The sequence below is a fragment of the Budorcas taxicolor genome, chromosome 15 (genome assembly GCF_023091745.1).
Source record: "Budorcas taxicolor isolate Tak-1 chromosome 15, Takin1.1, whole genome shotgun sequence".
Taxonomy (NCBI): domain Eukaryota; kingdom Metazoa; phylum Chordata; class Mammalia; order Artiodactyla; family Bovidae; genus Budorcas; species Budorcas taxicolor.
In genome coordinates, this window is record NC_068924.1 from 335520 (window position 1) to 407608 (window position 72089).

The 72089-nt window shown below is 37.9% G+C and overlaps 2 protein-coding genes and 3 pseudogenes across 2 annotated transcripts; all 5 read left to right on the forward strand.

The window, feature by feature from the left end:
- Positions 1-13292: 13292 nt before the first annotated feature.
- LOC128060581 (putative olfactory receptor 4A4) lies at positions 13293-14291 on the forward strand (annotated as a pseudogene).
- A 15605-nt stretch (positions 14292-29896) lies between these two features.
- LOC128060582 (olfactory receptor 4A15-like) lies at positions 29897-33766 on the forward strand. Its single transcript, XM_052652977.1, has 3 exons — positions 29897-30701; positions 30991-31113; positions 33660-33766. The coding sequence occupies exons 1-3, from the start codon at positions 29897-29899 to the stop codon at positions 33764-33766; spliced, it is 1035 nt and encodes a 344-aa protein (XP_052508937.1).
- Positions 33767-35887: 2121 nt separating this feature from the next.
- Positions 35888-36814, forward strand: LOC128060176 (olfactory receptor 140-like). Its single transcript, XM_052652505.1, has one exon. It carries the CDS (start codon positions 35888-35890, stop codon positions 36812-36814), a length of 927 nt encoding a protein of 308 aa, XP_052508465.1.
- An 8947-nt stretch (positions 36815-45761) lies between these two features.
- Positions 45762-48524, forward strand: LOC128060583 (olfactory receptor 4C6-like; annotated as a pseudogene).
- A 19007-nt stretch (positions 48525-67531) lies between these two features.
- Positions 67532-70314, forward strand: LOC128060986 (olfactory receptor 4A15-like; annotated as a pseudogene).
- The last annotated feature ends 1775 nt before the right edge of the window (positions 70315-72089 follow it).

The window sequence follows — 72089 nt, forward strand, 5'->3', positions numbered from 1 at the left end:
CTTTCTGAAGATTTTTTTAAAAGAATATAGACTTAATTTTCATAAAAATATTCTTATTTGTTGTAGGTACTCATTTCCTAAATATATTTTCTCCCTCCTGATTTGAGGCTTCTTTTCTTTCATTTCCTATTTTTCTCCATTATTCTGCATGTCTCTGGTCAAAATACATACTATCACAAATGAATATTATACTTGTATGTAATAAAATGGATCATTCCTAAAGTGTATAGTTGTATTCTATGCCCAAGTAAGGGTTCGTGACTTATAGGCATACTATTTTTTTATCCTTGACTTTGTGTATAAATATTATTATGAAGAATCTAAGCTACTCCATTTTGTTAACCGAAAAACTCCATTTTGTAAGATTCCGGGAAAAGAGCCTTTGGAAATCCAAGAGCCTTTGGAAATCTCCTGAACTCACCCCACCACCCATGAGCCAATCGGACCCCAGATCAAAATCTCCTGACTTAACACTCAGGAACTTGTGGTCTACCTAGACAATAGGAACCAATCAAGAACCAACACACAACCCTTCAAAAGAAAGTGACCAATCAGATGTTCCCCTACCTAGAAATCCTTTTTTTTCCATGTATATTCCCTATGTATGCAATGTAATCCAAAATCTGGGGCTCCTCCCTATAGCCGCTGTGTTGGTATTGGTGGGAGCCCCAGCTCGAGCTTAGTAATAAAAACTCTCTTGCTTTTGCATCGGATATCAGCTCCCTGGTGGTCATTAGGAGATTTCACGACTTGGGCATAACATTTGGGGGCTCATCCAGGATCTCCCACTGGCTCCACGGTAAGACCAATCTGGAGAGTCATCTGCAACTGGTAAGCTTTTTTCTATCTTTCTTTTCGTTTCTGACAGGGCCTATTTTCTGAGATTAGTATATGACTCAGGCAGACGCGCCGACGGGTCACCGGTGGGGGTCATTGGGAGAGGTCCCCGACCCACTCAGAGGGGATGGAGTGCCCCTGTTCTCTGTAGATGATAGTGGGTCACTCCAACTGAATGGCCAGAGGCCGTCGTCTTTTGGTTTTGCCTCCGGACTCCTGGAGGTGTATTTCTCCTGTCTCTCTGTCTGTGTGGCTGTTTGTATTGTCTGTGTTAATTTACCAACATCTGACTGATCCAGGGATGGTGGGGCAACGCCATTTTAGCCCCACACCTCTATCCTTGGTTACTGATAATTTTAAGGAAGTCAAGATGTGTGCTTATGACCTCAGTGTAGAAATTATAAGGAATAAATTAATTACTTTTTGCAGCACAGAATGGCCAACCTTTCATGTAGGCTGGCCCTCAGAAGGCACCTTTGACTTGGGAACTGCACATCGAGTCCGAGATATCATCTTCTGACCACAGATCGGACATCCTGACCAAGTTCCCTATATCATAGTATGGGAAAATATCATATTGTGCCCCCTCCCTTGGGTAAAACCTTTTTTGCCTCAACAGGGATTTTCTACCGCTCAGTTGTTGGTGACACGTGTAGGAAAGAACCTGAAGAATCCCAAGGAGCCTGAACCAACAGCGCCGCTATACCTAATCTTGCAGGGGACAGTTGTTAGGGGAAGCACACTGATTGAAACCGCCCACCATGGTCAGGCACCATAGTAACCATTTGCATGAATTGTTTTATGACAGGAGATCCTGATAAGGAATTTGGAACTAATAAGCCACCACCAACCAGAAGAGTTCGGGAAAGGTCTAAAGGAGACACCGCATGTCCGTCCAATTCCCAGAACCACCATAAAACCCGACATTGTGAGCCATGCGGCAGAGCAGTTTTCCTCGGTTTCCTTACCCTGCTGCTTTCCACCCGCATGCCCTTTCCCAATAAAATCTCTTGCATTGTCAGCACATGTGTCTCTTCAGACAATTCATTTCTGAGTGTTAGACAGGAGCCCAGTTTCGGGCCCTGGAAGGAGTCCCTCTTCCTGCAACAAATGGTGACTCTGTTGGGACTCTTCTTCTCTGAGACTGACATCCTGACCACTCGGGGTACACAGAGGCCAGCTTGCCTGCCAATGGACCAGACCCAGTGGCCACAACTGGGGCCCTTTTGTCCCTGATGCAGACAACTGGCCAGAGTGCCCCAACTGGTAAGGAACAAGAGACTTTGTTGATCTCTCTCCCCTTCCCTGTCTCTTTCCTCTCCTTAACCCTTCTTATCCTTCCCTGTTTTTCTAGTCCCCCAGTCCTGGATGCAGGAATCTGGTCGAAGGGCCCTCAGCCTGAGCTGAGGATTGGAAACTGATCACCTCCTCTTGGCAGAGAACTCGAATTCTGGTTCTGATTTTTGGTAGGGCCGAGTTTCAGTCCTCCCTTCTCTGGAGGCCCAGGGAAAAGTCCCGAAACACCTGGATATCTGTAGGTGGCAGGAGATGTCTGTAAGGCCACCCCTTTTGCCCCGCTCTCCACCTCCTCCTCCTTCTTTTTCAACCCCCTCTTCCTTTCCTACCTTGAAATCTTTGATGTTAGTACTTAGATCTGAAGTTCTGTGTCTCTATAGGAGGTTTTCTGAGAGACTGTATTTTTGTATCTAAGGGCTTCCCTGGTGGAGCCGAGGTTAAAGCGTCTGCCTGCACTTTGAGAGACCTGGGTTCGATCCCTGGGTCGAGAAGATCCCCTGGAGAAGGAAATGGTAACCCACTCCAACATTCTTGCCTAGAGAATCTCATGGACAGAAAGGCTTGGTGGGCTAGAGTCCACGGGTCGCAAACAGTGGGATACGACTGAGCGACTTCACTTTCACTTTCACTTTGATGAGGACTGCCAGGTTTATATGTGTTTTACCTCTGTGTTCTGTGTTGTGCTTTTTGATGACCATTTTGCTTTGTCTGGCCACCATGTGGTTTAGACCTGCCGCCATTTCATTAGAACCTGATTTTCTTTCCCTGTGCCTTGAGACCAGGGTTCTCAGGAACATTTATCTAGACCATCTCTAACTCCTGACACTGAGGAAAAAGGAAAAAAAAAAAACTTGAAGCTAGATCTTACACTGTGTCTATCTAAATATGTTTTAGTATGTCTCTGTCTCTGGGTAATATTTTTGAGGCTAATTTGTATATGAGCTCTATTTATTTGGCTTAAAAAAGGTAAGCGCTTACAAATAAAGTAATTCTAAATTAAACAATAAATTCCAGGTTCATGTGAACTGGGAAATATTCAATGTTAAATACCTGATATTAATGTTGTTTCTTGACCTATCTAATATAGGCATTTCTTAGAGTAATTAACGTTAAGTAGAATATTTTAATTGTACCTAGGTTTAATATAAGTTAAATATTATATCTGTTACAAGTTTGTCAACAAGGAAATTACCCCAAGTGAAAAAAACTTCTAAAAAGTGTAAATGAGATATGAGCTTTTATAGAAACTCTATTAAGAATAATTATTCTTTAGAAATTATTGCTGGCATTTATGCTCACCAATCAATAAAATGCTAATATAAAAGTTGGTTACTGGTTGCTAAAGGAGAGTAAGAAGTATATTTTCAGTTAAAAAAAAAGTTATGATAAAATACTAAAAAGAGTTATGCATGATCAGGACTTTCTAAAATTGGATTACAATTAGTTAGATAAATGGATTTTGTTAAGAATGACACAGCCATTAAAAAAAAAAAAACTGGTTAGAGTCAACTAGGTCCAAGATGGTGGAGCTGACTTTCACTAGACCTTGAGCCTCGATATTTACACCCATTGTGACATATCAACAAGCTAAATGATACACCCATCAACATTGGCTAAATCTGACCAAATGTTCTAAACTCTTTTAATTGATCTTTTTGATAAAACTTCCTAAATATAACTCTTTTGAAATTCTTTTGATCTCTAGCTAACTTTGGGGTGCTTCAGAGGGCCCCTGGAACATCCCAAAGAGAGATATTAAACTGTGTTTATTTGGTTGGTTAAATTACATGGAAAAGATTATCAGATGAGTAATAAATCCGCTCATGTTATAATGTATGGTAAAATAACTAATACAGATATCCTAGAAATTATATGGAGTTTTTAACATTCTGATATGTCCTGGTATTTTAATGGAAAACCTGATGACTTCACAAAAGTTAACAAAAGGACTGAATGAACTAGCAAATATGCTTATAACTTTTATTATTTCTATCTGAACAATTATGGGTATGAATCTTATGTTTTCAGGGAGTAGGGAAAATCTTCCTCTCAAAGTAATTATGACAATACTTTGGTAAAATTAAACGTTATAAACAAAACAATTATATTTTCTGACTCCTACAAAAATTGGCAGTTCTAAAGTTTCCAGTAAGTTTATCAAATGAGTTAGGAAGGTTATTTCATAGGTACAAAAATCTCAAGAAATTTTTGAGACCTTAAAAAGGGAAGAATTCACCTAGATTTTTTAGGCAAAATCTGTGATAAGCCTTTGGTGTGAGTTTCCAAGCCCTGTTTTATTTTTAAAAAGTTCAGTCTGAGACTCTATAAATGTTTCAGCAAAATAAAAAGCCTATAATCAATTATGGCTATAAAAAATCATCAGACCAAAATTATTTTGCAAACAAACTAGCCTTAATTTGGTTATATTTAATAAAAATAAGAGTAACTTTAAGGAGAAAAAGATATTTCAAAATGTTAAATACCACTTTGTTAATGGAGGTCTGCATCGAGTAAGACTCATCTCTTAGATAGTTCTTCTCTGTTATGTGATATTAATGTAACATTTAATTGAATTCTTGAAGAACACCTTAAGTTTGTTTCTGAAGCTTATCTCAGTAATCTATCTTCGGATGAAAATCAGATGCCTCATGACCTGCAACCAGGACTGGAAAAAGACATAATTTAAGGGACTATCTCCAACATGGATGGAAGGACTTTTTTACCATGAAAATTACACTACACCAGGATGAGAAGACGACGACATCAGAGGTAGACAGCTTCTCCAAGATGCTGGACCTGATTCATATGATTATTTATGTTTTCTTGACTTAGACCTTTGCATATAAATCAAATGTTTTTCTATCATAGGCCTGATCCTATGCTAGTTTTAAAAATCAATCCAATTGTTGGGTTTGTGGCCAATAACCTGTGTCTAGTTCTGGGTTACCTTGGTAAATTTCTCTACTACCAGACTCTAACTGGTTGGCCCTGAGAAAATTTACTTAAAAAAAAAAATATATATATATAGTCATATTCAGGTCACTGTGCAGATGACCTGAGATATATTGGGCTACATCTAATGGAAGTTCGTAACATAAGTCTTACTTGTTACTTTACTAATACTGCTGGCTATGTTATTTGCATTTCATCTGTTTTACAAAATTGCTGTTTCTTACACTGTCAAATATGTGTGTGAGGCCTCTAATAGGATAATATATAGTCCCATATGAGATCAATGATGGTAACAGTGTAACTCTAGATATGGCAAGAAGCAACAAGAGGGAATATTTTCCTGGACCAAGAGGCTAGTAAGACAGGTGGTCCAGAGAATTTTGGATACTGTTTTATGGCCTAGTCCAGTAACAGCACATTGAGTGACCTGTCAACTGAATCTTTGCCAAACCATGGGATAAAATGGTCATAAAATACCCCCCTCAAAATCATGGTCAAGTTTATGAGCAAAAAGGGGCTCTGCCAACTGAAGACTGACACTCGCCATCTACATCTACAAAGATTAAACCATGGCCACTGCAACTGCTGACTTTCAACGCCGCTAAAAGGAGTTCAGGGTGAAAATCAGGAATGAGGCACTCTGTGCTCTGGGATTAAAAAAAAAAAAAACTAGCAGAACAGGCCTTCAGATAATTAGATTTTTTTCAGGAGAAGATTTTATGAGTCCCAATTCTTGCATCTTCTTGTACCTAGAGAAACACTGACACCATTAACGGTGAAATCTGCTTTGGCTATTAAGGAAAAGTTTACAATTAAAGTCAAAATAGAGTAGCTATGGTTCAGATATCCTGGGGACTAACTAGGTGATGCTATGGGTGTACTTTCAGATTAGATCTTGTATTGCTAAAAACTTGAGTTTTCTGAGTCGTGCCAGGCTTGGATGCCACCATTTTCAAAACAATGTCTGCTGGAAGTTAATAACCTTACTTTTTGTAAAACTAGGCAACTGGCTACGTGGCTACATGTCTCCCTGAAGTGCCAGGTCTAGACTGGGTTTAAGGCCTATTCTTCTAAAAAGAAATGAGATTTATTTTGTCTACTAAATTCCAGTTATCACTCCTCCAACTACTTCTAACTGGGTCTGTTACACCAAAATGGCAGACCAAGGGATTAGGATTTTAATCATACAAGACTCAGATCTAAAACTTGGAACTCAGAAATACTTCCAATTTAGTGTCTATACTCCAAACTGGGGCAGTACTATACCCCATTTTGACAGGAAGTTATCACAGTCATAGTTGCCTAGTTCCCTCAAATTAAAACTGAGCGGGACTCTGTGGGGCTCTGGAGTACAGATCTGTTCTGTGTTCTCCATTTCTTCTCTGTAGGATATAGATTTTGTTCAGCCTCCTTGACCTTCCCTGAATTCCAAAGCATGGATTCAAACAATTGCTAATAAGGGAAGGGAGGGGATACAAAAACAGAAACAATCAAAAGTTGGTACAGCCTCCAGACAGAGTCCTGGTTCCTAGTCAAAGAAATATGCATAACAATGTCTTTGAGCTCCCACCCAGGTGGAAGATGGTAACCTCAGACTGAACACAAGATTCCTGGAGCACAGCTCTGTTGCCTCACCACCAACCAATCAGAAAGGGTCACAAACCCTACAACCCTCATCCCAAATGGTGTCTTCTATTTCCAGGGACCAGAGATGACCATCCTGTTAGGACTCCTGTTTGGCCCTTGTCTATTTCATCTCTGAGAGGGGTCAACTTAATTGCAGTTACTACAAGGGTAGAAGCTGGTTTCAGATGTGGAAAACCCCAACTTAGATCAGGTAGAGAGAGACTTCTGCTCTGCTAGGCAGGCCTACGCCCATGAACAGCAGGAAGAAGTTACAGAAGAAAGAGACCTCCGCCCCAATTCCCAAGAAGTATCTTGAGTATGAAGTCTCTCAGGGGCCCTATGTGCTGCATTAGGGGAAGAACGTTGTTTTTATGTGAATCACTCGGGGGTAGTCAGGAGTCCCTGGCCAAGATAAGAGAAGGGCTGAGTGAGAGAAAAAAGAGAAAGAGAAATGTCTGTTTGAATCCTGGTTCACTCATACCCCTGGTTCACAAATCTCATATCTTCCTTTGTAGGGCCCCTGATTATCTTATTACTGTTAGTCACCCTCCAGCCATGCTTACTAAACAAATTGGTGGCCTTCATTAAAAGCCGCATCAACACGGTGCAGCTCATGGTGCACAGATCCCAATATACAGCCTTGCCAATGGTCCCCTTAACGGGAGACAATATAGAGCTGACCCCAGACCCATGATTGGGTCTGTCCTGGATCCTAGAGAAGGAGGGAATGAAGAATCTAAGCTACTCCATTTTGTTAACAGAAAAACTCCATTTTGTAAGGTTCCAGAAAAAGAGCCTTTGGAAATCCAAGAGCCTTTGGAAATCCCCTGACCTTACCCCACTGCTCACGAGCCAATCGGACCCCAGATCAAAATCTCCTGACTTAACACTCAGAAATTAGTGGTCTACCTAGACAATAGGAACCAATCAAGAACCAACACACAACCCTTCAAAAGAAAGTGACCAATCAGATGTTCCCCTACCTAGAAATCCTTTTTTTTCCATGTATACTCCCTATGTAAGCAATGTAATCCAAAATCTGGGGCTCCTCCCTATAGCCACTGTGTTGGTATTGGTGGGAACCCCAGCTCGAGCTTGGTAATAAAAACTCTCTTGCTTTTTCATCAGATATTGGCTCCCTGGTGGTCACTGGGAGATTTCGCGACTTGGGCATAACAATTAGACTGAAAAATCCAAATGAGTTTTTCTGATGCAATTTTCATAGTAAAGTATTTAGAAACAGTAATAATAGTTAGCATTTATCTAGCCTTTAATAAGTACTAGGGAGAATTCTAGGGATTTCAGTTCAGTTCAGTTCAGTTCAGTCGCTCAGTCGGGTCGGACTTTTGCGACCCCATAAATCGCAGCACTCCAGGCCTCCCTGTTCATCACCATCTCCCAGAGTTCACTCAGACTCATGTCCATCGAGTCCGTGATGCCATCCAGCCATCTCATCCTCAGTCGTCCCTTTCTCCTACTGCCCCCAATCCCTCCCAGCATCAGAGTCTTTTCCAATGAGTCAACTTTTCACATAAGGTGGCCAAAGTACTGGAGTTTCAGCTTCAGCATCATTCCCTCCAAAGAAATCCCAGGGTTGATCTCCTTCAAAATGGACTGGTTGGATCTCCTTGCAGTCCAAGGGACTCTGAAGAGTCTTCTCCAACACCACAGTTCAAAAGCATCAATTCTTTGGCACTCAGCATTCTTCACAGTCCAACTCTCACATCCATACATGACCACAGGAAAAACTATAGCCTTGACTAGATGGACCTTAGTTGGCAAAGTAATGTCCCTGCTTTATAAAACAAACAGCCCTAAGAGACAGGCACTATTGGTATCCTCTGTTTCCATCAGATGAAATTAATGTTGAAAGAGGGTTTATTAAGTTGCCAAGGTCAGCTGAATTGTAGGTAGTGAAGCCAGGATTCCAACACAGGCAGAGCAGCTCTTAAGCAAACATTACTCATCACTGTGCTATACTCTCACTCTCCACGGATATTTTGGATTTAAAATAGGAGCTCACTGGATGAGAAACGTGTAGTCATTGTTTGATCCCTATAATTATCAAATCCCTTTATTGCTTGCTAGCTAGCATTTTAAATAATAGTCATAAGCATGAAAAATTTTGCATAATTTTAAAAATTTTGAAGAAATAAAAAAGATGTCAGCAGAATAGCATAAGGTTGAGCTCCACAAAGAGTATCACAGATAGACTGGAAAGGTTTCTAAGATCATTTAGTTCAATTCCTTTATTTTCCAATGAGCAAACTGACACAGACTTGCCATTACACTTAGAAAAGGATTCAAACCCACGCCTTCTCATACTAAACTCAGATTTTTCCCTTCAGTATGCTGCTTACTGAAGTCCTATTTTTGAGCACTCTCAGTACTTAAGCAGTAAAAATCACTATTTAGCTCACCCCAAGAGTTTTGAAAAAAATATCATCTGCTAATCTCTTAGTGTAATAGTTGGCAACAGCTGTGAGTTAGACCAATTCAAAAATATATTCTGAAATATTGCTATGTACCATATGTGGGTTAAGAGCTGTGGGACAGGTTAAGATTAAATGAAAATGAATTACGAGATTGAGATTGACATATACATATTATTGATACCATGTATAAAATAGATAACTAATGTAAACTGACTGTATATCACAGGGAACTATACTCAATGCTCTGTGGTGACCTAAATGGGAAGGAAATTCATAAAAGATGAAATATATATATATATATATATATATATATATATACATATACCAAAGAAAAATTAAAGAGCCTCCTGATGAAAATGAAAGAAGAGTGAAAAATTTGGCTTAAAACTCAACATTCAGAAAACTAAGATCGTGACATCTGATCCCATCTCTTCATGGCAAATAGATGGGGAAACAATGAAAAAAGTGACAGAGTTTTTCTTTTTGGCAGGGGTTGGGAGGGATGAGCTCCAAAATCACTGCAACCATAACATTAAAAGGCGCTTACTCCTTGGAAGAAAAGTTATGACCAACCTAGATAGCATATTCAAAAGCAGAGACATTACTTTGACAACAAAGGTCCATCTAGTCAAAGCTATGGTTTTCCCAGTAGTCATGTATGGATATGAGAGTTGGACTATAAAGAAAGCTGAGCACTGAAGTACTGATGCTTTTGAACTGTGGTGTTGGAGAAGACTCTTGAGAGTCCTTTGGACTGCAAGGAGGTCCAACCAGTCCATCCCAAAGGAGATCAGTCCTGGGTGTTCATAGAAAGGACTGATGCTGAAGCTGAAACTCCAATATTTTGGCTCCCTGATGCAAAAGGTTGAATCATTTGAAAAGACCCTGATGCTGGGAAAGATTGAGGGCAGGAGGAGAAGGGGACAACAGAGGATGAGATGGTTGGATGGCATCACTGACTCAGTGCACATGGGTTTGGGTGGACTCCGGGGGTTGGTGATGGACATGGAGGCCTTGGCATGTTGCGATTCATTGGGTTGCAAAGAGTCAGACACAACTGAGTGACCAAACTGAACTGAACTGAACTGAATAATGAGTCATATTGAGCATCTTTTCATGTACTTATTAGCCATCAATATGTCTTCTGTGGAGAAAGGTTAGTTTATGTTTTTCTCCTACTTTTTGATTGGGCTGCTTGTTTTTCTGGTATTGAGTCATATGAGCTGCTTATATAGCTTGGCAGTTAATCCTTTGTCAGTTGTTTCATTTGCTATTATTTTCTCCCATTCTGAGGGTTGTCTTTCACCTTGCTTATAATTTCCTTTACTGTGCAAAAGCTTTTAAGTTTAATCAGGTCCCATTTGTTTACTTTTGATTCTATGTCTGTTACTCTAGGAGGCAGATCATAGAAGATCTTGCTTTGATTTATGTCATTGAGTGCTCTGCTCTATGTTTTCCTCTAAGAGTTTTATAGTTTTTGGTCTTACATTTAGGTCTTTAATCTGTTTTGAGTTTATCTTTGTGTATGGTGTTAAGAAGTGTTCTAACTTCATTCTTTTACATGTAGCTGTCCAGTTTTCCCAGCATCATTTATTGAAGAGGCTGTCTTTGCCCTATTGTATATTTTTGCCTCCTTTGTCAAGAATAAGTTACCTATAGGTGCATGGTTTATTTCTGGCCTTTATATCTTGTTCCATTGGCCTGTATGTTTGTTTTTGTGCCAGTACCATACTATCTTCATAACTGTAGCTTTGTAATATAATCTGAAGTCAGAAAGGTTGTTTGTTCCATCTCCATTCTTACTTCTCAGGACTCCTTTAGCTATTCTGGGTGTTTTGTGTTTTCATATGAACTGTGAAATCTTTTGTTCTAGTTCTGTGAAAAATGCCATTGGTAATTTGATAGGGATTGCATTGAATCTGTAGGTTGCATTTGATATTATAGTCATTTTCACAGTATTGATTCTTCCTACCCAGGAACATGGAATATCTCTCCATTCATTTAAGTCATCTTTGATTTCTTTCATCAGTATCTTATAATTTTCTGTGTATAGTTATTTTTTCTCCTTAGGTAAGTTTGTTCCTAGATACTTAATCCTTTTTGTTGCAGTGGTGAATGATATTAATTCCTTAATTTCTCTTTCTGATTTTTCATTGTCAGTATATAGAAATACAAAAGTTTTCTGTGTATTGATTTTCTATCCTATGACTTTCTAAATTCACCAATTAGCTCTAGTAATTTTCTGATACTATCTTTAGGGTTTTCTATGTACAATATTGAGATGGTAACAGGCAGAAAGGCCAGGAGTCTCCAAACAGAGGAAATAGGCTGCAAGTGTCAGACATACTTTTGTCTCTCTCTTAAGCTGCAGGAGGAAACAAACAAGTATTAGATTTGTTTCCCCCTTCTCTATACAAATTTAAAAAGAGGTTTCTCTTAAAATTCTGGGTTGCCATGACCACATCTGGCTCCACATAAACTTAACTTTTCTCAAACCTTGGGCTAACCAATGCTTTTTTATTATAGAATGTTTGTCATTCTATGCTAATGAATTAGGTATTTATCCTAGACACTGTCTTCAAGTCAGTTCACTCTAAGACTCAGGTATGGATGTGAGAGTTGGACCATAAAGAAAGCTGAACACTGAAGAATTGATGCTTTTGAACTGTGGAGTTGGAGAAGACTCTTGAGAGTCCCTTGGACTGCAAGGAGATCCAACCGGTCCACTCTAAAGGAAATCAGTCCTGAATATTCATTGGAAGGACTGATGCTGAAGCTGAAACTCCAATACTTTGGCCACTTGATATGAAGAGCTGACTTATTTGAAAAGACCTTGATGCTGGGAAAGTTTCAAGGTGGGAGGAGAAGGGGACGACACAGGAATAGATTGTTGGATGGCATCACCAACTTGATGGACATGAGTTTGAGCAAGCTCTGGGAGCTGGTGATGGACAGGGAAGCATAGCATACTGCATTCCATGGGGTCGTAAAGAGTCAGACACGACTGAGCAACTGAACTGAACTGATATGTGTACATACAAATGATTCACTTTGTTGTATGGCAGAAACTAATACAATATTGCAAAGCAACTACACTTCAGTTAAAAAAAAAAGATTAAATGAAGAAAATTACAGTTCCTTAAAAATCTGATAGTCAAGAGTCAGACCAAGTAATTGCTGTAGGAAACAATATGCTATATAATTCTCTATATTTGGTATAGCTCTTTGATAGAGCCAATGAGATTCATGAAAATCAAACAGCATTTGAAACGTGAAAGATTGAATATCTAATAGTGTGAACTATTATAATATTGAGGGAATTACTCCAAAAGTTATTTTTGGTGTTATATAAATCATATTGTAATGGTGTTCACTAAAAACACTACCAATTCAAAGAACTGGGTTGTGGTCTATTGTTAGTAGTCAGTTTTGTTGTTGCTCAGTTGCTAAGTTGTGTCTGTGTCTGTCTGACTCTTTCCAACTCCATGGGTTGCAGCACACCAAGCTGCCTTGTCCTTCACTATAGTTGATTGTTATTACCAAAGAGGAAACTTCTGGGAAACAGAGATCTTTCACCAGTTTGTCATTGATGGCTTTTGTGTCAAGAACTGATATAATTTCAATAAAGTTCTATTAAATGTATGATTGCTTGTTAGGCCTTTAATTACTCCTCTCTGTAGAAGATGCTCTAAGACATAAAGATATAATCTCTTATAATCCCAACAGAATCATCTGAAGAATAACAGAATTCCCAAATGAAGTCTTCACGGGCTCATTCAAAGAACTCAGTAGATATTTACTATATGTGTTTTATGTGCAAACCACCATAGAAGATATAATGATGAAGATGTGTTCCAAAATGTAACAGATATGTTTACAGTCCTGTTCACAATCTCAGTACAGGTCTGGTTCTCCTGAGTTCTTACTTCTGAAACATTCACTAAGTTGTGGCTGACTCTTTGAGAAAAAATGGACTGTAGCCCGCCAGGCTCCTCTGCTCATAGGATTTTTCAGGCAAGAATAATGGAGTGGGCGGTCATTTTCTTCTGCAGAGATATTCCCAACCCAGGGACTGAGCCTGTGTCTCCTGTGTCTAGTGTATTGATAAGTGGATTCTTTAATACTGAGCCTCCTACAGAAGACTAAATGAGATGCAGTAACAAAGTAACAGAATTTATTCTCCTGGGTTTCACTCAGGATCCTGAGGAGCAAATTACATTATTTGTCTTGTTTTTGTTCATTTATCTTGTGACAATGGTGGGAAACTTGCTCTGGACTACCCCTCTCTGGACTACCCATGTACTTCTTCATTGCTTATCTTTCACTCATGGATACAGTTTATTCCACTGCCATTTCACTCAAGTTGATTATAGACTTACTCAGTGGTAAAAAGACACTTTCCTTCCCAGTTTGCATGGGACAGCTCTTTGTAGAACACTTATTTGGAGGGTCTGAGATTTTCCTTCTGGAGATGATGGCTTATGATCGCTATGTGGCCATCTGTAAGCGACTGCACTACCTGACCATCATGAAGTGACAGGTTTGTATCCTGCTGCTGGAGGTGGCCTGGGTGAGAGGTCTTCTGCCCTCGATGGTTCAATTCCTCTTTGTGTACAGACTCCCCTTCTGTGGTCCCAGTGTCACTGACCACTTCATCTGTGACAGCATCCATTGTTGGATCTTGCCTGTACTGACACATTGCAGGTCTCAGGGTGGTTGCTAACGGTGGAGCAATCTGTACGGTTATCTTTATCCTCCTGCTAGTATCCTATGGGATCATCCTAAACTCCCTTAGAGCTCACAGTCAGGAAGGAAGGCACAAAGCCCTATCTACCTGCAGTTCCCCCATCACAGTGGTGGTTCTCTTTTTCATTCCCTGTATTTTTATGAGTGTGAGACTTGTTTCCAACTTTCCCATTGATAAATCCATAACTGTGATGTATACCATCATCACTCCAATGCTGAACCCTTTAATATACACTTTGAGAAATTCAGAGGTGAAAAGTGCTATGGCAAAACTCTGGTATAAAAAGGTTAACTGTAGGTAATTATAAGAATGTGTCACCCACACTGAATGTATTTGTTACTAATCCTAAAGCAATAAATGGGCAGTCGATTCTAACAATGGATGATTTAGTCAATTAAATGAACTCTATGAGGAGGTTATTTTCCATTTATACAAAAGCACCCAAAAAGTAGAATTAATCGACTAGAGAATCAACCTAATAGAGAAATTCTTCAAGATGAATAAAAGGCACCTGTGTTTGTGTCATTACCAGAAAAAAATAAAGTTTATCTTGTAAGTTAATTTTCTCAGTTTTTATTAAAATCAGACTTTAGAAGAAAGAATTATTTCTTTTCAGAAGCGAAAAACAAGCTAATCTTGAAAATATATATCTTTTAATCCAAATTAATGGGAGAAAGTCATTTTGGTTAATAGTTAGAACATAGTTCTGATGCAAAAAAAAAATTTTTTTAAATTTTAAAGTGTTAAGATTATTCTTTCATCATTGTAACTTTTTGTGGATGCATTATGCATTTGCACTTAAGACAATTTCTATTCCTCAAGTCAATGTCTACGTGTTTGCAGTTCAGGATATTACAATTCAGTTCAGTTCAGTTGCTCAGTCGTGTCTGACTCTTTGCGACCCCATGAATCACAGCACGCCAGGCCTCCCTGTCCATCACCAACTCCTGGCGTTCACTCAGACTCGCATCCATTGAGTCAGTGATGCCATCCAGCCATCTCATCCTCAGTCGTCCCCTTCTCCTCCTGCCTCCAATCCCTCCCAGCATCAGAGTCTTTTCCAATGAGTCAGCTCTTTGCATGAGGTGGCCAAAGTACTGGAGTTTCAGCTTTAGCATCATTCCTTCCAAAGAAATCCCAGGGTTGATCTCCTTCAGAATGGACTGGTTGGATCTCCTTGCAGTCCAAGGTACTCTGAAGAGTCTTCTCCAACACCACAGTTCAAAAGCATCAATTATTCAGTGCTCAGGTTTTTCACAGTCCAACTCTCACATCCATACATGACTACTGGAAAAACCATAGCCTTGACTAGACGGACCTTAGTTGGCAAAGTAATGTCTCTGCTTTTGAATATGCTATCTAGGTTGGTCATAACTTTTCTTCCAAGGAGTAAGCATCTTTTAATTTCATGGCTGCAGTCACCATCTGCAGTGATTTTGGAGCCCAATAAAATAAAGTTTGATACTGTTTCCACTGTTTCTCCATCTATTTCAAGATATTTAGACAGGAGAAAATGCTGTGTTTGGCTAAAAATATTCGTGTTTCTCCTTATTATTGTGTTATTTGATATAGGAAAGCAAGGTAACAACTGAGAAAAAAGGAAATTTTGAATCATTTATAGCTTCAATAGGGATGCTTGTGGTAATTCTTCTGTAAAAATGTGTGTATTAAATATTATAACTCCCACCCGTATGTCATTGTCCTGACAGGAACAGATATTAGTCTTCAAAAAAAACAACTGAAAGGTATTCACAAAGTTTTCAAGATAAAGAGACTTTTTAAAATGATGATATACCTACTTCTAGCAACAGTGAGAAGTCACTATATCCAAACTATGAAGGGGCCAAAGGATGGTAATAGCTATAAGTAAAGAATAAGGGTCATTGACAGGAGCCTTGGCTTGATTAGAGAGGTATGATCACTCCAAATCATGGCTCTTAAGGGAAAGTGCTAGGGGAATTAATACATTGGTGATTTTAATTTTCACTCTCTGATCTCCTATTTGCTCCCACGAGTGGGACCTAGAAGAAGAAGTGAAGTGAAGTTGCTCAATAGTGTCCAACGCTTTACAACCCCGTGGACTGTAGCTTACCAGGCCCCTCCATCCACAGAATTCTCCAGGCAAAAATACGGAGTGCATTGCCAAAATGGCAAGTCTGATTGATTGATGTACTTTATAGGCATCAAATTCCTAGGGCCCAGAATAACTTGCAAAGATTAGAATTGCACCTGTAGAAGCAAATGTAGAATGCATCCTTAATGGTCAATTTTTGCTCTTATCTTTCACATTTTGACTATTAGACAAGAAGTAAAACCCTGCGCCAAACATGGGAAATGTACAAGCTCCTTTTACTTCCTTGCCATCAAATAATTTCAACTCAGACATACTCACACCTCATATCTACATTGAAATACAAGCCATCAACATTATTCATATGCAGTGAAGGTGAAGTCGCTCAGTTGTGCCTGATTCTTTGTGGCCCCATGGTAGTAGCCTGCCCCAAGCTCCTCCATCCATGAGATTTTCCAGGCAAGAGTATTGGAATGGGTTACCATTTCCTTCTGCAGAGGATTTTCCTGACGCAGGGATCGAACCCAGGTCTCTCGCACTGTAGGCAGATGCTTTACCATCTGAGCCACCAGGGAAATCTCTAATCCTTTTGCAATAGAAATCAAATTTTTCTAGCATGACTCCATTGCCAGCAATGGGATTTATCAAAACTACAAATGCCAGCACATGGAATATTTCAATACTGTACTCAATTGTTCATATTTTACCTGTGAAACAAACCAAATGTAAATGCTTAATATATAATACAAATCCACAGATTCTTCATAGAAGAAAACAATGGAAGAATGATTTTCTACATGTCACCTGTTCATTAGTTCTTCAGTAATATGTCTTGAGCTATTTCAAATATAATGTATACACCACTACCTATGTTTTTCAACATTTTCTATCCAGATCCTAAATGGTATAAACAAGGATGCATACAGTCAGGTTGTTTTTATAAACTTTTGATTTTTCTTCTGTTTTGCATCTTACAATAATGAATACAAGGAGACAAAGACAAACGCAGTAGCAAGAGAAAAAAAGAAAAGTGGAAAGGGCTAAAGAAACAAATGGAACAGAACATCTTTCTGAGTGATAGGGAAACATAAGTTCAGTGAATTTCAGAATTATGGGCCCATTGCTTTGCTGTGATGCAATGTGAGATTGCATTTCTGTTTTATATACCACAGAGTGTATGTGTCCATCTCAATCTTCCAATTTACCCCTCCCCAACTATACCCCTCCTTATAACCATCAGTTTATTTTCTACATCTGTAACTCAAATTCTGTTTTGTAGATAAGTTAATTTGTAGTCTTGTTTTATATTCTACATATAAGTGATATATGATTGATATATGATATTTTTCTTTCTCTATTTGACTTACTTCACTCAGTATGACAATCACTAGGTCCATAAATGCTGCAGCAAATGACATTTTGTTCATTTTATGGCTTAGTAATATTTCATTATGTATATATATCATATCTTCTTTGTGAATTCCTTTATTGATGGACAGTTAGGTTGCTTTCATGTTCTGGCTATTGGGAATACTGCTGCAATGAACATTGTGTGCATATATTGATTCATATGATTTTCTTCAGATATATGCCCAGGAGTGGAATTGCAGGGTCATATGGTAGCTCAATTTTTTTATTTTATAAGGAATCTCCATACTGTTCTTCATAGAGGCTGTAACCAATTTACATTCCCACCAAGAATGTAAGAGGGTTCTCTTTTCTCCACATCTTCTCCAGCACTTAATGTGTGTGTGTGTGTGTGTGTGTGTGTGTGTGTGGTTTTTGTTTTTTATGATAGCCATTTTGACTGGTGTGAGGTGATATCTCATATTTTTTTTTTAATCTCATAGTTTCGATTTGCATTTCTCTAATAATTGACAGGGCTTCCCTGTTGGCTTAGAGGTTAAAGCGTCTGACCACAATGCGGGAGACCTGGGTTAAATCCTTGGGTCAGGAAGATCCCCTGGAGAAGGAAATGGCAACCCACTCCAATATTCTGGCCTGAAGAATCCCATGGACAGAGGAGCCTGGTGGGCTACAGTCCACGGGGTCGCCATCTAATGTACAATAGCCAAGACATGGAAGCAACCTAAATGTCCATTGACAGAGAAATGGATAAAGATGATATGGTACATATATACAAAGGAATATTACTCAGTCATTAAAAAGAATGAAATAATGCCATTTGCAGCAACCTGGATGGCCTATGAGATTGTCATACTGAGTGAAGTAAGTTATACAGAGGAGGAGAATTATCATATATCATCCCTTGTAAGTCGAATCTACAAAGAAATGGTACAAATGAACTTGCAAAACAGAAAAAGACTCCCAGACTTACAGAACAAACTTATGGATGTCAGGGGAAAGGATAGGGGGAAGGAATAGTTAGGGAGCTTGGGATGGACATGTACACACTGCCATAATTTAAATGGATAATAGACACAGACCTACTGTATAGCACATGGAACTCTGTTCAATGCTACGCCACAGCCTGGATGGGAGGGGAGTTTGGGGAAGAATGGACTCATGTATATGTATGACTAAATCCCTTCGCTGAAACTATTACCACATTGTAAATTGGCTATAGCCAAATACAAAATAAAAAGTTTAAAAAAATTAGTGTGATCGACTCTTTTACACAATTACGGCTATGCTGTATCGTGGGATTGCTACTTTCCTCTTCTTTTCAATCCTCTCTGCAAGTTCTCTCACTCTCCTCTCAAGTTTGGACCATAAACTCCAGATTGTTCTGCTGGAATTTGATGCTTATTTATTTATTTAGAATCAATTTGGAACTTTCTTATTCTCAGCGTCTCAGTTACAATAAAGTGTTAGTTATATGTGAACTTATGTGCTTATTCCATTGTACTGTTTGTTTTAAAAGACCATGTGTAGAGAGATTCAGATTTAAGGACTTGCCATAGCTATATTAAAGATTCCTGGGTTTGGTTTCTATACTTTATTATAGTAATTTATAATAGTGTCTTTCAAATTGTAAGTCCTAGTTACTTATTTCTGCATTTCTTTTTAAGAAAGATTATTTTCTTCCGGACAAAGTTTGATTTGAAATTTTGCATGAGAATGTTATCTAAGTTAAACGGTACTTTAAGTCAATTGATTAGTGACAATCTTATTAAATATGTCTATCATACACAGACTTTCACTTTATTCCAGTGCCATCTTAGACTTGAGAGTTTCAAATATACACTGATTAGCTGAAAATAAAGGACTCTTGTTTAAGCAACCTTACTGCTTTGCTATTAATAAGAGATGTGCATGCATGCTAAGTTATTTCAGTCATGTCCAGCTCTTTGTGATCCTATGGACTCTAGCCTGCCAAGCTCCCCTGTACATGAGATTCCCCAGTCAAAAATCCTGGAGTGATTTGCCACGTCCTCCTCCAGAAGATATTCCCAACCCAAGGATGAAATCATCTCCTACATGTCTTGAATTGGCAGGTGGGTTCTTTACCACTAGCGCCACCTAGGAAGCCCAAAGTGAAAGTAAGAAAGTGAAGTCGCTCAGTCATGCCTGACTCTTTGTGGCCCCATGGATAGTAGCCTGCCCCAAGCTCCTCCATCCATGGGATTTTCAAGGCAAGAGTACTGGAGTGGGTTGCCATTTCCTTCTCCAGGGAATCTTCCCAACCCAGGGATCAAACCCAGGTTTCTCACACTGTAGACAGACGTTTTACCATCTGAGCCACCAGGGAAGTCCAAGTAAGAGGCTTATTCTTTGCTATTAGAAGACTCTCTTTTCATTTAACTCCCCTAAAATGATTAGCCAGGAGAAGCCTCTGAAAATATACCATGCACTGAAAAAAAAATCTCAGTCCTCTAGAGCATGATTCCTCAGTGAACTTAATCTTCAACAAACCTTGGGGACAAACTTTTTTTTTAACAACTAAATGAAGTGACTTATTGTTCATTGTTGATTAAGTGCCCATTCATATCTTCCCTTACCTGGAAGATTTCCCCTTGGGTATTAATGTCACTGTCAAGATGTAAAATAAAATCTATTAGTTCCCTAACTATGAAACATATTAGAATGGTCAAATAAATGTTTTAAAATATACAAAATAAAGTCAATTTCTGTAATAATACAGTGTTTTACAGTTTTGACTAAAACGTTGAAATTATTCAATTAATTTGTTCATGAAGTTTTAAATTTGTTCTTGATATATTTTCAATAACAGCTTTCAAATTAAGTGACATCAACTGTATAATTTTGAAGCCAGTTCTGAGTAATTCTACAATCTAGAGTGTAAAAAGCTTATAAAAGTTGAACAAGATGTTCATGCTTTGTACAGGCAGAGAGATGTATCCAAATAACAAAGCACTTCCAGTTGCAGGCACTAAGTGTGTCCAGATTTTTTTCTCTGCACTCACTCCTGCCTTATCTTCATCAAACTAAACACTCATTTTCAAGAACCAAAGATAAAATTGGAGAATCCTGAATTTGGAACAAGAGACAAAAGAAGAAATAGAAAACCCAGGTAACACATTCATAAAAATCTTCCTTGCTATGAAAAGAGGGCAAAATAGAGTTATTTGAAATTAATCATGTATATTTCTTAAGGAGCTGATTTATTTATCGTTTGACTTTTTAAGTATTTTATGCCAAAAGTTCCATGAATAATATAGTATGTACATTTACTCCATTTTACAAAATACTATTGGAATAAGTCCAATGACGATAATGTTCGCCAATATTTTGTATTAAGATTGTTTAAATTCAAACTGAAATAGAGTTTAAATATAACATAACAAAATATAACAGGACATGCATATGGTCTGTGCAATAATTTTTTATAATGTTTCATATACTGTTCATGGGGTTCTTAAGGCAAGAATACTGAAGTGGCTTGCAATTCCCTTCTCCAGTGGACCACACTCTGTCAGACCTCTCCACCATGACCTGCCCATTTTGGGTTCCCCCTCAGGCATGGCTTGGTTTTATTGAGTTAGACAAGGCTGTGGTCCTAGTGTGATTAGATTGACTAGTTTTCTGTGAGTATGGTTTCAGTGTGTCTGTTCTCTGATGCCCTCTTGTAACATCTACCATCTTACTTGGGTTTCTCTTATCTTGGACGAGGGGTATCTCCTTACCGCCACCATTCCTGACCTTCAACATGGGATAGCTCCTCTAGGCCCTCCTGCGCCTGCCCAACGACCACCCCTCTGGATGTTCCTCCTGGCAGCCAACCCTGGCCTCCGGCATGGGTGGCTCCTCCCAGCTGCTGCCCTTGGCCTCGGGCTTGGGGTGGCTCCTCAGGGTCACCACCCCTGACCTCGGATGCAGGGTAGCTCCTCCTGGCCGCCGCCCCTGACCTCGGATGCGGGGTGTCTCCTCCCGGCTGCCCCTGATCTCGGATGCAGGATAGCTCCTCTCAGTCAACGCCCTGAAGTGGAACACAGGGGGTCTCCTCCCAGCCGCTGCTGACCTCTGATGCGGGGTGTCTCCTCCCAGCCGCCACTGACCTCGGACGTGGGGTAGCTTCTGTCAGACGTGTTTAGTGCACCAGGTCTCACAGCCGCCTGCGCTTAGTGTGCCAGCTCTCGCAGCCACCTGCGCTTAGTGTGCCGGCTCTCGCAGCCACCTGCACTTAGTCCTTGAGAATCCCATGAACAGTATGAAAAGGCAAAATGATAGGATACTGAAAGAGGAACTCCCCAGGTATTAGGTGCCCAATATGCTACTGGAGATCAGTGGAGAAATAACTCCAGAAAGAATGAAGGGATGGAGCCAAAGCAAAAACAATATCCAGCTCTGGATGTGACTGGTCATAGAAGCAAAATCCGATGCTGTAAAGAGAAATATGCATAGGAACCTGGAATGTCAGGTCCATGAATCAAGGCAAGTTGGAAGTGGTCAAACAAGAGATGGCAAGAGTGAACGTCGATATTCTAGGGATCAGCGAACTAAAATGGACTGGAATGGGTGAATTTAACTCAGATGACCATTATATCTACTACTGTGGGCTGGAATCCCTCAGAAGAAATGGAGTAGCCATCATGGTAAACAAAAGAGTCAGAAATGCAGTACTTGGATGCAATCTCACAAAAGACAGAATGACCTCTGTTTATCTCCAAGGCAAACAATTCAATATCACAGTTATCAAAGTCTATGCCCCAACCAGTAATGCTGAAGAAACTGAAGTTGAACGGTTTTATGAAGATCTACAAGACCTTTTAGAACTAACACCAAAAGAGATGTCCTTTTCATTACAGGGGACTGGAATGCAAAAGTAGGAAGCCAAGAAACACCTGAAGTAACAGGCAAATTTGGCCTTGGAATGCAGAATGAAGCAGGACAAACACTAATAGAGTTTTGCCAAGAAAATGCACTGGTCATAACAAACACCCTCTTCCAACAACACAAGAGAAGACTCTACACATGGACACCACCAGATGGTCAACACCGAAATCAGATTGATTATATTCTTTGCAGCCAAAGATGGAGACGCTCTATACAGTCACCAACAACAAGACCAGGAGCTGACTGTGGCTCAGATCATGAACTCCTTATTACCAAATTCAGACTCAAATTGAAGAAAATAGGGAAAACCGCTAGACCATTCAGGTATGACCTAAATCAAATCCCTTTTGTTTATACAGTGGAAGTGAGAAATGGATTTAAGGACCTAGATCTGATAGATAGAGTGCCTGATGAAGTATGGAATGAGGTTCATGACATTGTACAGGAGACAGGGATCAAGACCATCCCCATGGAAAAGAAATGCAAAAAAGCAAAATGGCTGTCTGGGGAGGCCTTACAAATAGCTGTGAAAAGAAGAGAGGCAAAAAGCCAAGGAGAACAGGAAAGATATAAGCATCTGAATGCAGAGTTCCAAAGAATAGGAAGTAGAGATAAGAAAGCCTTCTTCAGGGATCAATGCAAAGAAATAGAGGAAAAGAACAGAATGGGAAAGACTAGAGATCTCTTCAAGAACATTAGAGATACCAAGGAAACATTTCATGCAAAGATGGGCTCGATAAAATACAGATATGGTCTGGACCTAACAGAAACAGAAGATATTAGGAAGAGGTGGCAAGAATACACAGAAGAACTGTACAAAAACATCTTCATGACCCAGATAATCACGATGGTGTGATCACTCATCTAGAGCCAGACATCCTGGAATGTGAAGTCAAGTGGGCCTTAGAAAGCATGACTACCAACAAAGCTAGTGAAGGTGATGGAATTCCACTTGAGCTGTTTCAAATCCTGAAAGATGATGCTGCCAAAGTGCTGCATTCAATATGCCAGCAAATTTGGAAAACTCAGCAGTGGCCAGAGGACTGGAAAAGGTCAGTTTGCATTCCAATCCCAAAGAAAGGTAATGCCAAATAATGCTCAAACTACCACACAATTGCACTCATCTCACATGCTAGTAAAGTAATGCTCAAAATTCTCCAAGCCAGGCTTCAGCAATACGTGAACCGGGAACTTCCTGATGTTCAAGCTGGTTTTAGAATAGGCAGAGGAACCAGAGATCAAATTGTCTACATCTGCTGGATCATGGAAAAAGTGAGAGAGTCCCAGAAAAACATCTATTTCTACTTTATTGACTATGCCAAAGCCTTTGACTGTGTGGATCACAATAAACTGTGGAAAATTCTGAAAGAGATGGGAATACCAGACCACCTAACCTGCCTCTTGAGAAATCTGTATGCAGGCCAGGAAGCAACAGTTAGAACTGGACATGGAACAACAGACTGGTTCCAAATAGGAAAAGGAGTACGTCAAGGCTGTATATTGTCACCCTGCTTATTTAACTTGTATGCAAAGTACATCATGAGAAACGCTGGACTGGAAGAAACACAAGCTGGAATCAAGATTGGTTTGAGAAATATGAATAACTTCAGATATGCAGATGACATCCCCCTCATGGCAGAAAGTGAAGAGGAGCTAAAAAGCCTCTTGACAAAAGTGAAAGAGGAGAGCGAAAAGTTGGCTTAAAGCTCAACATTCAGCAAATGAAGATCATGCCATCTGGTTCCATCACTTTATGGGAAATAGATGGGGAAACAGTGGAAATGGTTTCAGACTTTATTTTTTTGGGCTCCAAAATCACTGCACATGGTGACTGCAGCCATGAAATTAAAAGACACTTACTCCTTTGAAGAAAAGTTATGACCAACCTAGATAGTTTATTCAAAAGCAGAGACATTACTTTGCCAACTAAGTTCTGTCTAGTCAAGGCTGTGGTTTTTCCAGTGGTCATGGATGGATGGATGTAAGAGTTGGACTGTGAAGAAGGCTGAGCACCAAAGAATTGATGCTTTTGAACTGTGGTATTGTAGAAGACTCTTCAGAGTCCCTTGGACTGCAAGGAGATCCAACAAGTCCATTATGAAGGAGATCAACCCTGGGATTTCTTTGGAGGGAATGATGCTAAAGCTGAAACTCCAGTACTTTGGCCACCTCATGTGAAGAGTTGACTCATTGGAAAAGACTCTGATGCTGAGAGGGATTGGGGGCAGGAGGAGAAGGGGACGACTGAGGATGAGATGGCTGGATGGCATCACTGACTCGTTGGACATGAGTCTGAGTGAACTCCAGGAGATGGTGATGAACAGGGAGGCCTGGCGTGCTGGGATTCATGGAGTCGCCGAGAGTTGGACACGACTGAACGACTCAACTGAATTGAACTGAATGTTTCATATAATTTAGAAAATCAAACAATTATTTATTTTGCATCTTCATATATTGAAGATAATGATAGCAAAGATTTTGATATCCTTTCCTTTCTCCAGGGCATCTTTCCAACCGAGGGATTGAACCCAGGTCTCCCACATTGCAGGCAGATTCTTTACCAGCTGAGCCACAAAAAAACCCAAGAACACTGGAGTGGGTTTCCTATTCCTTCTCCAGCAGATCTTCCCACCCAGGAATTGAACCAGGGTCTCCTTTATTGCAGGTTCTGTGCTCTGAGGGAAACCCAAAGATTATTATATTTCTTTACAAGTTGCTACCTTGTACACGGTATATTTAATGTTCTTGTTTTGTGTAGATATTTAACTCCTTTTCATAATTTGTTTTTTTTGTTGTTGTGGTAAATTATACAGTAACACTCTCCATCTAACAGAATTTTTTTTCATCATTTTAAACTGAAACTCGATGTGTAAAAAGTAATTCCCTGTATCCTCATCCCTCCAGTCCCAGTTGTACTGTTATGCTTTCTACCTCATTGAATTTGACTATTCTAGGTACCTCATAAAGGGGAGATCATAAAATGTAAGTGTTTCTGTGTCTGGCATATGGTGCTTAGCATAATTTCTTCAAGATTCATCTGTTACTTTAATTTCTGCATCTGTTACTGTTAATTTCTTCAAGATTCATCTGATAGCATGTAACAGCATGAAGTGAAGTGAAGTCGCTCAGTCGTGTCCGACTCTCTGTGACCCATGGACTGTAGCCCACCAAGCTCCTCCATCCATGAGATTCTCCAGGCAAGAATACTGTAGTGGGTTGCCATTTCCTTCTCCAGTGGATCTTCCAGACCCAGGGATTGAACCCAGGTCTCCCACATTGCAGGCAGACGCTTTAACCCCTGCACCAATTGTATATACCATTGTCTGTAGATACCGTAATTTGTTTGCACATTCATTAATTGATGGCCATTAGAGTTGTCACCACCTTTAGGCTATTGTGAAAAATGCTTCTATGAACACTGATGTATAAATGTTAAAATCTCTGCTTCCTATTCCTTTGTGTATAAACCCCAAATAACATTTTGATATGTAAATCAATAGCTTCTTATTATAAAAGGGAACTCAAAACTTGAAATGTAAAAAACTTACATTCAGAGACTTTATTTACTTGTTAGACTCATCAATTTGTACTTACACCTAGCTGGAGAGTGAATTTTAGTGTCTGTGGAAATACAATTCATGAATTGTGTTCTATACAAAGTGTATTAAAGTCTTAGAGAAAATGTCAGCATCTATCTTCAGGGGGTTAATGAACTGGATATTTTCTCATTTTTAGGGTCTTATGAATATTGTAAATGAAACAAGACACATGGCATTAGGCAGTCAGTTGACCTCATAATTTATGGAAAGAAGATCCCTCAAATTAAATTTAAATGTATTGATACATTTCAAAGAGGAGAGTGAGATATGGAGAAAGACATAAAAGGGAATGTCCACACAATCATGTGAGTAGTAAAACCGGACATCTTTCAAAACTGCATATGATAATGACCCAATCAATCTCTCCATCCCTCAGGAAAGCATCTTTGGATAGTTATATAAAAGAGTAGATTTTGACAAAACTCAAGTAAAACTAATTATAGAGATGTGACACTAAAGGTAAATGGGGAAACAAAAGAATAATAAAATATATTTTGAACTTATTTCATGCCTATTATTTGCTAGACAATTTTTTACAATTTTGAAGATCTTCATTTACATTATTCTCTTTAAATCCTAGTGTGTTAGATTCTATTATGTTTAATTACAGAGATTATGTTGAATGATTTACCCAGGTCACAAAGTTTGTAAGTACAGATTTGGAGGCTCAAATTCCAAACAAGAGTTTACAACCTGCACTCTCAAAAAGTACACTGTGGACATTTAGGGTCACAATATTTAGAAAATAAATTTTATATTTATAAAACAAAAGAAAAGTTATATAACTATATATAAGTTTGGCAATATGACATCTCTGATAGTTTTATTTTGTGTGTGCGTGTATTTGTTTTCAAAGTCTATTCAACCATATTCAGGGTTTAGATGTAACACTTTTGTTATAAAGAAATTGATTTGGAAAATGTGATATTACTTTAAAATTTATCTCTTTTTAACCTAATGAACTGGATAGGCATTTTTTAGGACGTCAAAATTTTTGCTGCATCATTTTAATGGTCACTATAGCTCACGTGGGAAGCAGGTTTTACTATGACAGTGACAGTGACAGTGATAGTGTTAATCTGTCAGTTGCGCCCAACTCTTTGTGACCCTGTGGATGGCAGTACACCAGGCTCCTCTGTCCATGGGATTTCCCAGGCAAGGACACTGCAGTGGGTTGCCATTCCCTTCTCCAGGGGATTTTCCTGACCCAGGGATCGAATCCAGGCCTCCTGCAGGCAGATAGTGACTGAGCTACAAGAGAAGCCCCAGTTAAAGAGAAACATATTTAGGCATGAATTGCGATCACATGTTTCAAAAGAATATGTACCAAAATTTTCAGAAACTGAAATTTCAGTCTATAATTTCTAATATATTACTGAATGAAAATGTTTCTCAGTATTTTACACTTTGCATATCCATGTAGATGTTTTGTTTTTCCTCCTTATGTTGTTGAATTTGTCATTGTGTAGACCTACTTAATTTATCTTACTTCACTTATCATTGTGGGATAGTTAACATGGATTTACATGTTCTGAGGATTCTTTAAAGATTTATTTGTTCCAATTGATTATATTAAGAAGTTTGAAGAATATCCCAAGTGTTTGAAGCAGATATATTTATTTTAATAAAATATAATATTGATAAAATATAGGATTTTGTATCATGTCTTGTCAAATTAATGGTTTAAACCATTTAGAGGAATAAATGTGTTCATAAGAATATTTTAATAGTGAACTATTTCTTGATCACTTAAAATATATGAGGCACACTCAGATTCCAGAGAAACAGTTATTAAGACATGTTTATTGTCCCAACAAACTCAACAGATGAAAGCATAAAACCAGCTATAAACACATAAATGTTTTAAATGCTCAGAAGTTCAAAGGGTTAGACTCTCCTACTGGAAGTTATCTCTTGAACACCGGACAACTTCCAGGAACCACAAGTATTTATTTTCCATTACAATTGAATATGCGGTTATGTCATTGTGAGTGGAGATATTTAACTATGTATGTATACAATGAACAGCCAGAACCTTGAAGATGGAACTCTGAGGCAACTGGTTTCTTCAATTCACATACCTTCAGAATTTTCTTTTCTTTTCTTTATTTGACCTAGAAGTATAAAGATTCTGAAAGGCAAATCCTGATGCTGATTCTGAGTCACCCTCCAATCCATCTCTAGCTGGACAGCTCAGGAAATCCTCCACTCCTTGTTCATTCAGTACCCTCAACCCAAACTGTTGGCTGATTTCAAAGTATATTTTAATTTTTAGTCTTTGCTGTTTTGAATCTACATTTTCTCAGTCATCTCTTATTTTCTTTCTTCCTTCTTTCTCACTTTTATTTTCCCTCTGATATCTGAGCATGAATTGAATTACCAAATGCACAAAGAAGAGAACAATTTTCCACCTTTCACAAATGACAGTCTTTAAATTAGACACTGAGATGGAGCACACTTAAAATAATTTTGCCAAAATGAAGTTACACACATTACATGTAAAACTGGCCATGGATCTATTTTCCTCAAGTGATTGTCCTGTTTTTCATATAGACTCAAAAAACCAGGAACTTACAATATGAACCAAATAATGAGTTTAATTTATTGATTACTATAATAGTTAAACAACCTTCAATACACACTAATTAACTCTGGTTAATATAAAGATGATCTACCAGCAAAAGTGTTAGCATGTCATTTAGGATAAAGGCTTCAATGACAAAAATTCAAAAACTCACAGTATCTGGAAATATCATCATCTTTCCAAGAAAAGTATTAGTTTTCCTAAGATGCCTGAGCAAAATCAAATAATAGCTCTAGATTTTTGGCATGGAATTCTTTCTACTATACCAAGATTCTGCTTAAAATTTTTATTTTGGCATCCTGAATTGAGCTATGGCTAGCAATAATCAAATCTAAACAGTTTTGTAAATCAAGAAACGTGTCTATGTAGTACTCATTAACATAGATTTGTATTATCTATTGTTTTCCTCCAATAACCTAGACTATAATAAATGTCTGTTTAGTGTGTCTTTGGCAGGGCCGGGACAGGATTGAGGGAGCTTCCTAGGTGGCTGAGTGGTAAAATATCCACTCGCCAATTCAAGAGAAACAGGAGACGTGGGTTTGAATCCTGGGTCTGGAAGATTCCCTGGAGGAGGAAATGACAACCACTCTAATTTTTTTTTTCACTCTAATATTTTTGCCTGAGGAATTCCATGGACAGAGGAAGGAGTTTGGCATACTATAGTCAATGGAGTCACAAAGAGTCAGACAGAGCTAGTGACTTAGCACACATGTTGTGTGTGTGTGTGTGTGTGTGTGTGTGTGTGTGTGTGTGTGTGTGTTTCCAAACAAAACATTGCTTTCATTGTATTTTCTTGGATGGGAAGAATTTCATACATTTATCTGTTCTCAGGTGCTTTCTTATGTGTTTTGAAATTCATTGTAAATAAGTGGAATCTTATCAGCATTTATTGAGCACTTATGATGTCCCTGGTTTTTTCCCTGCAGAGGGCGACTGACTGATTTTGGAGCTCATAGCAACTCAGAAAGGCTGCTATTTAAGCATCAGTTTACAATTTTATGCCCCATGCCTACGTATTACTTTATGTAAATATGTAAATAAAGCTATTAGGGATTTGATTGTTTTCATGGTATATTTCACAATGCCAAAATTGCTCTCAAAAAAAAAAAAAAGAAAAGAAAGAAAAGAAAGGAAAGGAAAGAAATGATATATAAAGTTAAAACATTTGGTGTTTGTGAGAGGTATTCTAGAGAAAGCAACCTTCTTGTCATTTGGTACGTCAACTCACACCCACTCATATATACTTCCCAGTTAGAATACTGAAGTCTCACCACTATAGTTTAAGCAAGGAATTTGATAAAATGAATGAAGTTCTGTGGGAAAAGTGTCCAATTCTGATATTCTATAATTTCTATGTGTGAGGTCTCATGGAGCCAACACTGTCAGTAAGGCACCACGTATTTGACACAAAGCTTGCAATCCTCTGAAGTTATTACTGGCCATTTGTTTGTAGCCTCTGACACTTGATTCACAGCTTCAGAAGCACACATGGAAAATAGGAACAATGTGACAGAGCTTGTCCTCCTGGGGCTCACACAAAATCCTGAGATGCAAAAAGTTCTCTTTGTCCTATTCTTACTTATCTACATTGCAACAATATTGGGCAATCTGTTTATCATGGTGACCATTGCAGCCAGCAGGTCACTTGGTTCCCCCATGTATTTTTTCCTGGCTTCTTTATCATTTATAGATCCTGTCTATTCTACTACTGTTACTCCCAAAATGATCACTGACTTGCTTCATGAGGAAAAGACTATTTCCTTCCAGTCTTGTCTGACTCAAGTCTTTATAGATCATTTATTTGCTGGTGCTGAAGGCATTCTTCTGGTGGTGATGGCCTATGATCAATATGTAGCCATCTCCAAACCTCTTCATTATTTGATCATCATGAATCAGATGGTGTGTGTCCTCATGTTGCTGGTGGCCTGGACTGGAGGCTTTCTGCACTCACTGGTTCAATTGCTGTATATTTCTCATCTCCCTTTCTGTGGCCCCAATGTGACTGACAACATTGTCTGTGACATATACCCTTTACTGAAACTAACTTGCTTTGATACCCACCTCACTGGATTCTTTATGACAGCTAATGGAGGAGCAATTTGCACTGTTGTCTTCTTCATCCTCCTAGTGTCCTATGGTGTCATATTACAATCCCTGAAGACTCATGGTTTGGAAGAGAATCACAAAGCCTTCTATACCTGTGCCTCCCGAATGATGGTGGCCATTTTATTCTTTGTTCCCTGTATCGTCCTATATGCCAGGCCTAATTCAACCCTACCCATTGATAAATCGGAGAAGGCAATGGCAACCCACTCCAGTACTCTTGCCTGGAAAATCCCATGGATGGAGGAGTCTGGCAGGCTGCAGTCCATGAGGTTGCTAAGAGTCGGATACGACTGAGTGTCTTCCCTTTCACATTTCACTTTCATGCACTGGAGAAGGAAATGGCAACCCACTCCAGTGTTCTTGCCTGGAGAATCCCAGGGATGGGGGACCCTCATGAGTGGCTGTCTATAGTGTTGCACAGAGTCGGACACGACTGACGCGACTTAGCAGCAGCAGCAGCAGCATTGATAAATCCATGACTGTGGTTTTAACTTTCATAACTCCCATGTTGAACCCTTTAATCTACACCCTGAGAAATGCAGAAGTTAAAAATGCCATGAGGAAACTTTGGAGTAAAAATGTGACTTTAGTTGGAAGAGGTTGTGTAGGACATGATATTCTTTTTTTTAGAGAATCAATGAATATTTTCAGTATCAGTAATTACAACTAAAAAATAATTTTCTTTGGGTTACTTAAACTACTTATTCCTGAAACTGCTATATGAACTAATCCTTATCCTAGTGGAATAGTTTATAGATCTTAAACACCAAGAGAATTGCATAGCTTCAATCTCTTATAGATGTAATCATACTGTGTTAAGATTTTATAGTGGAATCTGATAAAGAAAAATCAATTTAAAATTTCACAGACAGGATCATAGTTGCATTTTCAAATCTGTGAAAAATGAAATTTTTTAGCATATACTCTGATTGTGCCATATGGTTGATTTTGTATATTCTGATCAAATTTTGAACTGAAAAATTAAATTGTTCAGCCCCAGTCTCTATATCTGGATCACTTGACCTCCTCCAATAATTGAAATGCATATTTAAGTCATTCACATCACATAAGGCCTCAGAGTCAACCTGCATTAAATTAAAATGTCTAGGTACATGGTTGCTTTTTTTTTTTTAGCACAATGAAGGTTTAACATTCTGGAAACAGATTATTCTGATTTATATAGTGAATGATAATCTGATTTTCTGTAAGCTGTATGTTCTTGACTTAAAAGACTAATTAGAAATTGTCTTGCTTTTGACTTAAAAGACTAATTATAAGTTGTCTTGCTTTTGGCAATTGCTCTATATCAGACTTGGAAATCAGATACTATATTATAAGCATCCTATTTAAGGCTCTAGAATTACATGTTTCCTGTTAGAATTCAATTTACAGCACAGATACTAAGTCCTAAAATATGCCTTCATCCTTTCTCAATTCTACTTGGATTCATCACATGTACTTAGCAATATTAATGCCTCCACATACCTGACACACGTTAAATTGTTTCCTTTATTTCTCAGTGTAAGAAATAAAAAAGTGTTTTAAATCTTTTAATCAGAAAGAAATCTAGGACACTAGCTTCAGGATTAGGAGATGTGGGTTTTAATTTTTACTATACCATCATTTAGGAGAAGGCAATGGCGACCCACTCCAGTACTCTTGCCTGGAGAATCCCATGGATGGGGGAGCCTGGTAGGCTGCAGTCCATGGGGTCGCGAAGAGTTGGACACTACTGAGCGACTTCACTTTCACTGTTCACTTTCATGCATTGGAGAAGGAAATGGTAACCCACTCTAGGGTTCTTGCCTGGAGAATCCCAGGGACGGGGATGCCTGGTAGGCTGCCGTCTATGGGGTTGCACAGAGTCGGACATGACTGAAGCGACTTTGCGACATACCATTATTTTATTCCAAAACCTTTACATTTCTAAAAGTAATTTACTTAGGTGATTTGGAAGCTGTTTCCAAGTTCTGTGATTCTTCCCATGCCAATAACTTGCTATAAGTATTTTTATATTTGCTTGTACTTCTATTAGAAGTAAAATTATCTCATTCCCCCAAACTTTTCTCTTTCTGATAAATAACATAAGAAATACCTTCCTGGTATAAAAGTGTTTTAGGATTGGATTAATACATGTTGCCTCTGGGTGACAGGATGAAATGATTGGATGGTATCACTGAAACAATGGACATGAGTTAGAGCAACCTCTGGGAGATATTGAAGGATAGGGAAGCCTGGTGTGCTGCAGTTCATGGGGTCGCAAACAGTGAGACATGACTTATTGACTGAACAACAATAAGACATACAAACTCTACTCGAGTGCTTTGTTGTTTTGAGAACATGTTCTTGCACCTACCCAAGTACATAAAGCTGCCAAGAGAACACTTTGACAGGTACCTGGTTTTTGTGAAATTAGTCCCTGAGTCTATCAAAGGTCAAAGCACACCTCAACTAGTTTCTGATCAACAGTGATATGATCCATATATAATCTCTCCTGTTTTCATTCTGTTTTACCTTTCAAGTTTGAGAATCTGTGTTGCTGTCTTTTCAGGATTTTGAACTATTCTATCTTTGGATTTGTTTTCTGGGAACAGGCTTTCCTGGTATAGATCCAAGAAACTCCTTTTTGAAAAATTATTTTCATGGACATGAATGGTAGATCTATTAAAAAATAAAATATCATAATAAAAAACAAAAAAAGATACCCAACTGTTTACATATTTAATATTAAATATTCAGACTCCATATTTAAGCTCATTTACTATCAAATATCTAAGTTCATATATGGTCAAAAAAAAATTTTTTTTCCTCTCATCATGTTTTGTTTTCATGTAGACATCAGGATGAAGTTTATAAAGATGTACTCTGTAAAAGTTCATCTCTGATGTTCAGTTACCTTACTTGAGATAATCGGCTTGTTGGCAAGACCTGGTAATGATGATGAAATATCCCTTGGGCTTAATTAGTCACAGGTAAGTAACTTCATAGACTTTGCTCCCAAACAGGATATATGGTAACACTTTTGAGGCTCAAGAGAAAGCCCTTCTCCACAGGTACTGTTTATATCTCAAAAAAACACTTACTGTATCTGAATTAGTTGATGCTTTTAATATTGAAATTTACTTCTTTTTTGGTGCACTAACAGCTGCCTGGGGCCCTGGCTGTAGACCTATGTCAGACAAGTTCATGGGTGAGATTCCCCAGCTCGCCCCCCGGACAGGACATTATACAGTCATAGAATTTCAGGTTTAAATGGATTTTACAAATCATATAATCACCTCTCACCCCCACCAGTCTAAGATTTAAATCTCTTTTAAGCATGTCAAGCATCAAGAAAAATAGGTTTAACTACAGTGCTATCAATTTAGAAGTAAAAATATATCAGACTTCTTCTTACTGATATTTATTTAACACCTCTGTTAAAATGATACATTATTCAAAAATATGTAATATATTTTAGTTATCCCTTTCCCCAATGTTCAGCATTCTGTGTGGTTTCTAAATTTTCCACAGCTTTTAATAACTGTGTTGAACATATTTGAACATTTAATTTTTCTGTTTTAAAAAAATTTTCCATTAAGTTATTTCTAGAAAGAGTATTTTGGAGTCAAAGAAAAAAATACAGAATAATTTCTATTTTTTTCAGTTATGTCTGAATAAATTTTATTAGTTATATCTAATTCTTACTTTCTATTCACTATACTTTTTATGATCTGCTGAGAAACTCCACCTCAGAATAAGGAAATTCAGTGAAGCTGCTATACTTTGTTTTCACATATGTATAGAATTTTCATCTTGGAAAAAAGAATAGTTTTTTTAAATTATGTTTATGTTTTCTCTTTTCTTTGGAAAATGTATGTCTTACCTGTCCTCATCATATTAGTAATACAGTATCTTGTAACCAAGAATGATTGATGATGGATGCTATGGGAAGATGGGAAAAGAAAGCAGGGGAATTTCTGTAGCAGAAACATAATGGAGTGGGAGGGTGACTCATATCAAGGATGGATGCCTTGCTGCTATTTTGTGATGAAATTTCAGGGAAAGGATTACAAAGACATTTAATAGGCACATTATGACTCTATGTGAACACATACACATTACTATACATAGTCATATCCAATAAATACTTGTTGAATGGATGAACTCGTAATATTAATAATTACTTATACAAACAGATTATATATGTGTTTGGGTATATATGCATAGTTACTTTATCTCATCCAGCAGAGTCTTTATATTTTTCACATCAAATCTCTATTTTTAAAACTTTGAAAATAATGATTTTCTTTGTTTGATAAATCTTATTTTGCTGCACACCTATGTCACAGTTTTTTATGTGTCTACTGAAGCTGTACATTTACTGAATGTAACTATGTTAAATTGTATGTGGAACAGGATTTTGAAGAATTAAAAATATTAATTAATAAATATTGTAATTATCCTGAAAGTAAAATTACCCAGTAACATAATCTTTCCTAGAGGCAATTAATATTTTCATACTTACCCCATAAAGTGTGTCAGAAATTATTAAAGTGGAATGCAGCTTCCTTTCAAATGTTTATTTATGTTTTTCATAAAAAGTAATGATAAGCAGAGCTGGAGGACAAGAACACTTGAATTCTTCTGGATTTATAATCTGTGGAAGAAGGCATACTCTTACCCATGAACGACAACTCAGAAAGCATTTACTCATCATCTAACAGGTTTCAGACACTGTAGAAATCCTGCCAGGCACTGTGATAGGCACAGTTAGTAAATACACTTGAATAGCATATGTGCTCCGGTAGGTAAAACGGACAGTGTGCTACCAAAGACTTATATCCATTTCCCTAAACTGCCTGCTTGTGATAGATTTATCGATGTGTCTTTCTTTCCACAGTTAGATCTAAGAATTCAAATGTAAATTCTCACGGAAAAGAGAATAGCTCTAACCCCTGTGGGACACCTCTCAGCTTTGGAGATACATCTGAGAATTACAACTTGTAACCTCACATACACAAAGGAGGGCTTGAAATCAAGGAACACTGAGATGACATGGCAGAGCTGCAAGCAGCTGAAATCAGGAGGAGAATCTAGGTTTCATGTAGGAAACCCAGTATTTTCTCAGTAAATTACACATCACGTGTTTCCCTCCAGATGTTTTACAAGTGACAGGTGCTGGGTGTCTGAAAAGGTGGAACACATCATGAAAAAAATAAGAATGATTTGAAACAATTACTGGGGCAAAACTGCCAAGGACTTGAGCCACAGCTATAGTGACTGCTCTGTTTTTTTCTAAGAAATTCAGACCACAAACCTTTCATGATTAACAGGTGCCACTTTTTATTCCTTTGTAGGTAATTCAGGCCCCAAGAAGGTATTACTTCCTAAATGGATGTTCTTATACCTCCTAACAATGTGACTGAATTTGTTCTCTTGGGACTCACACAGAATCCACTCTTGCAGAAAATACTCTTCATTGGGTTTTTGTTTATTTTCCTATTCACTGTTCTGGCCAACTTGCTCATTGTCATTACCATCTCCCTCAGCCCCACACTTTCTTCTCCCATGTACTTCTTTCTCACTTACTTGGCCTTCATAGATGCCTCCTACACGTCCGTTACCACCCCTAAATTGATCACTGACCTGCTGTACCAGAGGAGAACCATCTCCTTGGGTGGCTGCCTGACTCAGCTCTTTCTGGAGCACTTCTTGGGAGGATCAGAGATCATACTCCTCATCGTCATGGCCTATGACCGCTATGTGGCCATCTGCAAGCCTCTGCACTACACAACCATCATGCGACAGGGGCTCTGCCAGCTCCTGGTGGTGGTAGCCTGGATCGGGGGGATTATGCATGCCACTGTGCAGATTGTTTTCATGGTCAACTTGACCTTCTGTGGTCCCAACATCTTCGATCACTTCATGTGTGACCTCTTTCCACTGTTAAAATTTGCCTGCAGTGACACCAACAAGCTTGGTATGCTGGTGGCAGCCAACAGTGGGGCCATGTGTTTGCTCATTTTTTTCATGCTCCTCGTCTCGTACACAGTCATCCTGAACTCCCTGAAATCCTACAGCTCTGAAGGACAACACAAGGCTCTTTCTACATGTGGCTCCCATTTTACAGTAGTGGTGCTCTTTTTTGTCCCTTGTATATTCACCTACATGCGTCCTGTGGCCACCTATCCTGTGGACAAGTGGGTGGCTGTGTTCTTTGCAATCCTCACTCCCATGTTAAATCCTATCATTTATACAGTGAGAAACACAGAGGTGAAAAATGCCATGATGAATTTGATGAAGAGGAGAATAAAGTAGACTGTTCATGAAGCCAATAGTATGATGATTTATCTATGTAGAGAGGATTATATCTATTGTAAAATATGAAAAAAAAACAATTAATAAAATTTGCAGATCATTGACATTAAAAAAGCCCCAGAAACTAAAATTTGTTGAATGCTTATTGGATAGGTACTTTGCTAGGTGCTTTTTATAACTTTTAATGTACTCTGCCAAGGCTTTAACATTCATGTGCATAGATTTAGGATATGCAATAGGAAAAACACCTATGAATGCCTAGTGAGATGATTATAGAGTATGTATTTCTACTCTACTAAATTCTTCATACAAATATTGCTTGGATGAAATTGGCTTTTCCCTAGGGCCTGCCTTGATTTCAGATCTTCTTTTATTTTTACTTAACCTGTGGTAAAGCAAATAGATCCTAGAAATTCTTAGGTATATTTATGGAGTGAAAGAATCACTGCTGATTTTTTTTGGCACTATGAATTTATCAAAAGCAAAAAGAGAAACACTCACTAAAGGAGGAAGGAACAGTTCTCAATTTATCTTTAATTCTTTTTGTAGCATAAAAAATAAACCAGAAATTTGAAAATTATTCTTAATTTGGTCTTATCATCTTAAATATCCTATCACTTACAGTTTTTATAGAATATAAAGGAATTATTTTCTTTTCTTCTTAACAAGACTTGAGAAGTCTTTTGAATAAAGAAGAGTAAACATTCTTTAATCACATGTCAGCAACAAGAAGAAAACATATCTAAGAGTTTTATCTACAGCATTTGAATCTAGGTTTTCCAAATCTCAGTTCTACTTTCTTCAAACACAGTTGTCTTTGACACCCTTTAGTTCAGTTCATTTCATGCACTCAGTGGTGTCTGACTCTTTGCGACCCCATGGACTGCAGCACGTCAGTCCATCACCAACTCCTGATACATTTACGTCTATAGATAAGAAATGTATCTATAATGTTAATGATTCACTTTCTCCTTGAAGAAGATAATCAAATTTGCTGTAGCCTTGTCATATGTAGGGCAATATAAGAATACCTACGCTTGGAATTATTTCCACTAACTGAAAGAAATCAGAAGAGAAATTTTGCTCTTATGAACAAAAACATTACTGTACTAACGATAGCCTTTTATGAAAGCAAAATTTTACAAAAGTTTTCATAACACAAACTTTAGGAAAGCAGCGATACCTGTAATGCTCCTCTAGACACATGGAGAATACCAGGTCATTCTAAGTTATTACCTAACACTTTATAAGTCAAAGCTTCTCTGACTATAACACTCCAAATTGTGCTTTTTCAGAAATATTCTCTCAAACACAGTAGTCATCTCTAGCCATTTTTTCACCATCATTTGACCATATTGTTATGCCAGAGCATCCACACTTATTCTATGGGGTGACTGTTTCACCATAATTTGACCATATCGATATGCCAGAGCATCCACACCTATTCTGTGGGGTGACTGTTTACTAGCTTATGCATGATACCTCAGATTCATAAGAAACAGAAGGCTTTCCCACAATATCTAGGCCTGGAAGACAATGTCATCAGCACTTAATCTGTTAAAGATGATCAATTTTGAGGTTGATAATGAGAAGCACTGCAATATAATCTACACTTAATAATATAGGGTTCATTTTGCATTATGACTGTTAGATAGGAGTTGAGAGTAATTCAAGGGTAAGAATGGAAACAGTATTAAGTAGATGGCATTTCTACTCAAAGATGAAATTATTGATTTTAAGAGGAAAATAAGACCAAAGGGGCTATACCAAGGGTTCAGTGTCAACAGCAAACTTGGAAGGTGTAAGAAAAGAAGAAAGAAATGTAAGGCAGTCTCACCTCGGTGTATGGAATTTTATTGGTCTATAAATAATTCTAGGGAATTTAAAATATTTCTTTGCACTCATCATCAAAAATCTCATGAGGACACTGCCATTTGATTATGTCTGATTCTTTAAGAAACATATAAAGACATATGTCTCTCCTAAAATCAAAGAGATAAATAATGTTTGAATCTGTTGTTAAGAATATTTTCATTTAATCTGGACTGTTAATTTAGTGAAAATATTAGGCATTAAATGAAGGTGAGCTCATTGTTGAAGGCCAACTATGAGGCATACATTTTGATAGGGACTTCCCTGCTGGCTCAGAGAGTAAAGCATCTGCCTACAATGCGGGAGACCTGGGTTTGATCCCTGGGTTGGGAGGATCCCCTGGAGAAGGAAATGACAACCCACTCCAGTACTCTTGCCTGGAAAATCCCGTGGAGAATCTTGGTAGGCTAGAGTCCATGGAGTCTCAAAGAGCTGGACATGACTGAGTGACTTCACTTTCACTTTTATATGCTTTAACTCTCTTAATGAAGCAACATGTATTATTAGAGAGGTTGATACTTCATTTTATAAAAAAGAAAATGTGACAATGAAATTAAACAATATCAAACCTTTGAAACTCTGCTTCCTCTACTCTTTCCACTTCTCAAGATTTCTTCCTAGCTTGAGGTGAACCTATAAAAACACAGATCTGATCAAGTTGTGAAGATTGTCATTGAAGTATTCAGTCTTTATTTTGGGGTGGGGGAAGGGATGGGGCATTTTCTTCCTCTCATTTCTGCATTGATCTTCACTTCCCAGGCTACTTGCATCTTTTTGATTCCTCTTGTATCAGAGAAAAAACAACTAATGATCTCATTTGTGCAGATATGTTACCCTTTATGCACATCTTGAAAAGTGAAGTACAATGGACTTAAGAAATAAAAATCAAATAGTTGAATTTCAAAAAAGAGTGACACTCAGATGAAAGAGATATTTGGACAAAAAATAAACTTCTCAGTCATTGAGGAGACTGATACTTTGTTTGAGCATGAAGGTAGCACCTTGAGCAACTACATAGGCACCGTTTCCTCAGGGCTTTTCACATTGTTATTACATAGTGTTAACAAATACTACTGGAAAATGCCTCCGTGGGAAATTCAGCTAAGGAAATTTTGACATATTTAATTTGGCCAAATAATACTGTCTAGTACCTACAATATGTGAGAGAGTTATAGGAACTGGGAATACAACTTTTACAAATAAGAGTTGTGTTTGTGTGAAAGTTTATTTCCAGTAGGGAGTAGATGCATAATAAACAAATAAATAAATGAAAAATATAATTTTGTTAGCAATGGGTCTGATGAAAATCATTTTATAAGAGGGTGTTGCAGAACGGAAGAATTAGATAGAGATTTGTGTAGTTTTTAAATCCAGCTAGAATTGTAGTTAGGGTCAAGTTTAAATAATCACATTATTCTTCTCACCCTTTTAAAAAATAAGTAGGTTTCTCTAATACATACACTTGAAATGAAGAAAATATCTCTTCAAAGCATGTAGTAATGTTTTCTTGGAGGATGAAATTGTCAAAGTTTTTATATATAAAGCACAGATATACATAAAACAGATATGTGAGCAGTATATGTGTGTTTATAATATTTTAAGGGGAGTGATTAAAGAAACAATGTTAAAATGTGCCTTTAGAGAACACTATTCTCCAGTACTTTTCCCACCTCATGTGAAGAGTTGACTCATTGGAAAAGACTCTTATGCTGGGAGGGATTGAGGGCAGGAGGAGAAGGGGACGACAGAAGATGAAATGACTGGATGGCATCACTAACTAGATGGACATGAGTTTGAGTGAACTCTGGGGGTTGGTGATGGACAGTGAAGCCTGATGTGCTGCAATTCATGGGGTCGCAAAGAGTCAGACACAACTGAGTGACTGAACTGAACTGAACTGAACTGATTGATAAAAGAAAGAAGATTAACGAATACAACCATAGCTTATATCTGAATGGTTAGTCAAGATAACTATTCATGGTGCAACTAAGAAACGTCTTCCAAGCACAGAGGTTGGCCCATCACCTGTATGGATCATATTCAGTAAAACTGAGAGGCTCTTCCTTTTCAGCAGGCTTCTCAGAGTATGTTGTCAAATATATTAACGAAACAGTTGTATTCTGTGAAGTATATAAGATATTGCTATTTTTAACTATCGAAGGTTGAAAATAAGGAAGGCTATAACCCCAAAACTTGGAAAAAGCAAGAGAGTTCCAGAAAAACATCTATTTCTGCTTTATTGACTATGCCAAAGCCTTGGACTGTGTGGCTCACAATAAACTGTGGAAAATTCTGAGAGAGATAGGAAAACCAGACCACCTGACCTGCCTCTTGAGAAATCTGTATGCAGGTCAGGAAGCAACAGTTAGAACTGGACATAAAACAACAGACTGGTTCCAAATAGAAAAAGGAGTACGTCAAGGCTGTATATTGTCACCCTGCTTATTTAACTTATATGCAGAGTACATCATGAGAAATGCTGTACTGGAAGAAACACAAGCTGGAATCAAGATTGGTTTGAGAAATATGAATAACTTCAGATATGCAGATGACACCACCCTTATGGCAGAAAGTGAAGAGGAGCTCAAAAGCCTCTTGATGAAAGTGAAAGAGGAGAGCGAAAAAGTTGGCTTAAGCTCAACATTCAGAAAACAAAGATCATAGCATCCAGTCCCATCACTTCATGGGAAATAGGTGGGGAAAGAGTGGAAACAGTGTCAGACTTTATTTGGGGGGGCTCCAAAATCACTGCAGATGGTGATTGCAGCCATGAAATTAAAAGACGCTTACTGCTTAGAAGAAAAGTTATGATCAACCTAGATAGCATATTCAAAAGCAGAGACATTACTTTGCCAACTAAGGTCCGTCTAGTCAAGGCTATGGTTTTTCCAGTAGTCATGTATGAATGTGAGAGTTGGACTGTGAAGAAGGCTGAGCGCTGAAGAATTGATGCTTTGGAACTGTGGTGTTGGAGAAGACTCTTGAGAGTGTCTTGGACTGCAAGGAGAAACCACCAGTCCATTCTGAAGGAGATCAGCCCTGGGATTTCTTTGGAAGGAATGATGCTAAAGCTGAAACTCCAGTACTCTGGTCACCTCATGCGAAGAGTTGACTCACTGGAAAAGACTTTGATGTTGGGAGGTATTGGGGGCAGGAGGAGAAGGGGACGACAGAGGATGAGATGGCTGGATGGCATCACGGACTCGATGTACATAAGTCTGAGTGAACTCCAAGAGTTGGTGATGGACAGGGAGGCCTGGTGTGCTGTGATTCGTGGGGTTGCAAAGAGTCGGACATGACTGAGCGACTGAACTGAACTGATAACCCCAAATATTTCTAAATTCAAAGGATGTCAACTTAGAATCCTGTTACGAAGTGAAAGTTTAGTCCTTATTTTTTCTGGCTTAGAAACATTTTAGAATCCATTATAATGACAACTCTCCTGACGTTAGATGTGATATTATTTTAACAACAGTCTTGCAAGATGTAGAGAACATCAGGTTAGATGATACAAGATTTCAGTCTTAATACTACCTAGGTGGCCCAAAGTAAGTCGTATTGACTTTTCTTCATCTGTATTATCAGGCAGGCAAATTATTGTGTGGGCATTCTTCTACTGAAGAACAGAGTTTAGTTGTTCAAAAATTACTGAATGATTAATATTGTGATATGGCTTTGTGTTTGTGGAGTATCAGCTTGGCCTGGCTCCAGTGAACCTCTGCCCCTGGGAAAAGCAGATCATTGCAGGAGTAGATGGGAATTGACTAGTATGGTGATTAGTGCCTCAGTCAGCAGAGGCACAGCTTCAAAGGGGTGCAGTTGAAATGATGCAAGTTTGGACTTGAAAATGACTATTTGCCCTCTTTCAGCCCAGGTTCTGTTAACCAAAGGAGAACATCTCAATAATGACGTGTCTGCTAAGGTGTGTATTACAAACTGTTTTCAAATTAAACTCAAGTATAGCTAAATGGTAGGCACAGTTCCATGAACAATTCTATAAACAGCTTAGCTGGCTGCCTTATTTGGCAACCTTTCCTATTTGGATGAAGTCTGAATTACTTTGCCTCATGCAAGTGGTTTCTTATGTAAATCTCTGGACACTTAGATCATGTGTTTAAAATCTTTCTTTAAAATCATTAGAAATTCTGGTCCTATCAAAATAACTCTCTATTAAGTGATTGGATGTTTTGCTCCCAGTGTGGTCCTGACTTATTTGCCTCTGCGCTTGGATTTGCTAAGTTGTAACTCTAATGTGTCATGACTCCAAGCTCCTTTTTTAGAGGAAAGTTCTCATAACTACATCCTGGATGGAGCCAGATCTTTGGTTACCCTGACATGATTCTAAAAAATTTACTTCCACAATATCTGCCTGCTATTTACTGGGACCATCAGGTAACTGGGCTTTTGAGGTCACAGAGATGACATGAGACTGAGTTTTGGAGGTGATTTTAACGAATATTTGAGTATTTAAGACAGTTACAGCCTTATTAATTTGAACTATTATTTTAAAATCTTTGAATAATTGAATTACATATATGCACACACAATTATATTTAAAATGTGTCAGTAGTTCACTTGGTTTGTCTGTATAAACAAATTGTAGCCTCAGGATGAAGAGCTTTGAGCTATCAACAATTTAATTTACTTTAATCTCTTTGGCAATTTATCAAAATATAAGTGTCTCCCTTTGGTCTCTGTCCAGATTATGAGATTATCAAATAAAATAATGTATTTATGTTTCAGAGATTGTTTTATTTTTTAATTTATTTTTTTAATTTTTTTGACATGAGTCCACCACAGGTGTACATGAGTTCCCAACCCTGAACCCCCCTCCCACCACCCTACCCATATCATCTCTCTGGGTCATTCCAGTGCACCAGCCCCAAGCATCCTGTATCCTGTATCAAACCTAGACTAGCGATTCGTTTCTTACATGATAGTATACATGTTACAATGCCATTCTCCCAAATCATCCCACCCTCTCCCTCTCCCTCTTCCACAGAGTCCAAAAGTCTGTTCTTTACACCTGTGTCTCTTTTGCTGTCTCACATACAGGATTATCATTACCATCTTTCTAAATTCCATATATATGTGTTAGTATACTGTATTGGTGTTTTTCTTTCTGCCTTACTCCACTCTGTATAATCGGCTCCAGTTTCATCCACCTCATTAGAACGGATTCAAATATATTCTTTTTAATGGCTGAGTAATACACCATTGTGTATATGTACCACTGCTTTCTTATCCATTCATTTGCTGATGGATATCTAGGTTGCTTCCATGTCCTGGCTATTATAAACGGTGATGCGATGAACATTGGATTGGTACATTTGTTAAGATTATATATGTCTATTTAGACATTACATTGCATGCAATTTAAATTTATCTGGAGGCCAATAATATATTTATTCTTTATGTCATTAGCGAAATTCTATGAATGAATACAAATTAAAATGAGGTGTGTTTTCACCTAATTTATTTTAAATATATTAGTTTAATAATGATAATATTTAGAATTGCAAACCCTGTGGGGAAAATTACTGTTTAATAGTTTGTAATACATGATTTATGACAATAAAAGGTGCTTCAAATCTTTGAAAGAGGAATGTTACAGAGTCTATCAAATTTAAGCATAAGCATATTTTTGACGTGGTGATGATATAGACTTCTTCAACAGAAATATTCAAACTACTAAGTAAAGATTTCTGTAAGGGATGTTCCTTATGGCCCTGTATGGGAGGCAAAATATTAGAAATATAATTCCAAGCAAAAATGGACTGGTTAAAAGAGCTATGTTGTAACCATAAAATGGAATAATGTTTGTATGTGTGTTTAAGTTTCTCAGTCATGTTCGACTCTTTGTGACCCCACAGACTGTAGCCTACCAAGTTCCTCTGTCCATGGGATTTCCCAGGCAAGAATACTGGCTTGGGTAACTATTCCCTTCTCCGGGAGATCTTCCCAGTGCAGAAATCAAACTAGGGTCCCCCACACTGCAGGCAGATTCTTAACTCTCTGAGCCACTAGGGAAGCCCCAAATAGAATAATATGTAGCAATTAAAATGAAGGAGAATTCATAAATACTGACAAATAATGTTCATGCAAATTTTAATAGAATTTCATGTATATTATTGCATTGTGTGTACTTTTATCTGGAGTAAACACATTAAAGAATGTGCATTTACCTACACACAAATGAACATCTGAAGAGCGTGCACTAGACAGGTGACTGAGGGTCCATGAGTGCTTACAGTTGGGAGAGGTCCTTTGACCATAAAGTTTGTGTCACTCTATCTGTGTGTACTATTTTCCAATGGTGTAACTTACATAAATAAATGCATTTTATTTAAGTTATTATTCTTTTTTTCAGAACTATGTTTTAGAAAAGAGTTTTGGCATATTTTTCCTTTCAGATCAATTCAAAACCTTACATTCTACTAAAGTGTTGAGGAGTCATTAAGCCAATATCCTGCCAGTAAATGGAACATTTATCAGATGCATATGTAAACACATGATCCAAAGGAGGGGAAGGTTTTAGAAATAGTATATTGTCAGTGGCATTCTTCTCATGCTGGGAAAACAAATGAGAATGATGATCTAATCCCTTTACATTCATAAAACCATTCAATCTTTAAAACAACATTTTCAGATGGTAATGTTACTTTCCCATATTATAGAGAATGAAACTGAGGCACAGAGAGGTTGTCTGACATATTACAGATACTTAGAAGAAAGAATCAACTGAAATGTGAAAAATGAAGTATTTACATAGATTTCTTTAAGATGAAAGTTGAAAGTGTTACTCACACAGTCGTGTCCAACTCTTCGCGACCCCATGGACTGTAGCCTGCTAAGCTCCTCTGCCCTTGGAATTCTCCAGGCAAGAATACTGGAGTGGGTTGCCATTTCCTTCTCCAGGGCATCTTCCTGACCCAGGGATTGAACCCAGGTCTCTCACATTGCAGACAGATTCTTTACTGTCTGAGTCACCACTAAAGCTTTTACTTAATATTCACAGTTGAACTCCAGTCTGGTTATATATCTCTACCTAAGATACCTCCTACCTGAGATTAGTATGGGTATGTGTGACTAACTTTCATGAGACACACAACATATACCAGGACATTGTTATATTAAACAAAAAAAATATTTAAGCTATAGTTTAAGTTCACATTTTTATTGCATTTTAATGACTATGAGGTTTAATATTAACATTTAAACTATAATCCCAGGAAATTAATTTGTTTCATATAACAACCCTGAGAAAAACAATTGATATATGGTTAGTTATTGATACATCCCTGGAAGGTCCATAATGAAACCTAGCTTTTCTGACCTCAAAATCCATATAATTTGATTCTACACACCATGTATTCATGCTTCTTTCTCTGTGCCTTAACCATGCCACTGCCCTTGTTCATTCTCTATATTATAACTTTATAAATTTAGAATTGTCTAAATTCTTGTGTCAAAGACTAGCTTATATTATCTTTTCTGAAGTCTGCATATCATACTGATATTTTCCCTTCTGAAAGTTATTTTGTACATGCATTGCTTCAGGAGAGCTCATTCTCTCTCCCTCTTTTGGAGAAGGTGCTGAATTGTATTCCTTGCACTATCAGACATGTTATTAAGTGAGAAATATATACAGTGTAGGTTTTATGTAAACATCTTATGAGCAATGGCATTTCACAGGCACACTGGAAAGAAATAGACGTTATTACAAAGAAAGTCTCATGGCAGTGACTGACACTGAACTTGGAATTCTAAGGAATGGAGAAGCTCTTGATTTTGGCTAATGAATGTTTGGGAATAAAACCAGCAAAGACAAAAGAAAGTTACTGGGCTTCTTCAACCTGACTGTCGGGGGAATAGCGACCAGGCTCTGAGAGCAGCACTCTCTCATTTCTGGAAGCAAGGTCTGGAACCGGTTTGCCTGGGCCCCACGGTTCAATGCAGTTCCCTTTGGATGGATTCAGTTCTATGAATGTTATTAAATTTAATTAAACGACTTTGCGCACAGCACAGCATTTGATATTTGGTGGAACATGACTTACCTAACCTGGAAGTTTTTCAGCTAACACATTGTAGGAGCTAAGTAAGTACACAGAATAAATGAATGACAATTTATAGGAAACTTTCTAAATTATTGGCTCTTAGGTGTGTCTAGTGATAACATAAGTTCAGATTCTTAACGTGAGATTTCTAAAAGGCATAGGCTGAGAGAAGGCCTTGTGGGTAAGTGGTTCATTTTGGAAAACAGAATGAAGGTTGTAAATGGGGGTGAGCAAGACAAGGAATGAATGTAAGTGAATCCATTAATCCCCTGGCTCCTATCTACTGATGATCTAGGTTTTCCTTATAAAATAATATACAAATAAAGCACTTTCCTGGTGGCTCAGATGGTAAAGAATCTGCCTGCAATGCAGGAGACCTGGGTTGTATCCTTGGCTCCGGAAGATCCCCTGGAGAAGGGAATGGCTACCCACTCTAGTATTATGGCCTGGAAATTTCCATGGACAGAGGAGCCTGGTGGGCTGCTGTCTGTGCAGTTGCAAAGAGTCTTCCTTAAGATATGATAATTCTTTAAAATACCATGTGATTGATGAAACAGAATCTTTTAAGTGTCTCAATCAGCAAGTGTCAGGAAGGAAAGCAGGAGATACACTGGTGAGAGGTGTTGTAGAGAGAATCACAAGGATCAAGCTGTTATCAGGATACAATTATTATCAGCTGGTTGTTGTACAGATGGCTGGAGAAAAAGGTAGGCCAGGAGGGTGTAACAATGCAAATAATGTCCAACACATTCAATGATTACTAACTACAAATAATATTATTTTGTAGACTTTTCAGATTAGAAAGAAGCTTACATCAGCCCATAGTAAACAGGGAATCCCAACAATGTGACAGAATTCATCCTTTTGGGCATTACAAAGAATCCAGAGCTGAAGAAAATCCTCTCTGCTGTGTTTCTAATCAAGTATGTGTTTACCATTTTGGGAAACTTCCTCATTGTGGTAACTATGGTCACAAGTCAGAGTCTGAGATCCCTCATGTACTTTTTCCTGACCTTTTTACCCCTTGTGGATGACACATACTCTTTTGCCATTGCCCCCAAGGTGATTGTGGACTCCCTTTCTAAGAGCATCTCCCTCTCTGCCGTCTCCCTGGAAGGCTGCATGGTCCAGCTCTTCGCTGACCACTTCTTTGGTGGAGTGGGCATCATCCTTCTCATAGTGATGGCCTATGACCGCTCAGTCACCATCTGTAAGTCTCTTCACTACGTGACCATCATGAGGCCTCAGATGTGCTGCCTTTTGCAGGGATTGGCTTGGCGGGGGGGGGGGGGGGGGGGGGGTGCATACATGCAATGATATAACTTCTCTTTATGTATCAAGTACCCTTCTGTGGCCCTAACATCATTGATCATTTTACGTGTGATTTGTTCCCACTGTTGGAACTGGCCTGCATGGACACCGGCACCCTGGGCCTCTTACTCATCCTCAACAGTGGAGTGATGTGTGTCACCATATTCCTGATTCTCATCACCTCCTACGTGGTCATTCTCTGCTCTGTGAAGTCCTTCAGCTCCAAAGGGTGGCATAAAGCCCTCTCCACCTGTGGCTCCCACCTCGTGGTGGTCATTATGTTCCTTGTGCCTTGTATGTTTTTGAATTTGAGGCCTGTGGCCACCTACCCCATAGACAAGGTGATGGCTGTGTCTTTTACCATCATTTCTCCCATGTTAAATCCCCTGATCTACACCTTGAGGAACACAGAGGTAAAAAATGCCATGAGGAAATTGTGGATGAAACAAGGGGCCTTGTGTGGTCATTAGCTTACATGCTAAGAGCAATTCTTTCCTGAAGGACAGTGAGGTCTTACCTCCCATTCATTATAACCCACTTGGGACACAACAAATAATGCAAATCTGGTTAAGAATGCAAATCAATTTAAGGTAATAAAGTTAGGTATTGTCTACGTCTCAAGTGCATTTTATATTTCAACCCTTTTCTTAAGGCTCTCTGTCTCTCTCTTCCTTTTAACCTGTCTTTTGCATAATTCAAGTCTTCCTCAATTCAGAACTTTTGTTTATCTGATTCTATTTACTGCTGGAATTCTCTTCCCAGCAATTTTGCTTGTCCTGTTCCATCTTATTTTATCTACTTTCAGAAGAGTTCCCATCTTGTTAGACAAATTTTCCCTGATGACTTTTTCTAGTCATCCCCTTCTATTATTCCCTACTTCTCCATCTGGTTATATCCTTCACATTAATGATCAGAAGCTGTACTTAAAAAATTGTTTCTTTATTTTAATTTTCTCTGTTTCCCCCATAAGATTATAATCCCTGTAAGGGGAGGCATTGGGTTTATTCATTCATGCTACATGTACAACACTTCCAGTCACTTGGTGCTCAATAAATACTGCTGAATGAATATAAGTATAAAAGAAATAGATTTGGGTACAAAATAAGGGAGAATGCATAAATATTAACTCTTTAGGTGATAGAATCTTCCTATATTTTTTGGAAGATAGAATCTTCCTATGGTTTTCTTGCTTCCGAATGTCCTTTTTGGAAGTTCTAGAAGGCAGTGTAATTTCAAGTTAGTAGTTTATTGTTTAATATGGAAGACACCACTACAAACATTCTCTACTACTTTTTTTCCCTCCTTTATATGAGTTGTAAAAGAAATAGCCATGTTAGCATAATTCAGAATATGTTTGTCTATATCTTGAAGTTATGTAATCCTTTATGAGAAGAGAGCAACTCAGTTCAGTTTAGTCGCTCAGTCGGGTCCGACTCTTTGCAATCCCATGAATCGCAGCACGCCAGGCCTCCCTGTCCATCACCAACTCCCGGAATTCACTCAGACTCACGTCCATCGAGTCAGTGATGACATCCAGCCATCTCATCCTCTGTCGTCCCCTTCTCCTCCTGCCCCCAATCCTTCCCAGCATCAGAGTCTTTTCCAATGAGTCAACTCTTCGCATGAGGTGGCCAAAGTACTGGAATTTCAGCTTTAGCATCATTCCTTCCAAAGAAATCCCAGTGCTGATCTCCTTCAGAATGGACTGGTTGGATCTCTTTGCAGTTCAAGTGACTCTCAAGAGTATTCTATATAGAAATAATTTTTTTTTAACTATGGGAAAAACTATCCTCGCTGTTAAATCTGAGAGGTTAGTTTCTAAATGCAAAAGACTTTATTTCTTCCAGATCTTGCTTTCTTTGTCACTAGAGACACATTGATACTTTTCAAAACTGCATTGCTTAAATAGGTATATGGGAAGACTTAGATTTTAGTCTAACCTAGTGTTCACTTTCATGCATTGGAAAAGGAAATGGCAACCCACTCCAGTGTTCTTGCCTGGAGAATCCCAGGGACGGGGGAGCCTGGTGGGCTGCCTGCCTCTGGGGTCGCACAGAGTCGGCCATGACTGAAGCGACTTACCAGCAGCAGCAGCCCCAGTGTCCCATTATAGTTTTCTTACTTTTTAAAAATATTTGATGTATATGATGATAATAATTACAGTATCAGTTTATTATTTCATACAAGCATGACATATAAAACAGTAGTTTATCTTTAAACACAGAATGTGTATGTGCAAAGGTATTTCACATTAATTGTGAACTATTTTCAATAACTATGAAGTACATATACTTTTTGAAGAACCTTTGCCAACTTAGAATGAAGCATCAGATACTCTTATAGGATTGAGGTGTACAGTAATGACTAAGGCAATACATTTGACTTTTTTCCTGGAGTTTACTTTCTCCAGAAGTCAAAAATACTAAAGATACTAAAGAAGATGATATTAAAATGAAAATAAGGTCATCAGTTGATAACTGATATTCAGAAAATTTTAATGAAGTGACACACATGTGACTGGATAGCTCTAGTGAGGTGGACAAAGGGGGGTTTTCTGAGAGTGTACTTCAAAACTGAGGTCTGAATGATGAGACAGGACCATCCTTAATTACATCAGTGGGAAGAACATTCAAGGCAAGAGAAAAGCTTGGGGGTAAACACTAAGATAGGAACCACCCTGAAGTGAAGATCAAGGTAATCTGTACACAGAGGACAGGAGAAAATCTGGTAGAAGGTGAAATGTAAAAGGCAGCCAGAGCCATGATGTAAGAATCTACTATTTTCTAAGTCTCAAGTTTGAAAAGAACATGGACTTCAAGATAACTTTATTAGAATAATAATTAAAAATCAAACTCTTCATGAGCTTATGGATGACATAGAAAATTGCTGTCAAACATCTTTGCACAGAACTTCCATTTGAATTTTGCTGCATCAATGGCAGAATGTAATATTTACTGCTGGCTTACAATATTTAAAATTTGAATTTCTAGATTCATTTTACAACTCTTTTGCCTGCTTCATGTCAAAAAAGAAGAAAAAATTCATGGCAGTGTTATAACTTTGAACTGTGTAAGAACATTTGAGGATCATTTTTTTTTCTGTTTTAATTGTGGAATTAAAGAATAGGGAAGATCACAATGAGATCCCTAACATTAAATATTTGTAATATTTTTGTAATTTTCCAGCAGCAAGGTTAGATGTATAATTTATCCCTTCTATTATTAGGTAAATGCTCTTCTGGCTATTCAAGCAGAAATTATTTCCCGTCATTTAGATGCCACAATATTTTTCTCTAATCTGTTCTATAGGTCCCATTAATCATTTCACATGAAATACCTTTACTCAATAAACATTTATTTAGCAGCTCAATGGATGATGTTGTTTTATCTTTTGAAATAATCCTTGGCCTTACTGCTTATTTTTATAGAAACTTGCTGTTGCTAATATTAGATTGTAAACCATATGATATCTATATCTATATCAAAAAATTCGATACTACTCACGATATAAAAATATCAAAGTGTAGGAATAAAATGGTTCTTTAATTTGAAAGAGAGTATTGGTCAAAAAAAACTGCTGCAAGCATCAGACTTACTGGGAAACATTAGATGAACTTAATTCCTATTTCAGTTAGAAAATGTAAGCCATCAGAAGAAATTTCTCCAGACTCTTACAACTTTATCTTCTCATTTGCCAGCACCCATTTAGTTACATAAAGGCTTCCCCGGTGATTCAGATGGGAAAGAATCTGCTTTCAATGCAGGAGACCTGGGTTCAGTCCCTGGGTAGGGAAGATCCCCTGGAGAATGGAATGGCTACCCACTCTAGAATTCTTGCCAGGAGAATTCCATGGACAGAAGAGCTTGGTGCGCTAAAGCACATGGGGTTGCAAAGAGTCGGACACAACTGAGTGACTGCTGCTGCTGCTGCTAAGTCGCTTCAGTCGTGTCCTACTCTGTGCGACCCCATAGACGGCAGCCCACCAGGCTCCCCCATCCTTGGGATTCTCCAGGCAAGAATACTGGAGTGGATTGCCATTTCCTTCTCCAATGCATGAAAATGAAAAGTGAAAGTGAAGCCGCTTAGTCCTGCCTGACTCCTAGCGACCCCATGGACTGCAGCCTACCAGGCTCCTCCGTCCATGACTAACATTCAGTTATATGATAACCTCTTGATTCTTCTAAATGAATTTTCTGTTTTATCCAAAAGCAACCAACATCATGCACACTGGATTTCATCTTAAACTTCACATGAAAACATTGGTCAAAAATATCTTCTATCCATATTAATTCATCTGTATTTCCTTTTTCTGAATCATTTTACCTCAGCAAATATATTATCTAGCTCATCCTTAAAAATAAAATCTCTTGATCCCATTTCTTTTATTGTCTATGACCTCATTTCATTCTCTTTGCTTTATAACAAAAATCAGAGGATTCTGTAGTACCTGTCTCCAATTTCTCTCCTTCTATTTTCTTTAACCATATTCATTCACACTTCAGTTATTATATTAACACTGAAAATGCTCTTTTCAATGTCATCTGTGACCTCTATGCCACTAGATACAGCACTCATCACTTGCTTCTCATATTACAAAATCCATCAGCAACATTTCATCCAGTCTTCTTTGGCACACTCTCTTTAAAAGACCACAGTTCTCAAATTAACTCCAGGTCAGATGGCTTTCCTGAGGTTGAAACCTGGAAATTTAAGTTCCTCCATAGTATTCCTCCTGAGACTAACAGATTTCTTAAAGCAAATAAGGCTAAAGCTGTGCCCTGGTTCTTCCTTCATCCCAAACCTACTTCAGTTACATCATTCTCTGTCTCAGCCAGTGGCATATCTGATCTCTCATTTTCACCTCACATCTATAAGAAAATCTTTTTGCCTCAAACTTCAGTGGTAGTAGTGGTGGTTTAGTGGCCAAATTATGTCCAACTTTTGCAAACCTAGGGACTTTGGCCCACCAGGCTCCTCTGTCCATGGAATTTTCCTGACAAGTATACTGGAGTGGGTTGCCATGCTCTCTTCCAGGGGATTTTCCTGAGCCAGGGATCAAACCAACATCTCCTGCATTGCAGGCAGATTCTTTTCTACTGAGCCACAGGGAAAGCCTTTAGACCTGTTACCTAGTATCAAACCACTATCATTTTTCACCTGAATTATTGAAATACCTCAAAACTTCTTGCTGTTGTTCAGTCATTCGGTTGTGTCTGACTATTTGTGACCCCATGGACTGCAGCACACCAGGCTTCCCTGTCCTTCATCATCTCCTGGAGCTTGCTGAAATTAATGTTCATCAAGTCGGTGATGCCATCCAACCATCTCATCCTCTGTCATCCCCTTCTCCTCCTGCCTTCAGTCTTTCCCAGAATCAGGGTTGTTCTAATGAGTTGGCTCTTCACATCAGGTGGCCAAAGTATTGGAGCTTCAATTTCAACATCAGTCCTTCCAATGAATATGCAGAGTTGATTTCCTTTAGGATGGACTGTTTTGATCTCCTTGAAACCTGACAGGCTTTCAAGAGTCTTCTCCAACACCACAGTTCAAAAGCATTAATTCTTCAATGCTCAGCCTTTTTTATGGACAACTCACATCCATATATGACTACTGGTAAAATCATAACTTTGACTAGACAGACCTTTGCAAAGTAATCTCTCCGCTTTTTAATATGCTATCTAGGTTTATCACAACTTTTCTTTCAAGAAGCAAGTGTCTTTTAATTTCTTGGCTACAGTCACCCTCTGCAGTGATTCTGGTGCCCAAGAAGAAAAAGTCTATCACTCTGTCCACCATTCCCCACATCTATTTGCCATGAATTGATGGGACCAGATGCCATCATCTTAGTTTTTTAAATGTTGAGTTTTAAGCCCATTTTTTCACTCTCCTCTTTCACTTCATTCTTACTCTTCCTGTTTTAATTTTGGCATCTACTGTTCTAGTAGTCTACCCTCAATACAACACTCACTATTATCCATTAAACTAGTAAGTCAGATTGTATCACACTTTACAAGTCCTCTCCATGTCACTCAGGGTAAAATCTAAAATTCTTACAATTAGTAAATCCAGGTAGCTCTAACTGGCTGCCTGCTATCTCTCTGAACCTAACTCTTATGAGTGACCCCTTACTGGCACCAGTCTGTCCCTCATACTGGCCAGTGTGTCCTTGCTGTAGAGACTTTACTTGGGCTGTGCATTGTATATTTGTCTCTGTATGGTATAATTTGTTCCAGTCATCAGCATAGCTAATTTACTTTACAGTTATAGGTGGGAAGAGCCGATATTTTAGGTAGTACTGCCCTTGAGCCCAGGCAAGCAGGGCCACTATTCTTCTCTCCATATGTTGAAGGTCTTCTGAGAATTTTTCTAAACTCTCTTCCAGTATCTGTGACTAGGAAATACCTTCTAGTGGGATATTCCAGCCAGGGTTAGACTGTATGGCTCTCATATCTGTCTTTCCCCTTCTGGGTTATCTCTGATTCTCTATCCCTCCCATGGGGTCCACCAGGTATTCTCCAAGGCTCTGTATTCTTCACCTATGAAGCTATATATGGCCCCATGGTCAGGACCTTGGTTCCAGAAGGGCAGTTTAGCAAGCAAATAGCTTCCACTAGCTGGTTCTTTCTTTTTCTTTTTTTTCTTATGATATTGTATTCAATTTATTACTAGGATGGTGTTCACATTGCTAACTTGGGGGAAACAAGACCCATTAAAGATCTAAATTATATGTGGTTCCTTTCTGACCCTTGACTTGGGCCAGGTGTCTGGCCCTTCTTGGCTCTCACCTGTTCATGGCTGACTGCAGTACCACCATATACAATGGTATAGGCACATATCCTATATCCTGTTTATTTTTCCTACTGACACCCAAGAAGGTCATCCCAGTGCTTCTTTAGGCTCTATGCTATGCATCTGTCAGTTGTTCAGAGGCGGCTGTGCTTAACTCCTGCAAAGGCTCTACATTGCTCTATATTGTGGAACTGGTCCTCTCCTGCTTCCATGGATGTGGTGGCATTGTGTTTTCCTGTGCTGGTGCTAAACCATGAGTGATGAGGAATATAACTAGCAGGTATGAGACTGCTTTTCTTTGTCTGCAGTCAGGTCTTTCACCTATCGTACCTACTGGTGGTGGTGAGTGGGAGGCAGGCTGTGGTCAGTGTTGAAAATATCACCTTCTAGGAATGCAGTGATAATAGCCTAAGGAATTTAAAGGATGACACGGTTGGAAGCTGAGTAATTCTTTATTTCCACTGTGCAATTCCTAGTGTGACCAGGAAATGAATTAGTGTTCACATTTTACATCAGGCTTTAGTCCTCACAATTTGTGCTCATTAATAAGGAAATATTGTTGAGAAAATAATTGGCCAGCAATAACTGTGGACAGTCCAATAAACAATGAAGCTTATCATTTATGATATAAAGCATAATAAACATATGGTAAAAAGGAACTTCAGAGACATTATTCCAAAATACAAGGATTCTAAAGAGAACAGGAGGAAGTAGGTTCTAGAACTGAACAGGAAGACATGTTTGGACACCAGAAAGTTTCTTTCTGTGCTCTTATTTGATTTAAAAAAATACATAATACATCCTCTTTACCTGTGATTCTAAGTTTCAGGCACTAAATTACTATATCTCACACATCCATTAATTTTGTAATATAGTTTAGTCATATTGTTATAGTGGAGTTCTTTACAAATTATATGGCTTATTTTGTACATCCCAGACAGACTCTGATTTAAGAGACTGCTGCTCTGTGATGAACTAACAGCATATCCCTAAATGACAAAGTATATTTTCATGGAAATTGATAATCCAGCTCTAATATTTATAAGGGAGTATGCCTGGATTTGCATAGCCTTGATGATAAACAATATGAAAAGAATAGAGATAGGGGACTACACTTACCAGAAGACAGGCATATCATAAAGCCTTTTTTGGTAAATTTTTTTTTTGTGCCCAGTTAAGAAGAATTCTAAAGAACAGAAGAAATGGCCCACAATTGAGCCATATATCTTTGGAGATACACATTTTGTAATTTAATTAATGATGAGGGTGGAACTTTAATCTGTCAGGGACTTTGATCTGTCAGGAAGTGTGTACTATTGGATAAATCCTAGAAGGGCATCTTGTCACTTATCTTCCCTCTGCCTCAACCCCTTATTTTTGTGCTTTTCTCTGTGCATCCTTCTCTTTCTCTGATTTTAAAGTTTTTAAGTTCACCTTACTTTTTTCATAGATACCCTGCTTGTTATATGATCTTTCCTACTCCATCTTAACACTATTATTTCAGTATTGTCCCACTCACTTCCTCTCACAGAAACAAATAATAAAGAATTAAGCAAAGGAAAATATGGAATAAAGTAGAAGATGCTAAGTGTGCTTTCAAGTAAGAACCAGGGTTCTAGGATTAATTGCTGGAGTCCTGTGATTGAGTCATAACTTCAAAATACCATCGCCTTCAGGAGTGTGGGCTGCTGTCAGATGGTTAACACTTGTCCCTTAACACCATAGTCAAATGAAACCTAGGCACTTACAGGCTTTCACTTTTCTGATGAATCATTTCAGAACTGCTTCTTTCTATGGGGTAAAAGAGTATAGAGGGCAACAAACTCCTCACTGTGGTCTGTCTCTGCAGGGACCTTGTGAAATAAGTCTAGACTTTCCCAATCCTAATGCTGCATTTCATCAGAATAAACAGACCTATCATTCCTCTCACCTTTTTTTTTACCTCAAAAAAATGAAAAGAGAATAATTCCTTTAGTCTCTAGAAACTGTGCACTTTGTTTTATTTATTTATTTATTTTTGCTCTTTATTTTTTATTTTTTATTATTATTTTACTTTAAAATACTGTATTGGTTTTGCCATACATTCATATGAATCTGCCACGGGTGTACATGAGTTCCCAATCCTGAACCCCCCTCCCACTACCCTCCCCATATCATTTCTCTGGGTCATCCCAACTTTCCAAAAGCAAACCAGGAAGAAATAGATAATCTTAACAGACACATCACAAGCACGGAAATTGAAACTGTAATCAGAAATCTTCCAGCAAACAAAAGCCCAGGTCCAGACGGCTTCACAGCTGAATTCTACTAAAAATTTAGACAAGAGCTAATACCTATCCTACTCAAACTCTTCCAGAAAATGCAGAGGAAGGTAAACTTCCAAACTCGTTCTATAAGGTCACCATCACCCTAATACCAAAACCTGACAAAGATGCCACAAAAAAAGAAAACTACTGGCCAATATCACTGATGAACATAGATGCAAAAATCCTTAACAAAACTCTAGCATTCAGAATCCAACAACACATCAAAAAGACCATGCACTATGACCAAGTGGGCTTTATCCCAGGGATGCAAGGATTCTTCAATATCCGCAAATAAATCAATGCAATTCACCACATTAACAAATTGAAAAATAAAAGTCATATAATTATCTCAATAGATGCAGAGAAAGCCTTTGACAAAATTCAACATCCTTTTATGATAAAAACTCTCCAGAAAGCAGTAATAGAAGGAACATACCTCAACATAATAAAAGCTATATATGACAAGCCCACACCAAACATTATCCTCAATGGTGAAAAATCCACTTTGTTTTAAAGTCATGGTTTATCAGGGTCAGGCACTGAGAGAAGAAAATAACATCTTGAAATAATGTATACGTTTTTGTACATTTGTAAAGTTTGTTGTTCTTTAATCAATACAAATTCATTCTTGTCGTGAAATGGGGGGTGTTTTCATTGTCTGATGCTTTGCCTAGTCCCAGAACTCACCTTTTTGCATTTAATGCACACAAGCATTCTATCCCAATTCTGCAGAGACACTATATTTTGTCTCACACTATGATCTATTCGATAACAGCTTACAGAAAAATCTGAACAAACTTTTTAGTCAACCCAATAGAAAGTTTTCCATTTCTGAATATGAAGGAAAATGAAATAATCTTTAAATACAAACACTAATCCATTTTGAATTTATTTTTGTGTGTGGTGTTAGAAAGTGATCTAGTTTCATTCTTTTACAAGTGGTTGACCAGTTTTCCCAGCACCACTTGTTAAAGAGATTGTCTTTACTCCATTGTATATTCTTGCCTCCTTTGTCAAAGATAAGGTGTCCATATGTGTGTGGATTTATCTATGGGCTTTCTATTTTGTTCCATTGATCTATATGTCTGTCTTTGTGCCAGTACCATACTGTTTACCGAGGAAACCAGAATTGAAAGAGACACATGTACCCCAATGTTCATCGCAGCACTGTTTATAATAGCCAGGACATGGAAACAACCTAGATGTCCCTCAGCAGATGAATGGATAAGAAAGCTGTGGTACATATACACAATGGAGTATTACTCAGCCGTTAAAAAGAATTCATTTGAATCAGTTCTGATGAGATGGATGAAACTGGAGCCGATTATACAGAGTGAAGTAAGCCAGAAAGAAAAACACCAATACAGTATACTAACACATATATATGGAATTTAGAAAGATGGCAATGACGACCCTGTATGCAAGACAGGAAAAAAGACGCAGCTGTCTATAACAGACTTTTGGACTCAGAGGGAGAGGGAGAGGGTGGGATGATATGGGAGAATGGCATTCTATCATGTATACTATCATGTAAGAATTGAATCGCTAATCTATGTCTGACGCAGGATACAGCATGCTTGGGGCTGGTGCATGGGGATGACCCACAGAGATGTTATGGGGAGGGAGGTGGGAGGGGGGTTCATGTTTGGGAACACATGTAAGAATTAAAGATTTTAAAATTAGAAAAATAAAATAAAATAAAATAAAATAAAATTAAAAAAAAATACAAACACTAGGATTATATAAAAAAGAAAAAAAAAGTCTTGAATTGGCGAAGGCCATACAATTTTAAAAACATTTAAGTAAGTCAAACCACAGATAACTGTGTCTTGGAAAATCATTAAGATGGGAAATTGCTAAACCTTGAGGGGGACTAGGAGGTAGTCGTCCAGGTTTATGACCTCACAGGGAAACCTCTTTAAATTCCACTTGGAAGTTAAGCAAGAAAGTTTGCTTTATTCTTTATTTTAGGGACCATTTTGAAGACAGTTCTTGAGAAACATCAGGAAAAAGGTTTGAATTCATATGCCAGAGCCGCCCTTCCCCTCTCTCTTAGGCATCAAAGTAAGACTTGGAAACATTCTTCACATTCTGGCCAGCTATTGAATACACTTCTCTCCATAGAGAATGGAAACTGCCATTATGAGAATTTTCTTTCTTTTTTTAAAATATAAATTTATTTATTTTAATTTGAGGTTAATTACTTTACAATATTGCATTGGTTTTGCCATAGATTAACATGAATCTGCCGTAGGTATACATGTTTTCCCCATCCTGAACCCCCTCCCTTCTCCGTCCCCATACCATCCCTCTGGGTTGTCCCAGTGCACCAGCCCCAAACATCCAGTATCATACATCAAACCTGGACTGGCGATTCATTTCATATATGATATTATACATGTTTCAGTGCCATTCTCCCAAATCATTCCACCCTCTCCCTTTCCCTCAGAGTTCAAAAGACTATTCTATACATCTATGTCTCTTTTGCTGTCTCGCATACAGGGTTATAGTTACCATCTTTCTAAATTCCATATACAAGCATTGGTATACTGTATTGGTGTTTTTCTTTCTGGCTTACTTCACTCTGGATAATCAACTCCAGTTTCATCCACCTCATTACAACAGATTCAAATTTATTATTTTTAATTGCTGAGTAGTACTCCATTGTGTATAGGTACCACTGCTTTCTTGTCCATTCATCTGCTGATGGATATCTAGGTTGCTTCCATGTCCTGGCTATTATAAACAGTGCTGTGATGAACAGTGGGGTACACGTGTCTCTTTCAGTTCTGGTTTCCTCGATGTGTATGTCCAGCAGTGGGATTGCTGGGTCATAAGGCAGTTCTATTTGCAGTTTTTAAGGAATCTCCACACTGTTCTCCATAGTGGCTGTACTAGTTTGCATTCCCACCAACAGTGTAAGAGGGTTCCCTTTTCTCCACACACTCTCCAGCATTTATTGCTTGTAGACTTTTGGGTCACAGCCATTCTGACTGGCGTGAAATGGTACCTGATGGTGGTCTTGATTTGCATTTCTCTGAAAATGAGTGATGTTGAGCATCTTTTCATGTGTTTGTTAGCCATGTGTATGTCTTCTTCGGAGAAATGTCTATTTAGTTCGTTGGTCCTTTTTTTTTTTTTTTTGGTCTGGGTAGTTTATTTGTCTGGAATTGAACTGCAGGAGTTGCTTGTGTATTTTTGAGATTAGTAGTTTGCCATTTGTGTCATTTGCTCTTATTTTCTCCCATTCCAAAGGCTGTCTTTTCACATTGCTTATAGTTTCCTTTGTTGTGAAGAAGCTTTTAAATTTAATTAGGACTCATTTGTTTATTTTTGCTCTTATTTCCAATATTCTGGGAGGTGGGTGATAGAGGATCCTGCTGTGATTTATGTCGGAGAGTGTTTTGCTTATGTTCTCCTCTAGGAGTTTTATAGTTTCTGGTCTTACGTTTAGACCTTTAACCCATTTTAAGTTTATTTGTGTGTATGGTGTTAGAAAGTGTTCTAGTTTCATTCTTTTACAAATGGTTGACCAGTTTTCCCAGCACCACTTGTTAAAGAGATTGTCTTTAATCCATCGTATATTTTTGCCTCCTTTGTTGAAGATAAGGTGTCCATAGGGTGTGTGGATTTATCTCTGAGCTTTCTACTTTGTGCCACTGATATATATTTCTGTCTTTGTGCCAGTACCATACTGTCTTGTGGCTTTGTAGTAGAGCCTGAAGTCTATATTTCTGTCTATATTGTAGTAGAGCCTGAAGTCAGGCAGGTTGATTACTCCAGTTCCATTTTTCTTTCTCAAGATTGTTTGGTTATTCAAGGTTTTCTGTATTCCCATACAAATTGTGAAATTATTTGTTCTAGCTCTGTGAAAAATAACGAGCAATACTCATATCAGATAACATAGACTTTAACACAAAGGCTGTAAGAAAAGGCAAAGAAGTACACAACATAATGATCAAAGGATCAATCCAAGAAGAAGATATAAGAATTATAAATATATATACACACAACATAGGAGCACCACAATATGTAAGACAAATGCTAACAAGTATGAAAGGGGAAATTAACAATAACACAATAATAGTGGGAGACTTTAATATCTCACTCACACCTACGGATAGATCAACTAAACAGAAAATTAACAAGGAAACACAACTTTAAGTGATAAAATAGACCAGTTAGACCTAATTCATATCTATAGGATATTTCACTCCAAAATAATGAATTTCCCCTCTTTCTCACGTGCACACGGAACCTTCTCAAGGATAGATCACATCCTGGGCCATAAATCTAGCCTTGGTAAATTAAAAAAAAATTTAAATCATTCCAAGCATCTTTCCTGACCATAATGCAGTAAGATTAGATCTCAATTACAGGAGAAAAACTATTAAAAATTCCAACATATGGAGGCTGAACAACATACTGCTGAATAACCAACAATCATAGAAGAAATTGAAAAAAGAATCAAAATACGCATAGAAATGAATGAAAATGAAAACACAACAACCCCAAACCTTTGGGACACTGTAAAAGCAATGCTAAGGGGAAAGTTCACAGCAATACAGACATACCTCAAGAAACAAGAAAAAAGACAAAGAAATAACCTAACTCTACACCTAAAGCAACTAGAAAAGGAAGAAATGAGGAACCCCAGGGATAGCAGAAGGAAAGAAATCTTAAAAATTAGGGCAGAAGTAAATGCAAAAGAAAAAAAAGAGACCACAGCAAAAATCAACAAAGCCAAAAGCTGGTTCTTTGAAAGGATACATAAAATTGACAAACCATTAGCCAGACTCATCAAGAAACAAAGGGAGAAAAATCAAATCAATAAAATTAGAAATGAAAATGGAGAGATCACAACAGACAACACAGAAATGCAAAGGGTCATAAGAGACTACTATTAGCAATTATATGCCCAAAAAATGGACAACATGGAAGAAATGGACAAATTCTTAGAAAAGTACAACTTTCCAAAACTGAACCAGCAAGAAATAGAAAATCTTAACAGGCCCATCACAAGAATGGAAATTGAAACTGTGATCAGAAATCTTCCAGCAAACAAAAGCCCAGGTCCAGACGGATTCACAGCTGAATTCTACCAAAAATTTAGACAAGAGCTAACACCTGTCCTATGCAAACTCTTCCAGAAAATTGCAGAAGAAGGTAAACTTCCAAAGTCATTCTATGAGGACACCATCACCCTAATCCCAAAACCTGACAAAGATGCCACAAAAAAAGAAAACTACTGGCCAATATCACTGATGAACATAGATGCAAAAATCCTTAACAAAATTCTAGCAATCAGATTCCTACACATTAAAAAGATCATACACCATGAGCAAGTGGGCTTTTTCCCAGGAATCCAAGGATTCTTCAATATCCACAAATCAATCAATGTAATTCACCACATTAACAAATTGAAAAATAAAATCCATATGATTATCTCAATAGATGAAGAGAAAGCCTTTGACAAAATTCAACATCCATTTGTGATAAAAACTCTCCAGAAAGCAGGAATAGAAGGAACATACCTCAATATAATAAAAGCTATATATGACAAATCCACAGCAATCATTATCCTCAATGGTGAAAAATTGAAAGCATTTCCCTTAAAGCAAGGAACAAGACTAGGGTGCCCACTATCACCACTACTATTCAACATAGTTTTGGAAGTTTTGGCCACAACAATCAGAGTAGAAAAAGACATTAAAAAATCCAAATTGGAAAAGAAGTAAAACTCTCACTGTTTGCAGATGACATGATTTTCTACATAGAAAACCCTAATATCTCCACCAGAAAATTACAAGAGTTAATCAATGAATATAGTAAAGTTGCAGGATATAAAATCAACGCACAGAAATCCCTTGCATTCCTATACAATGATAATGAGAAAGTAGAAAAAAATTTAAAGGAAACAGTTACATTCGCCGTTGCAACGAAAAGAATAAAATACTTAGGAATATATCTACCTAAAGAAACAAAAGACCTATATATAGAAAACTATAAAACAGTGGTAAAAGAAATCAAAGAGGACACTAATAGATGGAGAAATATACCACGTTCATGGATCAGAAGAATCAATATAGTGAAAATGAGTATACTACCCAGACCAATCTACAGATTCAATGCAATCCCTATCAAGCTACCAGCGGTATTTTTCACAGAGCTAGTACAAATAATTTCACAGTTTGTATGGGAATACAGAAAACCTCAAATAGCCAAAGCAATCTTGAGAAAGAAGAATGGAACTGGAGGAATCAACCTGCCTGACTTCAGGCCCTACTACAAAGCCAGAGTCATCAAGACAGTATGGTACTGGCACAAAGACAGAAATATAGATCAATGGAATAAAATAGAAAGCCCAGAGATAAATCCACACACACCTATGAACACCTTATCTTCGACAAAGGAGGCAAGAATATAGAATGGATTAAAGACAATCTCTTTAACAAGTGGTGCTGGGAAAACTGGTCAACCACTTGTAAAAGAATGAAACACTCTCTAACACCATACAGAAAAATAAACTCAAAATGGATTAAAGATCTAAATGTAAAACCAGAAATTATAAAACTCCTAGAGGAGAACATGGGCAAAACAGTCTCTGACACAAATCACAGCAGGATCCTCTATCGCCCACCTCCCAGAATATTGGAAATAAGAGCAAAAATAAACAAATGGGACCTAATTAAAATTAAAAGCTTCTGCACAACAAAGGAAAATATAAGCAAGGTGAAAAGACAGCCTTCTGAATGGGAGAAAATAACAGCAAATGAAGCAACTGACAAACTACTAATCTCAAAAATATACAAGCAACTTATGCAGCTCAATTCCAGAAAAATAAACGGCCAATCAAAAAATGGGCCAAAGAACCTAATAGACGTTTCTCCAAAGACATTCAGATGGCTAACAGACACATGAAAAGGTGCTCAACATCACTCATTATCAGAGAAATGCAAATCAAGACCACCATGAGGTACCATTTCACACCAGTCAGAATGGCTGCGATCCAAAAGTCTGCAAGCAATAAATGCTGGCGAGCGTGTGGAGGAAAGGGAACACTCTTACACTGTTGGTGGGAGTGCAAACTAGTACAGCCACTATGGAGAACAGTGTGGAGATTCCTTAAAAACTGCAAATAGAACTGCCTTATAATCCAGCAATCCCACTGCTGGGCATACACACCAAGGAAACCAGAACTGAAAGAGACATGTGTATCCCACTGTTCATTGCAGCACTGGTTTTAATAGCCAGGATATGGAAGCAACCTAGATGTCCATCAGCAGATGAATGGATAAGAAAGCAGTGGTACCTATACACAATGGAGTATTACTCAGCCATTAAAAAGAATTCATTTGAATCAGTTCTAATGAGGTGGATGAAACTGGAGTCTATTATACAGAGTGAAGTAAGCCAGAGAGAAAAACACCAATACAGTATATATATGGAATTTAGAAAGATAGTAATGATAACCCTGCATGCGAGACAACAAAAGAGACACAGATGTATAGAACAGACTTTTGGACTCTGTGGGAGAGGGAGAAGGTGGGATGATTTGGGAGAATGGCATTGAAACGTATATAATATATAAAAATGAATCGTCAGTCTATGTTCGATGCAGGATACAGGATGCTTGGGGCTGGTGCACTGGATTACCCAGAGATGTGGTATGGGGAGGGAGGTGGGAGGGAGGTTCAGGATTGGGAACATGTGTACACCCATGGCGGATTTATCTTGATGTATGGCAAAACCAAACAGTATTATAAGTAAAATAAAGTAAATTTTATATATGCATATATATATATATAATAAGTGTAGTGCATTGCCTATCAACCTATCCATATATCTCTCTATCTACACTGCATAAATCCTTTGGAATGTGGTGTCTGGTTAATGAATACTTTCAGATGAATGGAATAATAGTCCCACAAATATTTTCTTTATCCCCACTTCCCTACTAGCACCAATTTTATCAACTTGCCTTTCTGAAATTTTATGACAAAGTACGTCATTTGAAACAGATTTTGAATGACTTGTTCTGGTATCAGCATCCATCATTTTCTGGAAATCCAGTCAGATATAATCTTCAATGAAAGAGTTTAAACTTAAATAAGTTTACCTATTTTGTAAGCCATAATTTAATCAAGGAAGTTTTTAGATATTGTACTTCTGTCCAGATTGGTCTTTTCCATCTGGGTGAAATGACCTCAAAAAAATTTTTTTATAACTTTTCCCCTAGAGAACAGTTTTCTCTAAGTCTTGTTCCAGATGATAATTATTTTGGTGGCATCTCTGGAGGTAAAGAATGTACTATCAAAGTTATCATTATGGTTTCCCAAGGAATTTAATTAGTCCAAAATTATCCCTGGAGAGGCACCAATTGAATGACTCAATAATATGTGTGATTTTTCAAATGTAGATAAGGTATTTATGGACCTTTTCCCTCACTTCACATGACAGACTTTTATGAATTTAAACAGTAGACTCAAATCATAATCAAGTATGTATATGAAATTATTCTCCACCCTTTAGGAAAACCAAAGTTCAACACTGAAGAGAAGACACTAAAACTGATTGAGAATCAAATAACTATAAATGTTATTTCACTATTTTACTTTCATTGGTATAAAATATAGAGAGCAACATTTTTATGTAAATGAAAGTGTAGTCACTCAGTCGTGTCCAACTCTTTGCGACCCCATGGACTGTAGCCTACGAGGCTCCTCCCTCCATGGGATTCTCCAGGCAAGAGTACTGGAGTGGGTTGCCATTTCCTTCTCCAGGGGATCTTCCCAACCCAGGCATCGAACCCAGGTCTCCTGGATTCCAGGCAGACACTTTAACCTCTGAGCCACCAGGGAAGTCTAGTTTTCTCTCCAATTAAAATGTTGATTTAACACTGGTGTTTAGGAAAAATCCTGATAACTATGAATATTTTGAGTCTCTCTTCACAGTTAAGAGTCAGAATTCTTTAGGTAATAGGATATTCATATTCATATTGAAAATCCAAATAGTTTGAAAGGTAGTGTCTTTCTGAAATACTGAGATGAATTAGATTTTCTGTAAACATGGAAAGAGTTGGTCACATGGAAAGAGTTAAAAGGGAAATGATAATGAATGTATCTGACTTTTTGTCTTCATAGAGCTGGCATCAGTTATAATGGGAAAAGGACAAAGCATCAGAGCCCAGAACATGGATTGCATGATTGTTTTCTTATGCAGGTAAACTGGAACTGTACTTTACACAAGATTCTGCCTTAGGCTTTCCATTTTGCAAGAGTACATTGGTGGTGTGAGAATTCGGTCTTTTATGAGTTTTCCTTTGTGATTTTCATAATCAACCATGTTAGGAATCTTTTGTGATCACCAAAAATAAAATTTTGTAATACACTTTTTAGATATCTTCATGTTCTAATTCTCTGAAATAAAATTTCCTTCTATAACATAAAATTTTAATAGAAATTAATCTCAAGTGTTACTATTTGGGAACATTTTCATGGACAGATATTTATAAACTTGATATTAGATTCATTTACTGTATTCTCTAAACATTTTTTGTTAAACTTCAAAATTAAAAGATGATGTAGCATCTGTAAATGTTGATTCAGTAACATTAAAGAAACCAAGGTAATATGGCAGGAAGCAAGCTACTACTGCATTTTATACTTTTCTATTCACAGGTGAGTTTCCACATCTGATTGTATGTTTGCTGGTCATTTAGATGTATTCTTCCTTTAAATATTTTCATATTTTTATTTATAATCATTCATAAGTTGCTTATAGATATGTGTCTATTTTAGAAATTTACTCTATGCATACTCCCTAAAACATATATTATTTTTCAATCAATTAATACTTTTTTCAGTTGATGTTATTAGATCCTTTCCTAAATCCAAAACAGAAATATCAAACTGTCAAATATATCAATTTGCAATTTCAGTGATTGATTAAGAAGATTCTTCTACCTCTGGAATGGAGACAATCACATCTTTAATAAATTGAATATAAAATAAAGAAAATCTTGCTTTACATTTTAACTAAAATTTTATTCAGTTTTTATTTTATATAAAATATTAACTATCTTTGCTATTTCATTAGCTTCCAGATGGAAAGCTAGTTGTGGCACCTATTTTATTTAATACTGTGTCCTTTTTCCCATGTATATAAATCTCAATTATTTTCCACTCTATAAGATTTTTGAGATCAAGACAATGTTTTGATCAACCTTATAATATCTGACAGTATTGCATCATAACAAACATTAAGGTTCAGTGTTTGAATGAATAAACAATTTAACTTAAGACTTCAGAAATCCTCTAGTAATAATTGCATTTGAAGGTAATTTTCCCCCGAACTCTGAAATAAGAACTACAGAAGAACCTATGGAACAAAGGAATAATGTAACTAAATTTGTCCTCTTGGGGCTCACTCAGAGTGTCCAGGGTCAGAGAACATTATTTGTTGTCTTCTTGCTCCTCTACATGGCAACAATGATGGGCAATCTACTCATTGTCTTGACTGTGGTGTTCAATATTACTATGCATTTCCCTATGTACGTCTTTATTGGCTACTTACCATTTCTTTTTTTTTTAGTATAAATTAATTTTAATTGGAGGCTAATTACTTTGCAATATTGTATTGGTTTTGCCATACATCAACATAAATGCTGATTTTAAAAGTATCAACACAGGAATTTTTTTAATTTTTATGTTTACTTTATTTTACTTTACAATACTGTATTGGTTTTGCCATACATTGACATGAATCCACCACGGGTGTATATGCGATCCCAAACATGAACCCCCATCCCTCTTCCCTCCCCACAACATCCCTCTGGGTCATCCCCGTGCACCAGCCCCAAGCATGCTGTATCCTACGTCGGACATAGACTGGTGATTCGATTCTTACATGATATTATACATGTTTCAATGCCATTCTCCCAAATCATCCCACCATCTCCCTCTTCCTCTGAGTCCAAAAGTCCGCTATACACATCTGAGTCTTTTTTGCTATCTTGAATACAGGGTCATCATTGCCATCTTTCTAAATTCCATTCACCATTGCAACAAAAGAATAAAATACTTAGGAATATATCTACCTAAAGAAACTAAAGACCTATATATAGAAAACTATAAAACACTGATGAAGGAAATAAAAGAGGACACTAATAGATGGAGAAATGTACCATGTTCATGGATCAGAAGAATCAATATAGTGAAAATGAGTATACTACCCAAAGCAATTTACAAATTCAATGCAATCCCTATTAAGCTACCAGTGATATTTTTCACAGAACTAGAACAAATAATTTCAAGATTTCTATGGAAATACAAAAAACCTCGCATAGCCAAAGCAATCTTGAGAAAGAAGAATGGAACTGGAGGAATCAACTTGCCTGACTTCAGGCTCTACTACAAAGCCACAGTCATCAAGACAGTATGGTACTGGCACAAAGACAGAAATATAGATCAATGGAACCAACATAGAAAGCCCAGAGATAAATCCACACACCTAAGGACACCTTATCTTCGACAAAGGAGGCAAGAATATACAATGGAGTAAACACAATCACTTTAACAAGTGGTGCTGGGAAAACTGGTCAACCACTTGTAAAAGAATGAAACTAGATCACTTTCTAACACTGCACACAAAAATAAACTCAAAATGGATTAAAGATCTAAATGTAAAACCAGAAACTATAAAACTCCTAGAGGAGAACATAGGCAAAACACTCTCCGACATACATCACAGCAGGATCCTCTATGATTCACCCCCCAGAATTCTGGAAATAAAAGCAAAAATAAACAAATGGGATCTAATTAAAATTAAAAGCTTCTGCACAACAAAGGAAAATATCAGCAAGGTGAAAAGACAGCCTTCGGAATGGGAGAAAATAATAGCAAATGAAACAACTGACAAACAACTAATCTCAAAAATATACAAGCAACTTATGCAGCTCAATTCCAGAAAAATAAAAGACCCAATCAAAAAATGGGCCAAAGAACTAAATAGACATTTCTCCAAAGAAGACATATGGATGGCTAACAAACACATGAAAAGATGCTCAACATCACTCATTATTAGAGGAATGCAAATCAAAACCACAATGAGGTACCACTTCACACCAGTCAGAATGTCTGCGATCCAAAAATCTGCAAGCAATAAATGCTGGAGAGGGTGTGGAGAAAAGGGAACCCTCCTACACTGTTGGTGGGAATGCAAACTAGTAAAACCACTATGGAAAACAGTGTGGAGATTCCTTTAAAAATTGCAAATAGAACTGCCATATCACCCAGCAATCCCACTGCTGGGCATACACACCGAGGAAACCAGAATTGAAAGAGACACATGTACCCCAATGTTCATTGCAGCACTGTTTATAATAGCCAGAACATGGAAACAACCCAAATGTCCATCAGCAGATGAATGGATAAGAAAGCAGTGGAACATATACACAATGGAGTATTACTCAGCTGTTAAAAAGAATACATTTGAATCAGTTCTCATGAGATGGATGAAACTGGAGCCGATTATCCAGAGTGAAGTAAGCCAGAAAGAAAAACACCAATACAGTATACTAACACATATACTTATCATTTCTTGATGGTGTTTATTCTACAATAGTCACTCCAAACATGATTATAGACTTGCTGTGTGAAAAGAAAATCATTTCCTTCCAAGCTTGAATGATACAACTTTTTACAGGGCACTTATTTGATGATTCTGATATAATTCTCCTGGTGGTCATGGCCTATGACAATTATATGGCCATCTCCAAACCCTTGCATTATTTGACAATCATGAATAAACGAGTTTGTATTCTGTTGCTGCTACTTACTTTGATTGGTGGGTTTTTGCATGGGGTACTTCATCCTCTCTTTGTTTACAACCTTCCCTCTTGTGACCCCAATGTCATTGACCACTTCTTCTGATGTATCCCTTGATAAAACTTGCCTGCACTGACACCTACATTACTATCCTCACAGTGCTGGCCAACGATGGGGCAATCTCCGTGGTCATCTTTACACTCTTACTCATCTGCTATGGGATGATTCTGTGCTCCCTAAAAAATGTTAGTCAGGAAGGGAGGCACAAAGCCTTGTCCACCTATGGCTCCCACATTACTATGATGGTCCTCATCTTTGTGCCCTGTACTTTTATGTGAGACCCCTCTGTACTTTCAGTTCAGTTCAGTTCAGTTGATCAGTTGTGTCCAACTCTTCATGATCCCATGAATTGCAGCATGCCAGGCCTCTCTGTTCATCACCAAATCCCAGAGTTCACTCAAACTCACATCCATCGAGTCGAAGATGCCATTCAGCAATCTCATCCTCTGTCATCCCCTTTTCCTCCTGTCCCCAGTCCCTCCTAGCATCAGAGTCTTTTCCAATGAGTCAAACTTTCCCATGAGGTGGCGAAAGTACTGGAGTTTCAGCTTTAGCATCATTCCTTCCAAAGAACACCCAAGACTGATCTCCTTTAGAATGGACTGGTTGGATCTCCTTGCAGTCCAAGGGACTCTCAAGAGTCTTCTCCAACACCACAGTTCAAACGCATCAATTCTTCGGGGCTCAGCTTTCTTCACAGTCCAACTCTCACGCACACATCCATACATTACCACTGGAAAAACCATAGCCTTACTAGACGGACCTTTGTTGGCAAAGTAATGTCTCTGCTTTTCAATATTCTATCTAGGTTGGTCATAACTTTCCTTACAAGAAGTAAGCATCTTTTAATTTCATAGCTGCAATCACCATTTGCAGTAATTTTGGAGCCCAAAAAAATAGTCTGACACTGTTTCCACTGTTTCCCCATCTATTTCCCATGAAGTGATGGACCAGAAGCCCTGATCTTCGTTTACTGAATGTTGAGCTTTAAGCCAACTTTTTCACTCTCCTCTTTCAATTTCATCAAGAGGCTTTTTAGTTCTTTTCACTTTCTGCCATAAGGGTGGTGTCATCTACATATCTGAGGTTATTGATACTTCTCCAGGCAATCTTGATTCCAGCTTGTGCTTCTTCCAGCCCAGCGTTTTTCATGATGTACTCTTCATATAAGTTAAATAAGCAGGGTAAAAATATACAGCCTTGACGTAGTCCTTTTCCTATTTGGACCAAGTCTATTGTTCCATGTCCAGTTCTAACTGTTGCTTCCTGATCTTCATACAAGTTTCTTAAGAGGCAAGTCAGGTGGTCTGGTATTCCCATCTCTTTCAGAATTTTCCACAGTTTATTGTGAGCCACACAGTCAAAGGCTTTGGCATAGTCAATAAAGCAGAAATAGATGTTTTTTTCTGGAATTCTCTTGCTTTTTTGATGATCCAGCAGATGTTGGCAATTTGATCTCTGGTTCCTCTGCCTTTTCTAAAACCAGCTTGAATATCTGGAAGTTCATGGTCCACCTATTGCTGAAGCCTGGCTGGGAGAATTTGAGCATTATTTTACTAGCGTGTGAGATGAATACAATTGTGCAGTAGTTTGAGCATTCTTTGGCATTGCCTTTCTTTCGGATTGAAATGAAAACTGACCTTTTCCAGTCCTGTGGCCACTGCTGAGTTTTCCAAATTTGCTGTCATACTGAGAGCACTTTCACAAAATTATCTTCTAGGATTTGAAATAGCTCAACTGGAATTCCATCACTTCCACTAGCTTTGTTAGTAGTGATGCTTTCTAAGGCCCACTTGACTTCAAATGCCAGGATGACTGGCTCTAGATGAGTGATCATACCATCGTGATTATCTGAGTGATTATTATTCTTGCCACCTCTTCTTAATATCTTCTGCTTCTTTTATGTCTATACTATTTTTGTCCTTTATCGATCCCATCTTTGCATGAAATGTTCCCTTGGTATCTCTAATTTTCTTGAAGAGATCTCTAGACTTTCCCATTCTGTTCTTTTCCTCTATTTCTTTGCATTGATCTCTGAATAAGGCTTTCTTAT

Excerpts from the sequence above, each read along its gene's own strand:
- LOC128060176 (XM_052652505.1), top strand. The coding sequence starts at position 35,888 with ATGGATGTTCTTATACCTCCTAACAATGTGACTGAATTTGTTCTCTTG.
- LOC128060582 (XM_052652977.1), top strand. The coding sequence starts at position 29,897 with ATGGAAAATAGGAACAATGTGACAGAGCTTGTCCTCCTGGGGCTCACA. Across the intron at positions 30,702-30,990 it reads CCTACCCATTGATAAATCGG|TGACTGTGGTTTTAACTTTC; the intron begins AGAAGGCAATGG and ends TTGATAAATCCA. Across the intron at positions 31,114-33,659 it reads TGTGACTTTAGTTGGAAGAG|CTGCCTGGGGCCCTGGCTGT; the intron begins GTTGTGTAGGAC and ends GTGCACTAACAG.